Raw genomic sequence first — 53336 nt, forward strand, 5'->3', positions numbered from 1 at the left:
TGACTTTGCATCCTTTCTTCAATTGTTTGTACTCAATAATGAAAGAAGTATGTATATGTCAATGCAGCTGAAAGAAAGTCTAAAATTTACAAAGGGTAATTTCTTATATTTGATTAACCAAAGACAAAACCTCGAAAATTTGGGGCTGCACTTCAACAAAATTAATTAAGTTATCGAATATAGAAACATGAACTTAATGAGTGTGAGAGAGTGAGAGAATAAGAGAGGGTGTCAAAGACAGATTGATGGAGGAGAAAGAGAGTGCCAAACAGAGATGGGTGGGGGGAGAGAGACAGACAGACAGAGGGAGAATTGATAGGTATATAAAATGAAAACAAATTAACAAAATAAAATATTATTTCAAGTATCTTTTATAATATTTCATTGCATACAAAATAGTCTATACCACACACAACTCACTTAAATGAAATATAAATATAATCATAAACATGATTTTTGACAAAAAAAACCCTGATTGCATTCAGTATACTTAAGTAACAGATAATTAAGATTGCAAAGAACAGACAAAATAACCTGAATGGAATGGTTTCTCTGGTATTGCATCACAATTTGCAACACTGTTTGTTTTGTATAAATGCTACACAAAATGCTACACAAAAAACCCTGATTGCATTCGGTATACTTCAGTATCAGATAATTAAGATTGCAAAGAACAGACAAAAGAACCTGCTTTTATCAGGAATGGTTTCTCTGGTATTGCATCACAATTTGCAATACTGTTTGTTTTGTATAAATGCTACACAAAATGTTTTACTTGTAGTATGCTTTTACATATCATTAACTTTCTTGAACATTTCTCCAGTAACATTAACTACTAATAAAATTGGCAAAGTAACATAATTCCCAGTGTGTACACAGTGAACAGTATAAAAGATTGGATTAAATATGAAATGTAAATTGAGGAATATAACTTTCATGGAATAAATTAAGATTTTCCACACACAAGTCAGTTGATAACATTCATTTGTGATGATATTATTGTACAGTATGATGCAATGATACACACACTTTATCAACAATCATTTAATTTTTAACACATCACAGACAATTCATCATATAGTACTGGTTCTAAATGGATATTTCATTTTTGTGAAACATACTGAATAATCATATTATATTGGATGGCTCAGAATGGAATACCAGATATATTCCAAGAGTTAGGGCCAATATTCCACGAAGCGCAGATGAGGCAGACCAAGATATGCGTTTTTCATGCATTGCTAAAACACTCTACATAGATAATATCTGCACATTTGAATACTTTTGTGTTTATATATATATATATATATGTGTACATATATATCTGTGACCTGCGTATCAACACAAAATATTGCAATACTTGGTCCAAATTGCATATTGCATAGAATATATTAGGACCATGAAGTGGCAAAAGGAATGTGAATACAGCAGTATCAATTGGCAGTAAATTTTTCATTCCATTCATTCACATAAACGTTTATTTTCCTTCCATTTTCACAAAATATCTTTCAGTGTAAATTACACAGAATCATTTGGAAAAAAAAAGGAGTATAAATATATCTTTGTTAACTGGAGAAGGCGTAGTTCCTTGGAAGCACAATCTTTGAGGGAACTACGCCACCAAATCATGTCTAAACACATGGAGGGCCTCCCATGTCACTAATCTTCTATATAAAGATCAAGAATGATATTCATATCCCTTTCCCCCCCCTTCCCCAAATCATAAATACAGAGATGTTGGTTTGTCCCAGAGTATTGGTATGTGGGGAGGGGAGGGGCATGATATAAAGACCAAGTGACAAAAACTGAAATGTCCTAATCATAGGCTATCTTAAACAACTACCAAACTTTGTATTTCTTAAAATATAATTTAATATCACAGTCATTATCAAATCACGGCCAAATCTTTGGTCAGAGTACTCTACTTACATTAAATGATATTTTTAATCCACGATTCATGCACATTTTTGTAAAAATCACACTAAGTTTAGCATGTACAGTCAATTAATTAATGTGCACTAAGTCGCAGGATACTACATCAAAAAAATTTGATATGGTTTGAGATTCACTATTAATTAAAATCAGATGAGATAAACAGTGGACTTATCAATTCAAATCAATTCAAAGAAGCAAGGGGCTTTACCATAGCCAGAAGCAAGAATTTAATGTCACATGAAAAAAAAGTGTTGATTATTGGACTGTCATAATGTAAAAGCAAGGATAATCTACAAGCCAAATCTGCACCAGCCATGGTTAAAAAATTACTTAATCCAGGCTTTAAAGTCTGAGTAGAATTTATGACTTGCAATCAAGCTCAATATGTTTTGAATTTCATTCAATGATTGGTGTGCATCAAATGATGATATTGCAGCAACTAAAAAAAATCCACAAACTTAGATTCATACAACAAAATATACATGTCCTACAATAAAATATACATGTCAATCTTTAAGTGTTCAGATTTAGATCCATGCTGACCAAGTACAAATTTTGCAATTGAAAACATCATTGGCAAGAAATATATTCCATCACTTATAACAACCCTTTTCAAAATCTTAAATAGTCATGAATGATATTCCATTAAGGCTTTAGAATATATAATTTGAAGAAAATAGATAAAAATGTCATAATTTAAAAAAGGCAATGTTTGATACAAGGTGAAGGCACGTTTTGGCAGAAGGCAAGGTAAAGAGAGGAATCAGAGGATACATATGATATGAGCATTTGGTGATACAAGTATTTACATTATTTCTAGATCTAATGGCCCACATTCTAAAGTCCAACTCTGAGCTAACATTATGTGGAGCCAAAATTCAAAAATTCTGTTTTTATTGTATATGTTTACTATTTTGTTTCCTTTTGCTCTCATAATGAAGAAAAATATTACAGTTATCATTCCCAGGCAATTATGAACAATTTTGGTGTCATATAAATGGAATGTGTAGTGTGTACTGTTAGGGATTTGTGCCCCAATTGGCTCTCCATAGTTAAACCACAACTTTAAACCAGGGTTTAATTTAAACCCAAGTTCAGAATACGGGCCAATATGTAAATTTAAAATAGTGTACAATTTACGCAGGTCCTTTGTAAGTGATAATGGGACCAACTCCCCTTCACTAGCAATAAGCAGGGTTATATATAATACAAATATATGTATTTCAAAAGAACATATATAGTATAATGACAAGCAATTCACGGTAACATATAATATGTTACAGTACATAAGAAATCTGAGCATTAAGAGATGCTTGACTTTTCACTTAATGGAATGAAGTATGTGAAAAGAGACAAGCATAACATAAGGGGAAGAGAAAGGTGAAATAAAATGAAAGAGATATGGGAAAACTATGTTGAGAGTCAAAAAGTATGAAAATGTGAAAGAGTTACCCCCGGGGGAGGGGGGAGGGGGCACTCAGTATATAGTGCATAGTGGGTATGTGCCGCGGAGGGGACCCCCATTTTTACACTCAAATTTCCTTTTCAAGGCATAGCATTTTTGCTTTATTGAGAAAAGGAACAAAGAAATTCGCTCCAAAGCTTCGCATATTTTCCGTTACGACGTTCCAGCCGTATTCATCTGCTACAATGAGCCGCAATTTTGGCGAAAAGCGGCCCCAGAGCGCTGTCAGACCATCGCATCTGCACTAGCGCACCCAACGCCCCTTCCGCCGGGCTAGCTGCATGCATGTATGCCGTTCCATAGGGATGAATATGAAATCACACGCAGGCGATCGACCCGTTCCAAGGACCCCCGTTTTTACAAACATTTGTTGTTCCGAAGCCCGTTCCGAGGACCCTCCTTTTTACAATAAACCCACTCCAAGGCCCCCGTTTTTTGTCTCGCCCGCGGCACATACCCACTACTTTTTTGGTTGAGTGCCCCCCCCCCCCCCCCCCCCCGGAGTGACCATCACAATTTTTTATATATTGTCTAGCATTCTTGCAACTACCAGATAAATCATACATGGAATAGTAGCGTGAGAGTCACAACAAAGTGGCTAAGCAGATGGCTAAGATGGCTTAATCATATTAATTAATTTATACATTAGATTTACACAGCACACTTTCCATCTTGACGAAGGCCTCTGCACAGCTTACAACTGGTCCACAATCCAATATTGGAACAAATGCATGAATTTTGCTCATTTTCTGAAAATGTTCTGTTATCATTGAGCACAACATTTTCAATTTCATATTTTAATTATGTATTTATTTTTCACTCATACAAAGCAATCACGAAACATATAAACATACAATTTATCTAAACGGAACATGAGTGAGGGCAGTGGCCAATATGCCAAGCAATTTATAAAGTCCTACGTACCGTACTAACAGCTTTATGAAATTACTCATTTGTTCAATGATAGTGTGAAGCTTATCACACTATTATTGAACAATACATACATCTACAGCCTCCAGAGGAGGTGGTTGGAACTATGGTTCCCGAAGTGACGCCTGGAATGCGGCTATTTTCCTGAGGAGCGCAACCCCGAAGAAAAACGATCACATTCGCGTCACTGAGGGGACCATAGTTTCACCATACCTCTGATCGAAGGCCATATTTGGTTTATAACCGTAATTGGTGTTAAATACAACAGATTAATTAAATTTGCTAAACTAATGAAACACGATTGCAACTGTGCATGCATTTGACTTAAAGTGATTGGTTAACATTGGTTTGACTTTTAAAAAATCTGAGCTAGAAGGTCACACTTGTCACCTGTGTCTGTGATATGTTACAAAAATGAAGCCCAGAAAAAATTGCGTTAAAAAATAATTATTTAGTGCTTCAAAAATTGAAATATAAAGTGACCGAAAACACCATCTTAATTTCATCCCATACACTTATGTGTACTATTTAAGCGTCTATAAGACGCCTATTTACAAAATCTGGATTTGCCTTGTAGTTTTAGCTTTTCATTCTCAATAATGGTTGTTTTCAGGGTTTATTAGTTCTAATACATGCACTTGTACACATGTTTCATCTTGGTTTGAGAATTTTTTAAATCGGCTGCTCACAAAGTTAAACAATACCTTTAAGCCCCGTCCAACAAGCCGTAGATGTTTTTTTTTTTTAAACTATGTACAGTTCGGGTATACTATTACCAGCTATTGTGACGTCAAATGCCAGGATTCATAGCATTTTCCCCAAGTTTGTGACATTGGTTGAAACTATCTTTGCTCACATGACGGGGTTTAGACCAATCACCTATTCAGATTATCATGATGACTGATAGAATCCTTGATAATGGCAATCTTGTAACTGCCTTCCAGCAATCAATATAAATTCCAAATCTTGCTCTTGGTTCAGATGACAATTTGATCGTCAAAATAGTATGATGTCTCTAATCACTCAACATCTTCATTTGGAGTCACTGTATTGGGAGAATAGAATCTTGATATTATTGAAATTATAATATTACATAAAGTGACAACATTATTCACAAAACTATACAGTGCATCAAACAACGAAGGAAACTGGTATTCCCAGAATTTTTTTCAACATAGCCCAAATTTATATCATGAAATTTAGCTATTCTTCATTTTGATATTCAATATAATGTGAATAGCTTATGCATAGATAAGCAACAAGAGTTTGAAAAATTCAATGTCACAACAAAATTACAAAGAAAAATGGGTAGAGATATGTGAAGAATATGACAACCTTTAATTGCATAACAAATGGCTGCTTAACATATCTTGTTTTCTTTGTCATGTTTCTTTCAATAATCTTAAAAATGAGATTGCATTCAAATTCAAATGTGAATTTCTGTGCAAATCATTTCTGATATGCTTCAGTATTTTTTGTTTTAAACTTGTTGAAGGCAGAATGGTTTCTCTAAACATGTTTTCCTCCAAGGGGTTAAATAAGAGATTCCATTCTTACTATTAATATCAAATTTATGATCAAAATATACTCAATGATATTCAATATCTTTCTCTATTCAAGTTTCCTTTTTTGTGGGACGCACTGTTTAGTACTCTTTCGTATTCCCTTCTTCCTTTTTACCAATCAACCCACCTCCCACCCCCCAAAAAAAAACATGAACAGCTCATCCACTCCTTGCAGTAAAAATTTATGCAAATAGTTAATGCCATGGCCAAATTGGGGACATGTTGCTAAATGAGTTGCCATCAATGCAACTCCAAAATCAAATACAACTAGATTTCCAACCAATGAAATAGGGACTTGGGCTTGATTTTTTAGTTGCGTTTGAATGCAATTTTTTCTGCAACCGACCCCTGGGTAGTATTTATAAAGATGTGACTAAGAATCCACTCCTAAATCCATAACTAGAGACTGAATCCATATTTAACTTTTTTTCCTTTGCCAATTCAATTTATTCATTCATTTCATTTTCCCTCTTAAAATGTCCAGTACATGTACAAATATTGACCAATTTTTAAGTAAGTTGGATACAATCTACAAAAGATGAGAACTTAGCCTCTATATACATGTACATCCACTATCACTTTCTGGTAGAAGTGATGGAGGTGCAATTTCATCAGCATAGGAAATACATCAGGGCGACAGGAAATTTCACCCTCGTGACAGCCCAAATAGCCCCTAAAAGTCCCCAAACTGCATGGGACAATCATTCTTTTTAGAATCGCCCCAAGATCTGTTAGAAACAAATCCAAAATTATTTAGAAAATCAATATTCTAACTATAATCGGTTGTTACCCCTAAAAAGTAGCACTTAAAGTGGAAGAAATAGCCCCTAAAATTCTGCAATTGCACCAATGTGGAAAAAAATATAGCCCCCCAAAAGAAAAATTATTTCTTACCCAGCATTTCATTTCTATTTACAAGGTGATATCCCCTTTCATCAGTTGCAGTCCTCGCAAACTTTTCTGTAGAAAAACATACATTAAGAAATCATGAAAGAGAATGTGACAGAAAAAGAAAAGAAAACTAGATTTTAATTTGTCATACGGACGAATTAGGTGGTCTGTCCTTATTCTCGCCATTATGATCACTATCACCATGTTCATGCAGATCAATATCATGACAACTGAATGTTCACTATGGATAGAATACTTGTGAAAGAAGCTAGATGATAAAGCACTGTGAAAAAGGTCTCTTTAATATATGACAATAAGCCAGTTCACGGTTAGCTCATGATCAACTTTTCTCAAATGACCTTTGTGATTTTTCATTAGGATAAGCACTATCATTTTCAAATGTAGATGTTGCGTAACTAAGCTTTACAGGTAGAGTATTCAAATTCTAAGAACAAAAGGCATTGTATAGACCAGGTGCCCGGGGGGGCCACTTCCATTCACGAGTGGATACCATGCGCGACCATGAGATCTCAAAAAGCACACTAAACACGTATTTTCCATATTCTGAAATTGCACCCCTTAACAGGTATTGGCGTGTGAAACCCTACCCTTAACAAGTATTGGAAACAAAGCAATACTATTGGCAAGTATTCCCTGAATTGAACCCCTAAACAAGTACAGCGGTATGTCACGGACGTCGGTCGTCGGTTTTACCTTTACCTACATCATTGGGTTTAGAACAGCCCAACTCGCGCAAATCATACTCTAAACATGTAGTGTTGACTCCTGGAGCAAAAAGTACATCCTTTATAAAAACATTTTAGTCTTGATTTTTATACCCTCGTAAATTTGACCCTAAACACGTAGCTTTCCTAGCGAAATAGATACCCTTTTTTCATTAATTTAGTGTTTTTGACACCCTTATTACGTTACGTACATGCCCTATCTTGAAAAAGACATCCTTTTTACGTGTTTTTTTGGTCGCGCATGGTATCCACTCGTCAATGTAAGTGGCCCCCCCCCCGGGACCAGGTGACTATAGTACATCAGGGATAAAGTTTGTTTTATTGTCTGCCTTTGGCACATTTGACTGTTGTTTATAGGCTACTGTCAAATACCAGTGATTATGAAGGCTCTATTTATTACTCTTCAGCTTGGATGTGACAAAATGAATATTTTGAAAGGAATACATGGATAATCATCAAATCACAAATGCCTATGTCAGTGAATTTGAAAGCCACCTTCATGGTTTATCTCAAATGACCTTTTTCTGCTCGTGCGCAGTTTACAACCGTGAACAGGCTTATACATGTGATATGAAAAAAAAGTTATTATAATTTGTTTTATCTTGAACTTTTATACGTTTTAATTGTCATAAAGGATCATGTACGAGGTGGTAAAAAGAAAAAAAATCATCTTGTTCACCACAAGACTCGAACCTGGGACCCCAAAGACGCAAGTCAAGTGCGTTCTCCATTCAGCCACGATATTCCCCATAGAAATTACACGTTCCCATAGAGATTACACGTAAGCAAATTTGAGAATTACAAATCCGATTTTGCAAACAAAAGCGGGTATGATTCCGGCATCTGATAAAAAATGGAGGAACACTTGTGATAGCCCAGGAGCTCAGCTACATCATAATCAAAGCTCAGCCAAAATCAACAATAAATTGTGGAGATATTGCTCACGAAATAAAGGAATGTAGAATCCAGTTTTCAGAAAAAGTCATCTCCAATAGAGATAACATGCAAAATGAACACAAATTTATAATTTTGTCATTTTTCAGTTTTATCTTGCTATATTTTAACTTTTATACGTTTTAATTGTCATAAAGGATCATGTACGAGGTAGTAAAAAGAAAAAAAAGAAAAAAAATCATCGTGTTCACCCCAAGACTCGAACCTGGGACTCCAAAGACGCAAGTCAAGTGCGTTATCCATTCATCCACGATATTCCCCATAGAGAATACACGTTCCCATAGAGATTACACGTAAGCAAATATGAGTTACAAATCCAATTTTGCAAGCGAAAAACGGGCATGATCCCGGCATCAGATGAAAAAATGGAGGGAGCACGTTCGAAAGCTTAGAATCTCAGCTACAACATACTAAAAGCTCAGGTATAACTGACAAGAAAAATTGGAGATATGGCTCATGAAATAGAGGAATGTAGAATCTAGTTTTGAGAAAAAGTCATGTCCCATAGAGATTACAAGCAAAATGAGTAAAAATGACATGCCTTACTATTTGCAATTTTTCAGGATGATCTGTTTATTAAAATGAAAAATAAAGGCAATTAAACTTAGAAAGAGTAAGACCTAAGCTACTACATATAAAAAAATTGGGTGAAAATTGATCAATATTCACGGAGTAAGAGCCAAATTTGCATAATTACTATGACGTCATAACACACAAAATGGATATTTTGACTTCAGACGCCATTTTGATGATGTCATAAAATAATTGAGGGACAATGGTGACATGAAATCAAATTAACAACTCATACTCTATCGATATATGAAAAAAAATTGGGGGTTAACGGACTATTTAAAGAGCTACAGTGAATTTTCAATAGGCATGTTTTTGCCCATATATGGCCTATAGTGTGAGCTCGCGCGCACACGTGCTGCAAACTTTACAGGTGTTAATTTTGTTATTAATGGTTGTAGAAGGTTGATCAAGGTATCTAATTGCTCAGAATTATATTATCAATGCAATGATATAAAAAAACGCTGTTTCTGTATTGCGTTAAGGTGTTACGCGCGGAAATTTTTGAAATGCTTAGAATGACCTGAAACGTACTCTACTTTGGTCGAAATGTGACTGAGCATTTTAAAATTTTGACGAGCGCGTACGTGCGCGTCGTGAGCTCCAGGTGACCTTTGATGACATGACCTGATGACCCTTGACCTGAGATTGATGTGATGTAAATTGATTGATTTTTGATAATTGATAATGGAGATATGATTGATAATGTGATTTTACAAAATGGCGTCTAGATGACGTCATCATAACCTGATGACCTTGAAAAGCTTATTCTGGCGTGTCCTTCTATAGATGACATGAAATTCAATGAAATTGACACGGTCAAATTCGAGATATCTTGGCGACAAATATATAGCCATTAAGGCACAAGAGATTTAATATCACTTCAGTTCGGAATGCTCTATTGTCTTGCTAATCCCCATAACGAATGCATTGGTAGTGCCCCCTGCATAGATCCGAACGCTGAAATACTCCGTTCAGGATACCCCGAAACGCAAGGATTACTAATAACAAAGGAGTCAATAGAAAGCGCTTAAGTACTCCGTTCAGAATGGAGAATGGTTCTGCTCAGCTAGAAACAGCTACAGCCGGGTCCAGGGGGATTTTCCCCAAGCGATCAATGTGACGGAAAAAAAGCAGTTTGCCGATGTATGGATTTGAGATTCATTGCAGATCGTTTGGCGATCATTTTAAGAAATATCCTTAGTCAAAACTTCCCGCATTTTAATTCTGACGGACGTATTTCTTAATTTTTATTAAAAAGTGATCAATTACAGATGTTTTGCGCTCATGATAAGAAATTTCCCGTGTGTGAAGGGATGTCCAAACTTTGCGCTTTTTAATTTTGACGGACGATATATATATTTTTTTCATTCATATTGAAAGTCAATAAATTAGACATTCGTTACAAATCGTCTAACAATAATTTAAAGACATTTCTCGAGTCAGAAGGGATGTTCAAACTTTGCGCTTTTTAATTTTGACGAACGTATTTCATTTAATTAAAAGTTAATCGTCAGAGAACTTAACGATGTCAGCACTATCTCTTCGACATCAGATCAAGCGCGGAAGTCGTCTGCTAGTTTATCATTTACATTTTTCTTCCCGTGGTCATCCTTTATTTCATACCCTGACATCATTTACATGATCATAAATAGGTTCTGACGTCGGATAACTTAACGATCGTCAACGCTATCTCTCCAACATCAGGTTAGGCACGGAAGTCGTCTGCTAGTTCATCCTTGACATTTTTCTTCCCGTGGTCATCCTTTATTTCACACCCTAACATCGTTTACATGATCATAAAATTAGGTTCTGACGTCAGAGAACTTCACGATGTTGGCGCTATCTCTACGACATCGGATCAGGCGCGGAGGACGTCTGCTAGTTCATCCTCGACATTTTTCTTCCCGTGGTAATCATTTATTTCACACCCTAACATCGTTTACACGATCATAATATAGATTTTGACGTCAGAAAACTTAACGATGTCGGCGCTATCTCTCCGACATCAGGCGCAGAAGTCGCTATATCCCCCCCTCTCTCTCTCTCTATATATATATATCTTTCTCTCGTTCTATCTCTCCGTCAATGAGCATAATTTTGAAAATTTTCGAGATGGACGTAAACATATCAATATAATTCACCTTCCGGGTTCACCTTTATATCTTCCAATAACATCAAATATTTGCTTCATTTTTTATCAGCTCCGCCATGAAATGAATATTGCCCTTAAAGGTTTTAAATTGTTATATGATACTTCTAATGATTTTTAACCTATACCTTTCGAAATTATTTATTCTCACACAGAGCACACCGAGGCTCAATGATTGCACCACGATTGTTTTCTATTGCGCAATCCACAACTGGATTTGATTGACATGAACTGAGAGATTGACCTTTTTCCACGATGAAACCACATGTTTTCTGCAATGTTTATAAATATTGAACTGTGAAGAAAAGTTTGGGGACCAATAAAGCATAGAGCTATTACAAAGTGAGGAGTTTGAGAGAGCGAGAGAGAGGGGGGAAGGTCAATAGATGCTTTTTCATTTATTTGAATGCAGGATAAAAGAACACTGCGGATTAAATGCCTTGCTCATGAACATAGGTGCCGCAGCCGGGGATTGACCCCCGGAGTGATTCTTAAGGTATGAATGACGTCAAAGTGTATGTTATTGTTTGAGCGAACGTAAATCTCCTTTGACGCAGATTCGGGTCAGAATTGTTTGGGTATTAACAGAACATCTAATCCAGTGGGTAGAGGTATACGATCATGAGAATAACGAGGGAGTAGGAGATAATGATCACTCATTTATATATAGGCATATCATTGTGACCAATGTTTTTTTTCCTTGTGATTTTCATAATTATGATCGTTATTGAATGAAACCATTCCCCCCAAAACCCCTAAAATTCGACATTGCTGTTTTGATTAATTCTTACTCTGACATCGGAGGCTTATATATTTTAACGACATCAGAGCTTATTATGTAATTTGCATTGTGAAATTATAATCATCTTCCAACCAAATATGAGTCTCGCTTTTTCTCGACCCGACACGGCATAAAAAATGAAGGTTTAACAGTATAGGATATTAAATTCAAAGATAATTGTCAATGAGCGTGATTCTGAATAATTAAAGGAGGAAATAATCATATTGATACAATTGCGTGATTTACGATCTATCTTCCCACAATATACACATATCTCTTCTTCTTGATGCTTCTCGATTAAAAGTTTTAAAACTGAAGTATAGAATATCGACCTCAAAGCCCCCCCCCCCCCTTCCCCGAAATCATCAAGCTCTCTGACGTCAGAACCTATTTTATGATCATTTAAAAGATGTCAGGGTATGAAATAAAGGATGACCACGGGAAGAAAAATGTCAAGGATGAACTAGCGGACGACCTCCACGCCTGATCTGATGTCGTAGAGATAGCGCCAACATCGCGAAGTTCTCTGACGTCAGAACCTATTTAACGATCATGTAAACGATGTCAGAGTATGAAATAAATGATGACCACGGGTAGAAAAATGTCAAGGATGAACTAGCGGACGACCTCCACGCCTGATCTGATGTCGTAGAGATAGCGCCAACATCGCGAAGTTCTCTGACGTCAGAACCTATTTAACGATCATGTAAACGATGTCAGAGTATGAAATAAATGATGACCACGGGTAGAAAAATGTCAAGGATGAACTAGCGGACGACTTCCACGCCTGATCTGATGTCGTAGAGATAGCGCCAACATCTTGAAGTTCTCTGACGTCAGAACCTATTTTATGATCATGTAAACGATGTCACGGTATGAAATAAAGGAAGACCACGGGAAGAAAAATGTCAAGGATGAACTAGTGGACAACCTCCGTGCCTGATCCGATGTCGTAGAGATAGCGCCAACATCGTGAAGTTCTCTGACGTCTGAACCTATTTTATGATCATGTAAACGATGTCAGGGTGTAAAATAAATGATACCCACGGGAAGCAAAATGTCAAGGATGAACTAACGGACGACCTCCGCGCCTTATCTGATGTCGGAGAGATAGCGCCGACATCGTTGTCTGACGTCAGAACCTATTTAACAATCATGTAAACGATGTCAGGGTATGAAATAAAGGATGACCACGGGAAGAAAATGTCAAGGATGAACTAGCGGACGACCTCCGCGCCTGATCCGATGTCGTAGAGATAGCGCCAACATCATGAAGTTCTCTGACGTCAGAACCTATTTTATGATCATGTAAACGATGTCACGGTATGAAATAAAGGAAGACCACGGGAAGAAAAATGTCAAGGATGAACTAGCGTACGACCTCCGTGGCTGATCCGATGTCATAGAGATAGCGCCAACATCGTTAAGTTATCCGACGTCAGAACCTATTTCATGATCACGTAAACGATGTCAGGGTATGAAAATATAGGATGACCAAGGAAAGAAAAATATCAAGGATAAATAGCGGACGACCTCCACGCCTTATCTGATGTGGGAGAGATAGCGTTGACATCGTTAAGTTGTCTGACGTCAGAACCTATTCTATGATCACGTAAACGATGTGAGGGTATGAAATAAAGGATGACCACGGGAAGAAAAATGTCAAGGATAAACTAGCGGACGACTTTCGCGCCGGACCTGGTGTCGGAGAGATAGCGCTGAGTCTGACTATCAACTTTTAATTAAATGAAATACGTTCGTCAAAATTAAAAAGCGCAAAGTTTGGACATCCCTTCTAACTCGAGAAATGTCTTTAAATTATTGTTAGACGATTTGTAAGGAATGTCTGATTTATTGACTTTCAATATAAATGAAAAAATATCGTCCGTCAAAATAAAAAAGCGCATAGTTTGGACATCCCTTCTGACTTGAGAAAATTCGCAAACTGACTTCTAAACGATCTGTATTGAATGTCAACTGATTAACTTTCAATATAAATGAAAAAATATCGTCCGTCGAAAGCGCAAAATTTTGACATTCCTTCATACACGGGAAATGTCTTAAAATTCTCGACAAACGATCTGTATTGAATGTAAAAATGGTTATAAATGAACAAATACGCCCGTCGAAATAAAAAAGGGGAAGGTTGATAATAAACTTTCAATATGAATGAATAAATACAAGGACGCGTGTTTGTTCGTCCAACTTAAGAAGTGCTCAAAGTTTCATCATCCCTTTTTATTCGGGAAATGCCCAGCGTTGTAGTAAGAAATCTCTATCAAGGCTTGAATTAATCCCCATGTTCGCATGTATTCATTCATTAATAATCCGACCGTTCACTTTGCCGTTCAGTGACACCCCTTTTGTGCGAGAAGACAATGAAAATCAGTACTCTTCTCAGCTCAATCCTTCAGTAGGATTCTGAACGTGAATGAACTTGAACGAACAGGGTCTATTGTCTACTCTTTTAATCCCGTTCAGAGCCCGTTCGCACGCAAGGGGGATTTAATCTCGTGCCTAAAAAGAAATAAAAATAAAGAAAATTCTGATGAAATTAAGAGGTGATCTGTCATAGACAGACCACCTAAAAAATCAGGCATAAACTGTTAACTGAATAAAGCAAGATGGCTCACATACTACAAGTCTCGCCTGATTTCACGATCAATAAAACATGCAAAATGACCTTTTGACCCTAAGATTGCCTTTGATGTAAGCTTTGTAGAATATGTGCCAATACCTAATGATCATTTTGTCGGCGTTCATCTGAACTGTAGTATCAGTAAATTTTGTGATTTTTGCAGAAAATGAAAGTTCATGTCCTATTCTATACATACTTAAAGGGAAATGAAACCTTTGGAACAAGTAGGCTTGTGTCGAAACAGAAAAATCAAAGAATAAGAACAAAGAAAGTTTGAGAAAAATCGGACAAACAATGAGAAAGTTATGAGCATTTGAATATTGCAATCACTAATGCTATGGAGATCCTCCTATTGGCAATGCGACAAGGATGTGTGATGTCACATGTGAACAACTTTCCCTTTGATGGACTATAAAATACCCTCAAAATGTCTCTTTTTGCTTTTTCTTATGGTGATACAAACTCTTTATCCATGATGTATTCTTTAAAAATCTGTATTACATGCCCTCCTATAAAAAGAATACATGATCTACTGATAGATGTGATAAAAGAGGCAATTCAAGTGAAATATATACTAAAGTAATAGGGAGAGTTGTTCACAAGTGACATCACACATCTTTGTCGCATTGCCAATTTGAGGATCTCCATAGCATAAGTGATTGCAATATTCACATTACGTCAAACCCCCGTTTGGAGAAAGACCGCAGTTCAGATTGCAAACTGCGGTTCTATACCCCATTTTGCGTTCGTAAATCCCAAAATCATTTCCAAGCCTAGGGGGCCGTTTCATAAAGCTGTTCGTAAATAAAGAACGACTGGTGATCCTTTCTCGCGCGCTAAATCATCGCCAATGGTGTGTACCATTTACCGCAAGACAGGATCACCAGTCGCTCTTTATTTACGAACAGCTTTATGAAACACCCGCCTGATCAACCCGCTAGGCCAGGTAATCCCCGCTGTCTCAATTTTACCTCCACAGGCCAGATTATGAGCGTTGAGCCAAGGACGAAATGATAAACAACAGCTGTGTTATTACGTAAGACTTCTCTGCCTGTAGTAGGACCTTCGGTATGAAATTATTGTATTCGATATTGAATCACGTTTTCAAAGGCATATTGTATTCAGAAATCCAATGTTAGTCTATTTTCAATTTCGAACGAAGAAAATCGACCTCGAAATAAGGAAAGTGAATTAAAATGACGGCATGCTTTGCAGCGACCGCTCGGGCTGTTGTGTTATCTTCGGACCGAGGTCAAGAAACAGGTGTTTTGATACATAAATTGCTTGCTTGGGGCAGTTATGGTTTGTCGTACTTGGAGAAGAGAATTGATTGAGGGAAACTGGGGTATAGTGTTCTCAAATGGAGGTTTTTCGTCATGAAAGCTCATAACTTTCTCATTATTTGTCCGATTTATCTCAAACTTTTGTTGATCTGTTTCTTTGATTTTTCTTTTTTCAAACAAGCTATATTGTTCCAAAGGTTTCATTCTCCTTTAAATTTCTAGGCAGCAATTTATTTTAGTTTCTGAGATATGTGGACATTTTCACGACGATGCCATACAAATTGTTGAAAAAATATGCAAATTCCATAGGAAACGTGTACTGTAGCAAACCAGACAACAGCTGCGCGCACTTGATATGCAAATGCGCTGTCAATGAAACCGTTGTATCGGTACTGCATTGACTTTGCACGTGAAAAAGTGATACGTTTTGGCTGATCGGGTGCATGAAAATCAGGGTCAGGGTTGTTGTATTCCCTAAGTGGCGTTTTTGTACAGGGAAATCCTAACTGCTCAGACCAAACATACAAGCATGTAGCTCTTCCGGGGGTAGGGGGGGGGGGGTGGCAGTCATATATATTGCTGTACACACGTGTATGACCAAAAATAACACATTTAAAGGAATGTTTTTTCAGTTTTGGTTGCGGGCCGCACGTTCACTCATTAAGGTATCAAAACCACAGATTAAAAAAAAAAGGAGTAGTTTTGAAAGACTGGTCAATGGTCAATCGCAGGGTCAAACGTATCATTACGTCAAACCCCCGTTTGGAGAAAGACCGCAGTTCAGATTGCAAACTGCGGTTCTATACCCCATTTTGCGTTTGTAAATCCTAAAATCATTTCCAAGCCCAGGGGTCCGTTTCATAAAGTTGTTCGTAAGTTAAGAGCGACTTTAAGAACGACTGGTGATCCTTTCTCGCGCGCTAAATCATCGCCAATGGTGTGTACCATTTACCGCAAGACAGGATCACCAGTCGCTCTTTATTTACGAACAGCTTTATGAAACATCCGCCTAATCAACCCCGCTAGGCCAGGTAATCCCCGCTGTCTCAATTTTCCCTCCACAGGCCAGATTATGAGCGTTGAGCCAAGGACGAAATGATAAACAACGGCTGTGCTATTACGTAAGACTTCTCTGCCTGTAGTAAGACCTTCGGAATGAAATTATTGTATTCGATTTTTAATCACGTTTTCAAAGGCATATTGTATTCAGAAATCCAATGTTAGTCCATTTTCAATTTCGAACGAAGAAAATCAACCTCGAAATAAGGAAAGTGAATTAAAATGACGGCATGCTTTGCAGGGACCGCGCTCGGGCTGTTGTGTTATCTTCGGAACGAGGTCAAGAAACAGGTGTTTTGATACATAAATTGCTTGCTTGGGGCAGTTATGGTTTGTCGTACTTGGAGAAGAGAATTGATTGAGGGAAACTGGGGTATAGTGTTCTCAAATGGAGGTTTTTCGTCATGAAAGCTCATAACTTTCTCATTATTTGTCCGATTTATCTCAAACTTTTGTTGATCTGTTTCTTTGATTTTTCTGTTTTCAAACAAGCTATATTGTTCCAAAGGTTTCATTCTCCTTTAAATTTCTAGGCAGCAATTTATTTTAGTTTCTGAGATATGTGGACATTTTCACGACGATGCCATACAAATTGTTGAAAAAATATGCAAATTCCATAGGAAACGTGTACTGTAGCAAACCAGACAACAGCTGCGCGCACTTGATATGCAAATGCGCTGTCAATGAAACCGTTGTATCGGTACTGCATTGACTTTGCACGTGAAAAAGTGATACGTTTTGGCTGATCGGGTGCATGAAAATCAGGGTCAGGGTTGTTGTATTCCCTAAGTGGCGTTTTTGTACAGGGAAATCCTAACTGCTCAGACCAAACATACAAGCATGTAGCTCTTCCGGGGGTAGGGGGGGGGGGGTGGCAGTCATATATATTGCTGTACACACGTGTATGACCAAAAATAACACATTTAAAGGAATGTTTTTTCAGTTTTGGTTGCGGGCCGCACGTTCACTCATTAAGGTATCAAAACCACAGATTAAAAAAAAAAAGGAGTAGTTTTGAAAGACTGGTCAATGGTCAATCGCAGGGTCAAACGTATCATTACGTCAAACCCCCGTTTGGAGAAAGACCGCAGTTCAGATTGCAAACTGCGGTTCTATACCCCATTTTGCGTTTGTAAATCCCAAAATCATTTCCAAGCCCAGGGGTCCGTTTCATAAAGTTGTTCGTAAGTTAAGAGCGACTTTAAGAACGACTGGTGATCCTTTCTCGCGCGCTAAATCATCGCCAATGGTGTGTACCATTTACCGCAAGACAGGATCACCAGTCGCTCTTTATTTACGAACAGCTTTATGAAACATCCGCCTAATCAACCCCGCTAGGCCAGGTAATCCCCGCTGTCTCAATTTTCCCTCCACAGGCCAGATTATGAGCGTTGAGCCAAGGACGAAATGATAAACAACGGCTGTGCTATTACGTAAGACTTCTCTGCCTGTAGTAAGACCTTCGGAATGAAATTATTGTATTCGATTTTTAATCACGTTTTCAAAGGCATATTGTATTCAGAAATCCAATGTTAGTCCATTTTCAATTTCGAACGAAGAAAATTGACCTCGAAATAAGGAAAGTAAGTGAATTAAAATGACGGCATGCTTTGCAGGGACCGCGCTCGGGCTGTTGTGTTATCTTCGGACCGAGGTCAAGAAACAGGTGTTTTGATACATAAATTGCTTGCTTGGGGCAGTTATGGTTTGTCGTACTTGGAGAAGAGAATTGATTGAGGGAAACTGGGGTATAGTGTTCTCAAATGGAGGTTTTCGTCATGTTTAGGGTATGTTTTTTCCCCCCAAGCTTTTTCCCTGGGGTCATATATTCTAGCGACAACTTGGTTAGGGGCCAAAATGTGTAAATAAAGCCCACGAAAAACTTGTTCCGGGGATGTTTGGAAAAATTGGCCACGTGTGTGTACAGCAATACATTTGACTGCCCCCCCCCCCCCCCGGTAGCTCTCATGCGATATTTTCTCTGATCCTTGGATTTGTGTTAAAATTAAGATACCAATGTCAAGTAATTGTGTCGGTCTTACCAACCATGTATTTTTCTACCAATGAAAATGTTATAAGGATGGGGAATAAAGTGTGGAAATTATAGTGATTATTAATTATATTATCAGCACACATGTGGTATCACCAAAGGGTCACTTGCATCAAGTGTATTAAATATAACTGATACAGAAATAAAGAAATGAGAAAAAGTTAAACAAAAACTTTAAGGGACAGGATGATGCACATGGCCTATCATGTAACATTTCGACCCCTACATGACCTTTTGTCCCACCATCGTCATCAGCACACTTGTGGCAAGGATCATTTGTACCATAAAAGAGCAATGCAGAAATAAAACAAGTGGAACGTCTCTGGCAGTCTAGCCTGCATTACGCAATTTGATACAGCAGTACTGCTGACTGAATAATTATTCACAAAAGAAACCATTCATATGATAATAAAGTATGTCCATTGACCCAAAATTACCTTTGACCATGATCATGTGACCTAAGCTGGGTGCAAAACAATAATTTATACTTGATTACCTTTATGTCTATATGTTTCATGAACTAGATCTATTAACTTTGTAAGTGATGATGGCATGCCAATTCAACAAATACCCCCAACACGTCCAGAGTTCATTTGATCTTGGTCATGTTCCTGAAACACGCAAAGGATATTCAGGGATACATGGTTACTCTTATGTCCAAGTTTCATGAACTAGATCCATAAACTTTAAAGTTATGATGACAATTCCACAAGTACCCCCATCATGGCCAAAGTTTATTGACCCTAAATGATCTCTGACCTTCATCATGTGACCTGAAACTCGCACAGGATATTTAGGGATACATGGTTGCTCTTATGTCTAAGTTTCATGAACTAGCTCCATAAACGTTTAAAATTATGACAATTTCACAAATAACCCCAACATAGTCAAAGCTTGTTGACCCTAAGTGACCTTTGGCTTTGGTCATGTGACCTGAAACTCGGGCAGGATCTTCAATGATACACCATTACCCATATGTCTACATTTCATGAACTTGGTCCATATACTTTCTAAGTTAGATGACATTTCAAAAACTTATCCATGGTTAAGATTTTGATATTGATTCCCCAACATGGGGGGTATTATTTGATAATAATATTAGTTACATTTATATAGCGCTTCATACTCTGTGTTTCTAAGCACTTTACATGTAATTATTATCACCGCGGTCACAGCTAGATCCATCAATGTTCCACAAAATAAAGCTCCACTCCCAAGGGAGCATCCTGGCCAGGGTACCATTTTTTTACCAGTGCACACATGCTAATCTAATCACATTGACGTTCACATCTATCCTACCAGGTACCCATTTTTTTACTCAGTAGACAGTGACACGGATAAGTGCCTTGCCAAAGGACATTAGCGCCGAGTGGGGTTTGATCAATGCAAACATATAAGTAAACATAAAGTTATGTCTGTCACAAATGGGACAGAACCTTGAACAATAAGTGCTTTAAAACAGCATTCATATCCCTACAAAACATAGATATTCCATTGGTTTCAGCCACCATTTTTTTAAAATTCTAAATCTTTAAGAAATTCTTGTTTGCATTTTTGTTTAGTTACCGTACATGGTAATAGCTTTGCTTTTCGTTGTGCTGGTTAGATGAATCTCGAGAAATTCATCTTTTTGTGCATTCAGCTCTCTCAAGGATGCCAACCGGCATCCGTATATCAAAGAAGAATTACTCTATTTTGAGGACTACAATATATATTTTGGATGAAGAACAATAACTGAATCTTTTATACAATATACATGGACATGCTAATGCTACAATTATGGGGAAAGAATTTTATGAAAACTCATGCATTTTAAAGAAAAATAAATAGTTCAATTGCAACCTCTGCTCTCTGTCTTTATATCTACCCGCAAGTTAATGAGCATATCTCAGACACAGAGTTAATCAAGGTTAGTGAGCTTGAATACTGCAGCTACAACATCCCAATAGAAAGCTAAACACAAAGATCAGAAGTGGAAAGTACATATATTCAACATGTTGTTGATTACCTGACTGTATAGGAAAGAAGTGCTTCAGCAATAAATTGTACTAAACTGCAATGTCTTGGTTTTCAAAATCTGGGGACCATACAACATCTCTTTCTGTTTCTCCTTCATCATAAATATTACCAAAAAAAAAAGATTTACAAAAAATTATATACCAACATGTCAACACATTTATGGGTAATAGAATAACTTACTTGCTATCAATCGTGCAATCTCTTTCCATGACATATTATCATAGTTTCTTCCTTCATTAGCTGAAGCTGCACCAGGGTCTCCATTGTTTCTTTGTTCAGTAACTGAAGCTGCACCAGGGCCAGGGTCTCCATCGTTTTTTTCTTTTTTTCCTTCATCAGCTGAAGCTGCACCAGTGTCTCCATTGCTTCTTCCTTCAATAACTGAAACTGCACCAGGGCCAGGGTCTCCATCGTTTTTTCCTTTTTTTCCATCATCACCTGAAGCTGCACCAGGGTCTCCATTGTACGAGCCTAGATTAAGTTAAACAGGAGTTATCGCGTATAAGGCCTGCAGAAGGGTAAGATGAAAACATGTCACTGTGACCTTCACCTATTGACCTCAAAATCGATAGGCTTCCTGGGATCCATGCTAGTACTATACAGACTAAATTATATGAACCTAGGTTAAGTTGAAATGAAGTTATCGCGTTGCAGACTGCGGAAGGGTAAGATGAAAACATGTCGCTGTGACCTTGACCTTTGTAAGATAAAAGATAGCCCTTATCTAGTATGTGTGAGCTACAAAAATTATCTAAAGTCAGATCTTGTAGAATATCTTATATCAATCAGATAATCAATTCTATCTTCCAAAGAACACTTAACAGATTTCTGGCACCTTCTTTACAAGCAACGTTCTGGATACAATCTCCCGAACGAGCGGTATCGATGTTACGTTAAAAATCTTTTTAGAATGTATTCCCTTCATTCATTTTTGATAAATTATATAAGCTTTACTTAATAAATATAAACATACATGTAGGTTTTTTTTGTTTCACAACCATTTCATATGGAGGTACAAAAATGCATAACATTAGAATTTTAGAATCTGACATGAAAATACTAAATGCAAGCAAAGAGGTGTGAAATGTGAAATACATAAAAGCATTGACACATCATGCCATTTGAAGCTGAATTTTTTTAATGTGTAGTACTTTTTATGTGTTTTATGTTGGGGCCCCTATTCACAAGCATTGCTTCTCAGGGGTCCAAGCCTTTCATTTATTTGTATTGCATATGTTTAAATATTTTGTTGCATTTTCTTATGTCATTGGTTGAATAAACTTAAACTTCAACATGAAATTGAACTTAAGTGTTTGGTACCCTACCTGTTTTATATGCAAAGCAGACAAAGGAACAAACAAATAAAACCGGAATCAGAAGAACAAGGAAGAAGGCCAGCATTACATAGAAACTTGCTCTATATGGTTTCCTTTCAGAGGTCTGCACCAGTACTGGAACATCTGTTAATAAAAAAAATAATAATTATAATTTCAATACAAACTGTTACACATACATAATTCTCATTTAATACATACTTTTAATTTAATAAGAAAATAAAGAGCAAACAATAGTCATTTATTCCCAAAACTCTGCCAGACTGGAACTTATTACTAGGGAAGCTTTTCATGAAAGGACTTGTCGGACGCTCTATCCGACAAGTCCAATTTTATCCAAAAGTTATAACAGTGCTTCTTAGCCATTCAAACTCAGGGAAAGTATCAGATCTGACAACTTGTTGGATGAAAATGTTGATGAAGCGCTCCCCTGAAGGTGTTGTGAATGTTAATCTCCCCAAAAAACATTCTTATTTTCATGATCATTTCTGAAAGGGTAATATAAAGTCAACATATATTTTCACCATCATCTAAAAAATCTTTAAAAATAGGATGAAATATGATTTGCCATAATATTAATAGTTTTTTTTAAATCTGTACAATTCATCACAAGTCGATTCTTATATCCCATTAATTATAACAATTCAATTTAATAAGAATTTAATAAAGCCCTAATAAAAAAATACAAATGAGACATACAGTTTGAGAAAAGATTATTAGACCATACCCGGGAGCTTAGGAATATAGTCTAATGGTTATTTCTCTGTATATGCATAGCCCATCATGTTATGCAAAAAGCTTCCACAAGTTTTGTTGGCTTGTCTTCATGACAGGCTGTACATGACATGACGGTCATATCAGTTACACTTACAAGTACATTTTTCTCTACAATTTTTATAAAAGTTTGTGTGTAAGTTCATTTCATACAAAGTGAATGTTATTAAAGTATGTCTCATGAACTGCAGTGTTAAGTGCAATAGAATATATTATGTGACACCTAGATAGATCCTTGTCATTTGATTGGTTGTTTAATATCGATCATTCAGTACATTTTACAATGTCATCATCATCCGTGCAATTTTAGATCCATTCATCATGCAATTTTGGATCCATACAATTTTTTCCATTGCACGCACGCACTGAGACCCCAGGCCTCAGGCACCACCAGGTGCGTGTTGGGTATGTAGGGGATAATCAACAGACCAGGCTCATGCAGCACTAGTACATTTTGTGTTAAAATTCATAAATTTAAAATGACAAGGAACTACTTTTAGGTGTCATATAAACCAAATAATGAATGGTTTTCATTTTTGCAATGGACAGAATACTTCATTCAGGGAAGTTAAGATGGAATGTTTTAATCCATTCAACTCGGCAACGCCTCATTGAACTTCTTTTGTGAAACAAATAATTGAGAACTTGGTCTAAATTATAACCTTTATAGGGGTTTAAATCTCAACCATGGGGTCAACCTCTTTTGTGAATTCGGGCCTCATAGTTAAAACGATGTGTCAAAAATCTCATGGAGAAGAAGTTTTGTTGGAGACCTGCCTGTGACTCTCCATGACTTTAGAGTCCAAGACATCATAGAAACGTCTCCTTTGGTGAGATATGCCCTAATAGATTTACCTGATGTTGAAGTTACATGTACAGTGTTAACTTCTTTGGTTGTTGGCGGGTTCCCTGTTGACGTCATCATGAAAGGACATACAACATTTGCAGGGGTTGTAGGGTCCTGTTCTATCTTACATTGTTTATTCTTGGTTTTGGTGCAAATCTGTACTATGGAATCATTTGAAGAGCGATCACACTCCATGCATATAATACATCCACAGCACTTGTTGATGTCAGGCATGAATGTATTGTCTCTGCATCTCTGGCATCTGAAATGCAAGATAGAGTCATGAGAAAGTATTATATATTAGTTTAAAAGATAATGTCAATCATGGTAGTAATTTAATTTCAAAATGACGTTCATGCAGATTCCAATAAGATGACCACCCAAGTGTTTGTATGTACATGTATATGAGGCGCCGAATGTACCATTATTATATAGAACAATTATTTGTTATATAATCATTATTTATTAAATAATAACTATTATTTATATATAATTTACATTTTATTTGTAAATAACTACTATTATATAAAATATCATTTCTAATTATTTATATATAATTCCAAGTAATACTTCATTATTTGTAAATAATAATAGTTCGACATTCCATTATTTATAAATAATGATTATTTGTTTTTCATTATTTATAAATAATGATTATTTGTTTTTCATTATTTATAAATAATGATTATTTGTTTTTCATTATTTATAAATAATGATTATTTGTTTTTCATTATTTATAAATAATGATTATTTGTTTTTCATTATTTACAAATAATGATTATTTGTTTTTCATTATTTATAAATAATGATTATTTGTTTTTCATTATTTATAAATAATTTGTTGAGTTTTCCATTATTTATAAATAATGATTATTTGTTAAATAATGAAAACGTCTACTTCATTATTTATAAATAATTTTTTCGAGTGCACCATTATTCTCATTATTTATAAATAATCATTATTTAATGTTCGAGTTTTCCATTATTTATAAATAAAGATTATTTGTTAAATAATGAAATATCTACTTCATTATTTATAAATAATAATTTTGTTTCAATATCCCATTATTTATAAATAATCATTATTTATAAACAATTTTTACAGTTTGCCATTATATACAAATAATCATTATTTATATACAAATAACCATTATTTATTAAATAATGCCATTATTTATTAAATAATGCCATTATTTATTAAATAATGGAAAACTCGCTATAACATGCAAATGTGGGACCGCCCATGATATGAATATTCATGATGCGATTTCCTTTTTCGTGATTTTTCTTCACAAATTTTTGTCCATTTCCTCTTCATAATGACATTTCTTGAAGCAATTTTCTAGGGATATGGTCTGATTGTAATATTCTTCATTTTCTATATAACTTCGTCTTCGTAGAAATATCAAAAAGTGTAATTTTATACGATTTTTCCTACAGTTCACAATCCCCATAGGCGCGCGTGTACGGTAGGGACAACCGGTGAATCGACGGAGTGCTCTTCATCGAAATACTACGTTGGTTGGTCCCCGGAAGTGGCGGGCGGAATTTAGCCCGAATCCTCGATGGAAGTCGATCAAGTGCATATGAGCTGAGAGAGTGAAATATCAGTGTACTTGTACAGGCCCTTCTACTTTTTATAAATATTTCTTGTTGCTTTTTTTGTTAAGTTAATTTTTCCTGGTGTAGAGATAAGTTTCAGTTCTAATAATGCACTTCAAATACATTTTGGAGTGTCTGTTTGAGGCGTTTGGGGCGATTTCACCCTGGCCCCAAAATGCTCGCAACGACAATACGGGGGCATGATGACCCCTAAATTTTTAAAAACTTATTTTTCTATTGAAAATTATCACAAAATTCACCAAAAGTGTGCACGAAAGCCTTCGTATTTCACTTTTAAAACTCCGAAAAGTGCCCAAATGACAAGCTTGGTCGCTTCGCTGTGTCGCTTTCAACTTGAGAACGTTTACGCGTCTGCTCCCCCCCCCCCCCTCCTCCGAAAGAAATTCTGTATATGGCCATGCTCTAAAGAGCCTGGCACATTGATTTATGTATACTTTCATTTTCATTATTTTTATCTCATTATCAACATGGCCTTACGCAGAATTTTTTCCAGGGGGGCCGGGGCCGGAGCATGACGCGCGTAAACTTTCTCAAAAAAATCTTGAAAGCGAGACAGCCACGGGACCAAGCCCAAATGACAAGCTTTGTCGCTTCGCTGTCTCGCTTTCAACTTGAGAACGTTTACACGCGTCTGCCCCCATGCACCCCCCCGAAAGAAATTCTGTGAACAGCCATGCTCAAAAGAGCATATGGCACATTGATTTATATGTACTTTTCATTTTCATTATTTTTATCACATTATCATCATGGCCTTACACAGAATTTTTACCGGGGGGGGGGGGGGGGGGGGCAGCTAGGACACGCGTAAAGTTTCTCAAAAAAATCTTGAAAGCGAGACAGCGACGCGACCAAGCTCAAATGACAAGCTTGGTCGCTTCGCTTTCTCAAGATTTTTATGAGAAAGTTTACGCGCGTCCTGCTCCCCCCACCCCCCCCCCCCGGAAAAAATTCTGCGTAAGGCCATGATGATAATGAGATAAAAATAATGAAAATGAAGTATACATAAATCAATGTGCCAGGCTCTTTAGAGCATGGCCGTATACAGAATTTCTTTCGGAGGAGGGGGGGGGGGGAAGCAGACGCGTAAACGTTCTCAAGTTGAAAGCGACACAGCGAAGCGACCAAGCTTGTCATTTTTGGCACTTTTTGGAGTTTTAAAAGTGAAATACGAAGGCTTTCGTGCACACTTTTGGTGAATTTTGTGATAATTTTCAATAGAAAAATAAGTTTTTAAAAAATTAGGGGTCATCATGCCCCCGTATTGTCGTTGCGAGCATTTTGGGGCCAGGGTGAAATCGCCCCAAACGCCTCAAACAGACACTCCAAAATGTATTTGAAGTGCATTATTAGAACTGAAACTTATTTCTACACCAGGAAAAATTAACTTAACAAAAAAAGCAACAAGAAATATTTATAAAAAGTAGAAGGGCCTGTACAAGTACACTGATATTTCACTCTCTCAGCTCATATGCACTTGATCGACTTCCATCGAGGATTCGGGCTAAATTCCGCCCGCCACTTCCGGGGACCAACCAACGTAGTATTTCGATGAAGAGCACTCCGTCGATTCACCGGTTGTCCCTACCGTACACGCGCGCCTATGGGGATTGTGAACTGTAGGAAAAATCGTATAAAATTACACTTTTTGATATTTCTACGAAGACGAAGTTATATAGAAAATGAAGAATATTACAATCAGACCATATCCCTAGAAAATTGCTTCAAGAAATGTCATTATGAAGAGGAAATGGACAAAAATTTGTGAAGAAAAATCACGAAAAAGGAAATCGCATCATGAATATTCATATCATGGGCGGTCCCACATTTGCATGTTATAGCAAGTTTTCCATTATTTAATAAATAATGGCATTATTTAATAAATAATGGCATTATTTAATAAATAATGGCATTATTTAATAAATAATGGTTATTTGTATATAAATAATGATTATTTGTATATAATGGCAAACTGTAAAAATTGTTTATAAATAATGATTATTTATAAATAATGGGATATTGAAACAAAATTATTATTTATAAATAATGAAGTAGATATTTCATTATTTAACAAATAATCTTTATTTATAAATAATGGAAAACTCGAACATTAAATAATGATTATTTATAAATAATGAGAATAATGGTGCACTCGAAAAAATTATTTATAAATAATGAAGTAGACGTTTTCATTATTTAACAAATAATCATTATTTATAAATAATGGAAAACTCAACAAATTATTTATAAATAATGGAAAACTCAACAAATTATTTATAAATAATGAAAAACAAATAATCATTATTTATAAATAATGAAAAACAAATAATCATTATTTGTAAATAATGAAAAACAAATAATCATTATTTATAAATAATGAAAAACAAATAATCATTATTTATAAATAATGAAAAACAAATAATCATTATTTATAAATAATGAAAAACAAATAATCATTATTTATAAATAATGAAAAACAAATAATCATTATTTATAAATAATGGAATGTCGAACTATTATTATTTACAAATAATGAAGTATTACTTGGAATTATATATAAATAATTAGAAATGATATTTTATATAATAGTAGTTATTTACAAATAAAATGTAAATTATATATAAATAATAGTTATTATTTAATAAATAATGATTATATAACAAATAATTGTTCTATATAATATTGGTACATTCGGCGCCTCATACATGTATGCTGAAGTATTCTGCATGAAATTATGTAAAATGCTGAGAAATTAGTCTAAATAAGTATGACATTCCAGCTATTCGTCGTACAATGTATATGTGCTTGTGTTGACGGTTTTCAGGGTGATTGTTTTTCAGCTTAGATTTCATGACTTCTCACAATTAAGTTTATACCACATCTAGGTCTAGGATGATAGAGCGACAAATAATTAACCTCGGTTTTACAGACTTTCTCATGAAATCAGAACTATCGGTACTTCCATTGATCTTTAATTTTACAAAGATTACAGCACGGTAAGTGTTTGTTTGGTACATGTGCACCTGTAGATGATGTAGACGTAAAGATTTTTTTTTTTTGGAGGGTCAGGAATCAAACCTGTGATGATTGAAATTATTTATCATCAATTTAGATCATTTGAATGGTACATGAAAAATATATACTTGATCTGCAGTATTTTGCAAAGTTGGTACTTACTTGCTAATATTCTAATTATATGATGTTTTTACTTGTCACCAGTATTAAAAGAGAATTAATTATGGGTGTAAAATGGGATACAAAATCAATAGTGCAAGAATACATATATACATGAATGGCATGCTACATGCATGGATAAATAAAATATAGATTCCACTACAGGTGTATACAGTGCCTCCCAGAAAAAACGAAACCGAGATTTATTGATGATTTATCACAACTTAATCACAAGTACAATAGACAAGTGACCTGCCATTGTAAAGCTTAGAATATCTTCTTTCATCTGAAATTACTTAGATTATTTTTCATTCACGCATGAGTGAGCAAAAACAATTTGAAGAGGGGATATCAAAAAGTCATTTGGCGGGCTGTATCTGGGTTTCAAAAAGAAAACCACATTTTTAAAAAGTTCAATATCTGCTCTTTAATTTGATACCTCAATTACAGAAAATGGTCAAGAAATAACAAAGTTCTGGTTATTTGAAGTAAGGCTTGAATTTCAATAATTTCATAAAATGAAGAGGTTTTACAGGCTCGCGTTCAAACTCACTCCGTTTTGTTGACGATCAGCCATGCATTAAGTCTTTTGTTAACTGTGCGATAGCTTCTGTGGGAAACCGGTGAAAACATGTTATTTAATGAAATTATGGAAATACAAGCATTGTTTCGAGGGAACATAACTTTTTTACTTCTTGACCATTTTTTGTGATTAAGGTATCACTTCAATAAAAGAGCAGATATTGAACTTTTTAGGTATGTGATTTTCTTCTTGAAATTCAGATACCCCCGCCAAATGAGTTTTTGGTATCCTTTCTTCAAACTGTTTTTGCTCACTCATGCGTAAATGAAAAGTAATATAAGTAATATCAGATGGAAGAAGAGATTCTAAGCTTTACATTGATATGTCATTTGTCTATTATATTTATGATTAAGTTATGATAAACATAGGCGGATCCAGCTTTTGGCGAAAGGGGGGGCGCACTGCCGGGCGGCGCACATATTTTTGCACTTCACCGGCGCCATAAAAGAAAATGTTGAAAAAGGGGTAAAGTCTGACCCTGTCAAATGCTCTTTTCAAAATGTAGGATTTCCAGTCATGCCATTATGCATGACCACACGCAGATAATATTTCCGAGGGGGGGGGGCAAGAATCGAAAATTTGGTGCACATCTCACATTTGCACATTTTTCATAGTTTTCATGAAATGTTAAGGAAAAAAAATTGTTTTTCACAACAGCAGATCGCGAATGTGCCCCCCCCCTTCCCCCCTTGCTGCGTACGACCATTCCCTGAAGTCCACTTAAACACATCTCATTATAACAGAAAATATACATCAATTTAAACATATAATCTTTCTAAAACATATATAGAGAGAGTTTGAAAAACTTATTAAAGAAAGAAACAAGCAAAAAGTAACACAAATTATGCATGTTATGTGCGATTTCAAAATCTCGTGTATTAACCCTTTTATTGCGATGAGGCCAATACTTTTGTATATTAATAGAGATACAAGTTTTTCTTTACTATATGTATATATATATATATATATACACAGGGGCGTCGATACTTTTTTTAAGATTTGGGGGGCAAAATAATGAATCAACTTTCCAAAGGCGCTCGATATCACACAAAACAAACAAACTCACACAAACACACACACACTTATGCATATATATATATTCATAGACTCATGAGATAGAAACACATATCTCACCAACAAATTAATGCGAGCGCGAAGCGCGAGCTAAAATTTTTTAGTATACTGACCTGAAAACAGGAAAAAGGTGCCTGTTTAGGACTGTTTGTAGTAACTCATGAGGAGGATACATATCTCACTACACAGATAATGCGAGTGCCGAGGGCGAGCTGAAATTTCTTTATACTCTGACCACTAAAAAGCTTGATATTCTATGCATTTTTGGTGCCAATGATTAAGATGGGTATCTAAAAAAACAATAGATGCGAGCGCGAAGCGCGAGCTTAAAATTTTGATATTTCGATCTGAAAAAAATGGCAGTTTAATGGACGTTTGTAATAAAGAACAAGATTATATCCAGCAAAAGATTATTGCAAATCGAAGCGGGAGTTCTTTTGACGTTTAGAAATGAAAACGGGACATTCTATTCACCTATTTAATCATGAAAAGTATGGGGTTTTGCTACAGAAATGATGCGAGCGCGAAACGCGAGCTGAAAATTTTTATATTCCAATCTGAGAAGCGGATAATTTAAGCACGATTTTAAATAAAGAACGAGTTGTGTAGCTCAATCTCAATATACGACTGGTTGCGTAATTATACACTCCCGGTACTAGCAACAGGTTTTAGCAAAGTTTTGGGCTAAAATATCGAATCATCTTCATAAAACACTATAGTAGCTGTCTTAAACTAAAGGCCATAGAGGTGGCACAATGTGGAATGTGTAAAGAAGAAAAGTGACTGACCTTCTTTTTATTAAAGCATTGGAAAATAAGATCAAAATTAAAGGATTTGCTCTATATACGCTTTTGTATGATTCTGGGATTTTTTAAATAAATCAAAGATTTCATGACATCTGTCATTCTGTGGGCAACTGCCCCGCCCCAGTCCACTCTGTAAGGGCATGCGATAAGGTTTGTTATGACCATTCAACAATAAAATGAATAACCAGGTGCCGCTCATCATTCTTGACCGGCGCCGATCTAGATTTGGTTGGCAATAGGCCCTTTAATTCTTCATTATTCTACCGGCGCCTATTTATTGGAACCAGAGGACGCTGATTATTCTTGACCGGCGCCGATTTAGATCAAGTAGTGCTGATTATTTTTACCGACGTCACGTAAGATTCAGGCAGCGGCAATTCATAATTGACTGGTGCCGATTTAGAACCAGGAGGCGCCGATTATTCTTGACTGGCACCGATTTTTAACCAGGTGGTGCTGATTATTCTTGTCCGGCGCCGATTTAGGTGGAGTTGATTATTCTTGATCGGCGCCGGTTAAGACTCAGGCAGCGCCGATTTATAACCAGATGGCGCTGATTATTCTTGACCAGCCACGATTTAGATATAGGTGGCGCTGATTATCCTTGATCGGCGCCGGTTAAGAACTCAGGCAGCGCCGATTTTTCTTTACCGGCGCCGATTTATAACCAGATGGCGCCGTTTATTCTTGCCCGGCGCCGATTTAGATTTAGGTGGAGCTGGTTATTCTTGATTGTTCTTGATTGATTACACTCCCGGTACTAGCAACAGGTTTTAGCTTGAAGTTTTGGGCTAAAATATCGAATCATCTTCATAAAACACTATAGTAGCTGTCTTAAACTAAAGGCCATAGAGGTGGCACAATGTGGAATGTGTAAAGAAGAAAAGTGACTGACCTTCTTTTTATTAAAGCATTGGAAAATAAGATCAAAATTAAAGGATTTGCTCTATATACGCTTTTGTATGATTCTGGGATTTTTTAAATAAATCAAAGATTTCATGACATCTGTCATTCTGTGGGCAACTGCCCCGCCCCAGTCCACTCTGTAAGGGCATGCGATAAGGTTTGTTATGACCATTCAACAATAAAATGAATAACCAGGTGCCGCTCATCATTCTTGACCGGCGCCGATCTAGATTTGGTTGGCAATAGGCCCTTTAATTCTTCATTATTCTACCGGCGCCTATTTATTGGAACCAGAGGACGCTGATTATTCTTGACCGGCGCCGATTTAGATCAAGTAGTGCTGATTATTTTTACCGACGTCACGTAAGATTCAGGCAGCGGCAATTCATAATTGACTGGTGCCGATTTAGAACCAGGAGGCGCCGATTATTCTTGACTGGCGCCGATTTATAACCAGATGGCGCTGATTATTCTTGACCAGCCACGATTTAGATATAGGTGGCGCTGATTATCCTTGATCGGCGCCGGTTAAGAACTCAGGCAGCGCCGATTTTTCTTTACCGGCGCCGATTTATAACCAGATGGCGCCGTTTATTCTTGCCCGGCGCTGATTTAGATTTAGGTGGAGCTGGTTATTCTTGATCGGCGCCGGTTAAGACTCTGGCAGCGCCGATTTATAACCAGATGGCGCTGATTATTCTTGTCCGGCCCCGAATTAGATTTAGGTGGCGCTGATTATCCTTGATCGGCGCCGGTTAAGAACTCAGGCAGCGTCGATTTTTCTTTACCGGCACCGATTTATAACCAGATTGCGCAGATTATTCTTGTCCGGCCCCGATTTAGATTTAGGTGGCGCTGATTATCCTTGATCGGCGCCGGTTAAGAACTCCGGCAGCGTCGATTTTTCTTTACCGGCGCCGATTTATAAAAAGATGGCGCCGATTATTTTTATCTGGTGCCGATTTAGATTTAGGTGGCGCAGATTATCCTTGATCAGCGCCGGTTAAGACTCTGGCAGTGCCGATTTTTCTCGACTGGCGCCGATTTATAACCAAATGGCGCTGATTATTCTTGTCCGGCGCCGATTTAGATTAAGGTGGCGCTGATTATTATTGATTGGCGCCAGTTATATGCAGGCAGCGCACTGCTGATTATTTTTAACAGGCGAAGTTGTTGGGAAAAGGGTAGTTAAAAGAAAAGATAAGGAAGATGATATGATTGTGCTTTGCTGGGGGATAGTCTTTCCTTACTGTTGCTAATATTATATCAGTGTATAATTTTTTTAAGCGGCGCCTTTTCTTTTCTTTCCTTTATTTTTATTTTTTCAAGCAGCGCCGCTCAAATATTAGGGGGGCGCGCGCCCCCTGCGCCACCCCCCTGTATCCGCCACTGATAAATCATCGCTAAATGTCGGTTTCGTTTTTTGTGGGACGCACTGTATATCACTTGGTCTACATGTACAAGCAATAGTTGGTCTAATACCACCATGGATCCATATAGGATTTCTATTTGGTCTTGCAATCTGGTCTAATTACAGTTTGGTCTACACTACAATTAGTATGATACCAGTGGCGTACCTAGGCTTTAACACAGGGGGGGGAGCAAATTCATCCAGCAAAAAAAAAGTTTTCAAATTCAAAGGAGCGGGCTAGGGATCAGTTGTGACTCGTCAGGGGGGGAGTCTGCCCCCCCAGCCGCCCCCATAGGTACGCTAGTGTATGATACCCATTTAGTCTAATACCCAGTTGATTTGCACTTGGTCTAATTTCCACTTTTTTGTCATGTGCATGAAAATTTGATTCACAAACAGTTCATTTAACCATGGTGTTGGACCAAATAGAACTGACAAAATGATTATTGGGCTAAATGACAATTTAGACAAAATCAAGCAAGCTGGTATGTGAAGAATGTAGCGAAACGTGTGCGTCGATCAGATATTCTGTTGATCTTAGTAGATGAACTAAGATGATTTCGGAAGAACAAAAGAAACGGTAGTCTAATAAGGTGTAATAGGGTGTAGAACAATGAGAAATTTACAGTGACATACATGTATGCATCACTTATACCGAACAACCTACCAACAACAACATACCAAACAAATATTCTAACATCATTAATAATTAATTCACAAATAAAAAAAAGATGCATGTATACATGCTAAAGATAAAACAGAAGATCTCAATAATTGAATTCTAAATAATAGTTGAAGTTTGATGTTAACAAATCTATTAGTAGCATGCATAAATTATCACAAGCAATGATATGGAACATTCTAGTGTTTTCTAACCATGAGTGAAGTTAATATTCAGGATTATATAAAAAATTCAGTAACAGTATTCACTTGAAAATGGTATACATGTAAATGTGTGTTATAGTTATTTACATGCACATTACTCACCAGAAAGTTTCAAATATCAATGTGGAAATATAAATAAGAGAAAGCATGTGTCAGAGTCAATTATGGTCATCTTTATTTAACTTCTGGTTGTTGTAGCAGCCATTTTGATTTCCTCTTTGAAATTTCTTTAATATCAATAATTATTTATTTTGTTACTTTGTGGTAGTAAAAACATCATAAAAGATCATGACGACTACAACAGTGTATTGCCATCAAAACTATCCAAAATAAGAACATATTCAACTCGATCTCAATACCTTCAACTATAATTATTGGTCTATGTGTCATCGAGGCCAATTTACATGTATAGCTGTTCATATTTGAAGCATAACCTTTGTGAGTCCCAATCACAAAATATGAAGATGATGATTATTCATATTTACTGTTCAACAACTTTCAAGGCACTTATTTTTGCCTTAATTCAAATGAAATCATTTGAAGTATCAGTAATGAAATTTTGTCCACTCTCATCAGGGTTGGGCTCAATTTCAATGCAATTGATCAATTATGTACAGGTAATTAATTAAATTTTTTGAGTAATTGTAATTGAAGTTTTGAAAGGGAAACTATTCAAAGTAATTGTAATTGCAATTGAAATAGAATGTAATTGACTTCAATCACTGTCAATGACTTTTAATTACATTCGATTACTTTACAATAAACTTACTGAATTTATGATTTAATTTAATCACCCTTTTCATGTCAAATGCTTCAGCATAAAAGAGATTAACAGGCAGAATCCATGCTTTTTAACCTAAACCTTCATCCTGACAGTATCTCTGTAATTTAGATTTATGTTGAAATTGGTGGTACTATGTACAGAATACAAATTTATTTCATTTATGAATTTTCTAGAAAGTTTTTTTTTGGAAATTGTAATTGTAATTGACAAAAGTAACTGGTAATTGTATCGATTGAAAAAAAAAACTTTAATTGAAAAGTAATTGTAATTTCAATTACGTAATTGTAATTGTAATTGAAAAGAGTAATTGAGCCCAACCCAGCTGACTCTCATGAATATATTGAATAATTTACAGACATGTAGTATTGTAGCCCCAGCAGTGATAGGCAACACTGGGCTTTATACCAAACATTGCATAATGACACTTACATGTACGTAGATTCGGTGACATTTATTAGGAAATAGCCTGGACAGCATGAGTACCCATCTATTGACGGATGGGTTGTTGCATTGAATTGTGAGCATTTGTCAGTAATCAGTTCATCCGAGCAGTCATAGCGACACTGTTGAAACAATTATACAAGAAAAAATGTTGAACAGGTGCAGGCGCATGGTACTACTATACTATGACGACTACTACCGCCACCACCATCACTGGTACTACTACCAATACTATTACTACTACCACTACTACTCCCACTACCATCACCATCACCACCACTACCACTACCACTACCACTACCACTACTACTACTACTACTACTACTACTGCTACTACTACTACTGCTACATGTACTACAAATACTTCTACTTACTACTACTGCTACTACTACTACTACTACTACTTCTACTACTACTACTACTACTTCTACTACTACTACTTCTACTGCTACTACTACTACCTTGTAAGTACTACTACCACCATCACCACTACCATTACTACTTTCACTACCACCACCGTTACCGCTACTAGTACTACCATTGCCACCACCATCACCACTAACACTTCCACCACTATTACAGAAAATACAACCCAAGCCAGTTGCAAAATGAACGAATTATAAAGTATTTTGAGAACCAAAACATTAAAAGTGGGGTGCCCAGTGAGCTGACAAGAGCTTTAACAAAATATTAAGGGCCCGGATTGGATTTAGGGCTTTGTTTTTCATCGGAATTTGAGAGATAAGATGTCATTTAAATATATTTAGGGGTTAGGGCCAATTCCTATATCATCCAGCTGCTCTAACTAGGCCTAGTACTTACTTGCAGTTGATTGTTCAACTCGTCGTCAATGCAAGCTAGAGACATACAAGTGGACATGCAGCATATCAAGCAGCCCACAATAATCTGTCATTGAAGGGTGGAAAAATACAAGTATCATCAATAAAATAGTTAGTAAAAGATATACAGAAAATAACCCCCCCCCCCTGCCTCCTTGGGGCTGTTTCATACGGCTGTTTGTAAGTTAAGAGCAACTTTAAGAATGACTGGTGAACCTTTCTTACGCGCTAAACCATCGCCAATGAATATACCATTTACCACAAGAACGGATCACCAATCATTCTTAAAGTCGCTCGAAACTTACGAACAGCTTTATGAAACACCCACCTGGTTCTTAAAGCACATGAATTTAACACCAATACTTTATTGTCCATAAAGGATCTTCTTTTTTTCACTGGTTTACACATCTATACATATACACAGAACAAAACAAAAAATGGTGATAACATGTCAACATAAGGAATTTGCTTTGACTCAGGTATACAAGATTCATGTAAAGAATTGCAAGTCCTAGTTAAGGTCATTAAACAATCAATTAAAAAGAGAGGGGTACTAATTACGGGCAAGACCAGGGGCGGTGGAGCGAAGTTGAAAGTGGGGGGCACAGGAAAAAAAGGGCACCTTTTCTTTCAAAAGTGGCACTATCTTAAAACAAATAAAAAATCTACAGTGGGGTAATGAGCCAAAAATTTATAGGGGGCTAGATGTCATATCACATTGTAAAATTTATAAGAAGTTGCAAGCAAGGAAAAATTTTGACATTGTTTATAACAAAAATCTAATTTTACGTTAGATTTTGACATAGTATTCAGAAAATAATATCATAATTTACCCTTCTCTCTTTCATTTTCTTCCTTTTCTCTTTTTTTTTGGTTGTGAATTTTTATTATTATTATTATTTTTTTTTTTGGGGGGGGCAAGAGCCCCCAAGGCCCCCATCTGTACGCCATTACTTATCTACCCCCACTCACTTGACTTATGAATTCTTAAGGCACATAGAATTATTCTTACAAGTTTTTTCCTTCATAAGAAGTAAAATTAGGATAATGTTTTCTTGTTTCAAAGGGGCACTCATTAACACATAAAAAAGGTCCTCAGGTGAAAGGGGCACAGACCATATTTGTAAGGGGCACTTTTCTTGGGTAAAAAGGGGCACTGTTATGAGAAAGGGCACTTACAAGAAGGCAAGGGGGCACTTGCTCACACATGAAACGAGACCTCAGGTGAAAAGGGCACAGTTGGCAACAGGATTGGGCTCAACTACTTTCAATTACAATTACTTTTCAATCAAATTATATTTTTTCAATTCCAATTAACATTTACTTTTGCCAATTACAATTACTTTCTATAAAAGTCATAAATGAAATCAATTTGTACTCTGTATGTTCTAGCACCACCTATTTGTACATAACTCTAAGCTACAGAGAAACTGACAAGGTTAAGGTTTAATTATTTTAAAGAGCACAGATTCTGCCTATTACACTCTTTGATGCTGAAGCAGTTGACATGAAAAAAGGTCATGAAATTAAATCATAAATTAAGTTTATAGTAAAGTAATTGAATGTAATTAAAAGTAATTGAAGTCAATTACACTTTTTCAATTACAATTACTTTCCCTTTATAAATTTCAATTACAATTACAATTACACATGTAATTAATTACATGTACGTAATTGATCGATTACCCTGTAATTGAGCCCAACCCCGGTTGGCAGTGATACGAGAATTGGCACTTACAAGAAGGCAAGGGGGCACTTGCTAACACATAAAACGGGGCCTCCTCAGGTGAAAGGGGCACAGAACACGTTCGAGATGGGGCATTCTTCGGTAAAAATTGGCACTTGTACGAGAAAGGGCATTTGGTAACACCTAAAGCGGGTCCTCCTCAGGTGAGAGGGGCACAGTAACCGTTCATGAGGGGGCATTTTTCTAGCATAAAAAAGGGCACTTTATCCGTGCTTCAAAACTGGGGGAAGGGGGCACTGTGCCCCTCCCATCCCCCCCCCCCCCACCCCGGATTACCGCCCCTGGGCGAGACACAGATCTTCGGATTTGAGCGTTAAAGACTTAGTGATGAATAGCATTGGGGACAAATGATTGTCTCAAATAGGTTTTCAGTGTGCATGGTGCACATAGACGAATGCCAGAACAGTCGAAAGTAAAACTCTCAGAGTGGGTGGGTGGGGTCCTGCATACATTGTAATTCTGTTTTAGTTTAGAAGCGACTATCTCTAGGTAGAGATCATCAAAGGTCCAAGGTCAGTCTAACCCTGAAGTGTTGTACTATTTTTCTGGGTTGATTTAGCTTCATCAAGTCACATTTAGCTGCACTGGCAAAATAACACGCAATCAGAAGACTCTGAATGATGGACTTGTAGAAAAGAACAATGATTCTGTCTTCCACATGAAAAAGAAACAGATTAATGAAAATTCATGGAAGATTGAATGAATAAAAGTTAGCATTCGAATAATGAAGTAGATCCACATTACTAAAACCCTTTCCTCATCTACTGCGCCTTAAACTAGTTTAGTGGAAACCAGTTTAACATCTAAAATGGGGAAACTCGGGGAAGCTCAAAATAGCCTTGGAAGCGATCTAATCAAACTAGTTTGGAAAAAAACCTTGCGATGTGGTTTTCAAGACAACTTTGCCTCTTTAAACAACTTTACATGAAGTGGTTCTGAAAACCAGTTCAGTTCTGTAACTTCTGGTTAATATATACGACGACAATACTAATAGCAAAGTGATCTTCTAAATAAAATATTTTAGACTCAAGGGAAACTAAAAAAAATAACTGAGAACAGGGACTAATAGATCTGGGCGTGTCAGAGATAAAATAGGGGACGTCCTTACAGAGATAAGACAATTTTCACAATACCAATTTAAGAGAATTTTAGCGCGCTGTTATCTTGCTGACTTACAAGAAAAGTTAAGACAATTTTCAGAATACCACCCCTGGAACGTAGTATTTTGCGCACAGTATGCCAGTTAGGCCCGTTTGGAACTCCCCGGCAAAATTTGAAATTTTACGCTCTAATATCCAATTCACTGACCTTTTTCCCCTGGATTAGCGCCGATGGCTAAAATTAACCGTCGTCGAAAATTCTTCTTGCTTATCATAGCTGCATTTGTAAAGGATTATTGGAAAGACGAGATGACAGCCTACCTTCGTTTCGCCGCTGCCATTGCAATGACATTCCTGACGTAAATTACGTCACCTTTTCCGCCAGCTGATCGATTTAGGATTTTCCTTTAAGTTTTCGGACAGCTGGAATCGATAACTCAGCTCATGTGCGTAACATGCGTAGTCTAGATTCTGGAATTTTTTTTTTTTTATTCTCAGTTATAATTATAGTAAAAAAAAATCAACTACGATTATTGGAATATATTGACACGAACTTTTCATGGAAAAATTGCATGTTTATTATACCAGTCTGCCTGATTCTAGAAAAAAAAATTGCCAGATTTATTAAAGAAAAATAATAAGAAGTCTCAAATCTAGGCAATTTATTTTCAGTTTAATTAATTCTTTTTAAATTGAGAAGAACTTTATTTGAATTTGTGCAATCGATGTGTCAGTATTCTAGAATGAGGCCATTTATATCAACATATGGGCCTGAATTTTGAAATGATGTTGGGATGAATTCAAACTTTCATAAGAAATGTAAATATTTGCCTCAACTTTTTTGGGAAAAATATGAAAATATAGGGAAGTTAAATTATACATTTTATTTTTCCTGCTGCAGTAGGAAATGAAATAAATGAATTTGAAAATAGTGACAAAGCTAGGCCTACATCCATCCCGCATTTTGATGATGGCAGCTAGGTTATTTTTTGAATATTAACCTAGATCTTTTGTTATTATTTTCTTGTATCATGTAAATTAGCATTAATATTCATCGTTCAATTATTGTCAATCATATTATATAATCCTTTTATTTTTTTCGGGGGGGGGGGCATGCATGCAATTTCAATTTTTTTTTTACTCCCCAATGACACCCTTCTGATAGGCTTACACCCGGAAACAATCACTCCCTTGGCATTTTCTCGTTTTGTTTTGTGCTTGTCAGGATATTTCTTCTTCTCATGATGAAATTCCTCTCTTGACAGTTAAATGTAGGCCTAATATCACATCATGTAACTATGTAATGATTTTCTAATATCTTTTGGTTACAAGATAAAATTGAAGAAAAAAATTGTGATTGATTACGAAGGGGTCGCCTATTCTCTCTTTCAATTTAAATGTGCTCTTGATCGTCGTTATTAACGTCACATAATCAAGATTATATGATATAAGTAGGTTGCGGGCCCAAGTAAAATATATTTTAAACAATATCTTTTGGGGCGGGGTTATGTGTGTGCCTTAATTTTTTTGTGATATTTTTAAATATACCATTATTGATGATCTTTGTTCCATTTCTTTTCCCAGGTAAACGGAGAATATATAGAAGAATTTTCAAGAAGCACAGGGCCTCTACAGGATGCTATTAAAGGAAGTAGAATAGTGAAAATAAATTTAGTGACGCTCGCAGGGTGACGAGTGCCCTTTATCAGAATTTGATGATGAAAAAATGATAAGAAAAAACCCTGATAGTGATGATAATTTTCATGTTTTCTCTTTCTTGGTATTTGCAAGGGAGTAAAAAAAATTATATAAATGGAAGAAATGGAAAAGAAACGAGTAGAGTAGGCCTATATACGGAAAGGCAATGGAGACTGAATATTAAAAGAAAAGAGAGAAGGGAGATTAGTCAAAAGATGAAAAGGGAATACTGCATGAAGGAGGGAAATGCAAGGAGTGGACATGCATATAAAAATAAAAGAGGGGGGGGGATGAGGTCGAGGAGAAATTGAGAAGAAAAAAAACTGATAAAAAATGGAAGTGAGATATAAACTGGTGAAGAGGAAAAGGAGAAGTGAAAAAGAAAGAGAATTAGGTAACAAGTAGGGGAGAGAGAATTAAAAAAATAAAAGAGTGGGAAAGGGGGGGGGGGGGGGGGCTGGAAGATGAACGTTTCTTACACCAATATCTTTGACGTTGTGCAGAATCCTGATAGGTGAAAATATTCAAAATGGAGATAGATGTAAAAAAACATGTTGGACTTGTTGGTAGTAATTTTAGACTTTGAAAACAAACAGAACAACTCTTTCTTTGAACAATATAGATACTGTTATTGTGGATTATAGTCTGACATGGTACTCAGAACATTATTATGTATTTCCAATTTTTAATGACTTTTGACTAACCCAAGTATCAGCATCAGCACAATGACATTAATAACAAAACAATATTCTTGACTCAATTATATCATGCAGGTGACCCCCGATCCCGCATCTTATAGATTTTGATATTGTTTTATATTCTCCTAGCTCTTCCACCGCTTCTTTAAAAAAAATGTTTTTCTTCATCTTCTTGTTTTTTTAATGGAGGTCTCAGTTTTATTTCCCTTTCTTCTGCTTTTTTGTTATCTTCTACTTCCTATTCTTTTTTCTTCTTCCTCTTCTTTTTTCTCTAATTTCTTCTTCTTCTTCGCCTTCTTCTTTCTCTTCTTCTTCAATCCTTTTCTTCTTCTTCTTTATCATTATTTTATTCGGCATTTCAACAAAAAAAGTTTACCATTAATCAGTTTACATGAGAATATAGGGCCTACAATAACAAAATGAACAGGGATGTTTACAGTACAAGTCCAAGTTGCCTGGGAAAAAAATTACTATAGCCCGCAGGCTTTCCTCCCCCACCTGGACTTATAAGGTAACATCCACAAGAATAAAACATAAGTGGCAGTCAGCAATCTTTGAGCATAGTTTACACTCGAATTTACACTCGGGTCCAGAACAATACAGTGACCAAGCCAGAACAATAGGAGAACAATAGATTCACTGGACCATTTCCCTTGTTCCTGCTCGAGTGTAAAATCGAGTGTAAACTATGCTCAAAGATTGCTGACTGGGTCTGTACTTTATACCAAACAATAATAATCTTAAACAATAGTATTCTTAGTTAGGGAGGGGTCTGTTTAGGCCTGGGACGAATACCCTTTTTGCCATTCGATTGTTCGCCAGAGTAAACAATCGATTAGTTCGATTAATCGAGATTCCTGGAATATCAGAAATCACACACACAAAAGTTGACCTACTTCCATGACCTACCGGTAGCTGCGCTAACTGGTATGATGGGAGTGGAACTTGGAATAAATGCATTGTATGTACATACAAGGAACATGTACTTGCTCTGTTTTGTCATTTATCCCGCCCTCACTGCACACAATGAACGAATAGCAAAGGAGATTGAAAACTGTGCGTGACCGCTATATGGTGTATGTATTGCTTGCACTTGCTCTGGTATGTCATAAATCCCGCCCATGAGTGCACACAATGGACGAATAACAAGGAGTTTGAGAACTATGTGCGTGACCTCTAGAATGCATGGATGTGTTGTATGTATGTATTGCGTATGTTAGTACTTGCGCTGATATATGTACATACATGTACGTCCCGCCCATGAGCCCATTCCAAGAACGAATAGTAAAGGAGATTGAGAACTGTGCGTGACTGTGAATGGACGTGTTGTATGTATTGTGCTGATGCGAACGTAGATCCCGCCCACAAGCCCATTCAAAGAACGAATAGCGAAGGAGATTGAGAACTGCACGTGACTGGGAATGGATGTGTTGTATGTCTTACGTATATTAGTACTTGCGCTGATGAGAACGTAGATCCCGCCCATGAGCCCAACTCAAAGAACGAATAGCAAAGGAGATTGAGAACTGCGCGTGACTAATTTTGCGGGGGCCTATTTCGTGGGCGGTTCTAGTTGGTTTAATAGGCTCTGCCTCAAAACTACCTCGTACAGTGACAATGCTTTCGCGCACGTGGTAAGTCACTGATATTGTTTGAGTGGGCGGGAATAACATAATATAGCAAGTTCGATACTGAGGTGTGGCTTCTCAGGACTGATTCAGAGGATTTAATATGGGCGTGTTTGTTAGCGCTTTTGGAATGATTATTGGGCGTGGCTGTAATCACATACAATGTATAATGAGCAAACTGAGCTCACCCGACTCAGTGCGTCCAGCACAGCGCCTATAGAGACGTACGTGCACACATCAGTCCAACACATCTGAATTGTGCGCGGTCGCCGCGGCTTAGTCGTCATTGTGTGTCATGAAAGAGATACGATCTTTGGAATTCGTTAATTTTAGCATGATTTTCATTTGATATCTTGCACTTTGTTTTCAAAAATCTAAATTTACAGTCATGTACTTTTGATAATCGAATGTTTCAAATCAGTAATCATCATCTGGCGAACATTCGATTAGTGTAAAAAGTAATAGTCCGGCAGCCCAGGAGGTTTATTCAACCGAAAGCCGGACAAGCAAATGACCCCATAGCTGGATGGCATGGACCCTGAAGTTTACAAAAATGCATTGCTGCCGGGTTCTATCCGTGGTCTTCCCTCCGAAATGACGTAATATATGACGTCACTACAAAATGGCCCTATTTCACAATTTTTAAGACATTTTACACATAGCATGAAGTCAAGGGGGAATATCTCAGCCAAACCATGCTTGTTTTGTATGAAACTTTCAAAATATATTGCTCAAATAGTGCACAAGAGATATGCAAAATTTCACGAACAGAAATTATTGTTTGCATATGCAAATTACGTAATGAAATTTGCATATCATTAGTTTGGGAGATTTATTGCTTCAAAAATTGTCGAAAATCGATTCAGAAATTTATTTTCTTTTTTAGTGTACTTTATTTGATATATTTCCTCTCAAGCATAATATCATTCTCTTTATCTATATCTCTACTTTTAGAAAATATATGCCAGTAATTGGAAATGACATTATAGACTGTGATTTCAGCCCCCTTTTCAATATGATGCGCACATAGAAATCGTGCATTTTTTGCCTATTTTTACCATATAGCTGAAGAGGTGTTCGAACGATATGCCTACTGTATTGATGTTTCCTGCATTTTGCATGATATTAAATCTTCCAAACAATATATTTTCATCTTCATTATGTCTCTGCTGATAAATAAATTATTTCAGCAAAGATTGATTGCCCACTGGGCAGTCTATAGGCTACGTTTTCAGCCTAGATTTCAACAACGAACCTATACCATGTATGACTGCATCGTTGTAGTAGAGTCGGATAAGGGGGTTCCTGTGGACCATCAAAATATTCTTCACTCAACGTTTTTGTATTTGCCTGAAGTGTCTAGTTAATGAATCTTGATGTTCCCTTTGCAAAATCTTGTCCAACGGGGTTCAAAATTGATATCTTTGGCGGCCTTCTTGGACCTTTTTTGATGAAAAGTAATTATTTTCATATTTTATTGCACAGAGTGTGACAGTGGGACAATCTTAAATGAATACGCATTTCACTATGATTTGGATAGTAGAAATCGGTTGAAATTGTTTTCTGAATAGTCCGGTTAATATATTTTGAAAAAAACAAAAGAATTTATCCCAAAAAAATTGAACCAAATTAATAATTTGCATTGACATCTATCTGTTTTATCTTGCATCGCCTTTGTTGATGTGCCTAACATGCAGAAATGCATGTAACGTGCTTAGCGATCGATATATTACTTGTATCATGTGTATGAGGGTAAAAGGCGTTTTCTACACAAAGCAACTTTTATAATAATGAAATCTCTTAAAAAAGATAGAGGATCGAGGCATTGCTCTGCATTTTCATTTTGCATGCAATTACTCTCGGGCACCTTAAAGCAAAGTCCCACAAGAGCCAGTAGAAGGTTACATACCACACCCTTATCCGTAGCTTGACTATTATGATATCGTGCTTTTCGGAGCCCCCAATGTGGCCAAATTTTGTTTTGGGTATGTATTTTTTCCCCTTTAAATCACTTAGAGACAAAAGAGTAGGCTTTTCGGCTTTTCTCTATCATCTGCATATAAAGAAGTTAGGGCATAGCAAAGCCTACCCCTCAGGGGGCTACCAAAGTCAGCCAATCCTTTTTTCGTATTTTGCCAATTTCTCGGAAAATTCGTCATTCTGGAGAACCATTGAGGAAAAAGGCGTTTCTGCCTTGCAGTAAAGCCCTTGTTTTTGTTTTGTATGCACATAAAGATAACAAAGTATGATCTGCTTTATAAGTTACATATAAAGATGTGGTAGCACACTGAAGCCTTCCCCCTTCAGGGGCTGCCGAACTCTTCCAGCTTTTAAGTCTATTTCCCCTCCATATTGAAAAAAATTGCAGTGTTTGAGCCCCCATTCAGGCAAAAGGGCATTCCTGCTATATAGTAAAGCTAGTTTTGATTTTGGAAACCACTTGGAAATAAAAGAATAGGCTTTTTTCTATCAGCTACATGTAAAAAGAGGCATATCGACTTCTACCTTCTTCAGAGGCTCCAAGATTGGCAGATTTTCCCATATATTGGAAAAAATATGGAAAAGGGGTGGGTGACTTTGGAAACCCCCAGACGGAATAGGCTTTGCTGTGCACCACTTATTAGCAGCAGATAGAAGAAAGTCTACTCATTTAATTCCACGTAGTTTCAAAAGAATAAAACTGGCTTTACTACATAGCAGCAACACTATTTGCCTCAATGGGGGCTCGAAAATAGCACATTTTCCCATAAATAGGTAAAATAAGGAAAAGGGGTGGGGGATTTCGGCAACCCCCTAAGGGGGTATGCTCCAATATGCCAACACTTCTTTATGTGTAGCAGATAGAGGAAACTCTACTCTTTCGTCTCCATATAGTTTTAAACCAATAAAGGTGGCCATTTTTTGCCTCAATGGGGGCTCGAAAATAGCACATTTTCCCATAAATAGGTGAAATATGAAAAAGGGGTGGGTAATTTCGACGCCCCCTTAAGGGGGTATTCTTCAATATGCCATCACTTTTTTATATGTAGCAGATTGAGAAAATTCTACTCTTTCGTATCCATATAGTTTAAAATCAATAAAAATTGGCCTTACTACATAGCAGCAACACTATTTGCCTCAATGGGGGCTCGAAAATAGCACATTTTCCCATAAATAGGTAAAATATGAAAAAGGGGTGGGTAATTTTGACGCCCCCTTAAGGGGGTATTTTTCAATATGCCAGCACTTTTTTATATGTAGCAGATACAGAAAACTCTACTCTTTTGTCTCCATATAGTTTAAAATCAATAAAAATTGGCCTTACTACATAGCAGCAACACGATTTGCCTCAATGGGGGCTCGAAAATAGCACATTTTCCCATAAATAGGTAAAATATGGAAAAGGGGTGGGGGATTTCGGAAACCCCCTAAGGGGGGTATGCTCCAATATGCCAACACTTCTTTATGTGTAGCAGATAGAAGAAACTCTACTCTTTTGTCTCCATATAGTTTTAAACCAATAAAGGTGGCCTTACTACATAGCAGCAACATTTTTTGCCTCAATGGGGGCTCGAAAATAGCACATTTTCCCATAAATAGGTGAAATATGAAAAAGGGGTGGGTAATTTCGACGCCCCCTTAAGGGGGTATTCTTCAATATGCCAGCACTTTTTTATTTGTAGCAGATAGAGAAAACTCTACTCTTTTGTCTCCATATAGTTTAAAATCAATAAAAATTGGCCTTACTACATAGCAGCAACACGATTTGCCTCAATGGGGGCTCGAAAATAGCACATTTTCCCATAAATAGGTAAAATATGGAAAAGGGGTGGGGGGTTTCGGCAACCCCCTAAGGGGGATATGCTCCAATATGCCAGCACTTTTTTATATGTAGCAGATAGAGGAAACTCTACTCTTTCGTCTCCATATACTTTAAAAACAATAAAGGTGGCCTTACTACATAGCAGCAACACTTTTTGCCTCAATGGGGGCTCGAAAATAGCACATTTTCCCATAAATAGTTGAAACATGAAAAAGGGGTGGGTAATTTTGACGCCCCCTTAAGGGGGTATGCTTCAATATGCCAGCACTTTTTTATATGTAGCAGATAGAGGAAACTCTACTCTTTCGTATCCATATAGTTTTAAACCAATAAAAGTGGCTTTACTACATAGCAGAAACACTTTTTGCCTCAATGGGGGCTCGAAAATAGCACATTTTCCCATTAATGGGCAAAATACGGAAAAGGGGTGGGTAACTTCAGCAGTCCCCAGAGGGGGTAGGCTTTGCTGTACCAGCACTCCTTTATATCTAGCAGATAGAGAAAACTCTACTCTTTTGTCTCCATATAGTTTTAAACCAATAAAAGTGGCTTTACTACATAGCAGAAACACTTTTTGCCTTAATGGGGGCTCGAAACTAGCACATTTTCCCATAAATAGGTGAAATATGAAAAAGGGGTTGGTGATTTCGACGCTCCCTTAAGGGGGGGGGTGCTTCAATATGCTAGCACTTTTTTATATGTAACAGATAGAGGAAACTCTACTCTTTTATCTCCATGTAGTTTCAAAAGAATTAAAGTGGCTTTATTCCATATCAGAATCGTTTTTTGCCTCAATTGGGGCTCCAAATTAGCACATTTTCCCATAATGGGTAAAATACGTAAAAAAGTGTGGGTAACTTTGACAGTCCCCAGAGGGGATAGGCTTTGCTGTACCAGCACTTATTTACGTGTAGCAGATAGAGAAAAATATAATGTTACAGAGGTTGATTTTTTGTGTCATTTTATCGCAATATCGAGTAATATATGGTATTTGCCCTTTAACTAAGCAAATTAAGACATACATACGGTTATGAAGCGTTTCAGTATTATCGGTATATTCTTTCGTGTCGAATGCTGATATTGTGCAATAGTTGTTGATGTTAATGATTGAACAGATAGATATCAATGCACATACATGATGTGCATTTTTTGACCAAAATCATGGCAATTTCGGGATGAATTTTATTTCAAAATATATTAGCTGTCCAGTAAACGAATTAAATCGATTTCTACTATCCGAATCATAGTGAAGTGCGCATTCATTTAAGATTGTCCCATTGTCACACTCTGTGCAATAAAATATGAAAATAATTACTTTTCATTAAAAAAAAATCCAAGAGGGCCGCCTAAGATATCAATTTTGAACCCCGTTGGACACAATTTTGCAAAGGGAACATCAAGATTCATTAACTAGACACTTCAGGCAAATACAAAAACGTTGAGTGAAAAATATATTATGATGGTGCAAAGGAACTCCCATTTCCGATTCGTCTACATAACGCAGTCATACATGGTATACATGTAGGTTCATTGTTGAAAACTAGGCTGAAAACGTAGCCTATAGACTGCCCAGTGGGCAATCAATCTTTGCTGAAATAATTTATCAGCAGAGACATAATGGAGATGAAAATATGTTGTTTGGAAGATTTAATATCATGCAAAATGCAGGAAATATCAATAAAGTAGGCATATCGTTCGCACACCTCAGCTATATGGTGAAAATAGGCCCAAAACGCACGATTTCTATGTGCGCACCATATTGAAAAGGGGGCTGAAATCACAGTCTATAATGTCATTTCCAATTACTGGCATATATTTTCTAAAAGTAGAGATATAGATGAAGAGAATGATATTATGCTTGAGAGGAAATATATCAAATAAAGTACACTAAAAAAGAAAATAAATTTCTAAATTGATTTTCGACAATTTTTGAAGCAAGAAAACTCCCAAACTAATGATATGCAAATTTCATTACGTAATTTGCATATGTAAACAATAATTTCTGTTCGTGAAATTTTGCATATCTCTTGTGCACTATTTGAACAATATATTTTGAAAGTTTCATACAAAACAAGCATGGTTTGGCTGAGATATTCCCCCTTGACTTCATGCTATGTGTAGAATGTCTTAAAAATTGTGAAATAGGGCCATTTTGTAGTGACGTCATATATTACGTCATTTCGGAGGGAAGACCACGGATAGAACCCGGCAGCAATGCATTTTTGTAAACTTCAGGGTCCATGCCATCCAGCTATGGGGTCATTTGCTTGTCCGGCTTTCGGTTGAATAAACCTCCTGGGCTGCCGGACTATAACATTCGAGTGCCGATTGTTGGCAAACTGATCGAATGCTTCGATGGATCGAATTTTACTCCCAGGCCTAGGTCTGTTGCTACAAAATATATGAATAATAAATCAAAGTGTGTCCAATGACATTTTTAAAACAAGAATAAATATGATATAAACAACTGATCAACTGAAAAAGCAGATGCACATGTATTAAAGGAAACCAAAACCCAAGAAGAGAAGCAATCTTATTGGAAAGAGTAAAATGAGAGGAACAATATGAAAAAAGTTTCATCAAAATCGGTTATGAAATAAGCAAGTTATGGACAATTAAAAAGTCTTGTTGTACTTTCTATGTGGATCCTCAAATTGACAAACGTGCTTCAAAATGGCTGATTTTGTGGACAACTCCCCATTTGTTTTGTACACAAATTTTCAGATTTTCCTCATTAACTTTTAAATTGCATCTTGCCTCCTTCTGAGCACAACATATGTCATGGGAAAATATAATCCACACCATATATGTCAAGGTCAGGAGGTGATAATGTGAAATATGTAAAATAAAGGGGAAAATCTGAAAATATGTGTACAAAACAAATGGAGAGTTGTCCACAAATCAGCCATTTTGAAGCATGTTTGCCAATTTGAGGATCCACATAGAAAGTACAACAAGACTTTTTAATCGTCCATAACTTGCTTATTTAATAACCGATTTTGATGAAACTTTTTTTAAATGGTTCCTCTCATTTTACTCTTTCCAATAAGATTGCTTCTCTTCTTGAGTTTTGGTTTCCTTTAAATACAGTTTTAGTGGGGATGGGCATAATCCAAACCATAAATGCCCCCACCCTAGCAAAAAAAAACACAAGAGATAAATTTACCGCCTGATGGACATTTTTGTTCCATAACAGTATTGTAAATAATTAATTCACTATATTATACATTAAAAATAGTGGTAGTATATTAATATTTTGGCTTCATAACTTTAATATAAAGAATTAATTTAATTTGATTTGGTTTATTTATTTCCGTTTCACAATTGTACATAAAATGATAAACATAACAAGGTCGAAAATACTACAAGACAAAATAATATATCTAACATAATCATAGATTTAAGGAACACAATTCAGTAAATAAAGTAAAGTAAAACGGAGGGACTTGCCGAAAAAAAGCAAAGCTTGTACAAGAGGCAAGCCCCTTTCTTATTCACATTACAAACTTACAACAAATAAATATTGAGTCGTAATAATAATTTTGTTTAAAAATAAATACAAACAATTTTTGTGCACTTGACAAAAACGTAACTGATGGATCATGTGAGAAAATATTACGTTTTATAATATTATAAGAGAGGGGGAAGGTGAGGGGGAGAAGACAGGAGGGACAGAGGAGTGCAGTACACTAAGTAGAAAGAAAGACAGAAGGCGGGCAGCAGGAGCAGGTACTTTGGCTAATTGCAATTTTAAGAAGAAAAAATATAAAATATATAATATACATGACTATATGTATATGATGAATTTATTTTATTTCAATCACTAAGAATAAAAATTAAAATAAATAAAACGGTAAAAAAAACCACATGTCTACCATCCCTTATACCATTTTAATCACTAAAATAAAAATCATTAAAAAATAAAAATCTAAAAAAACAAAAATCTGCCTACCCCCCTTTACCATTTTAATTACTATATGAAAATAAATTAGAAAACAAATAAACCAAGAAGCCCCGCCTCGTCCTTTTATCATTCCAATCACAAAATGAAAATTAAGATAAAAAGCAACAAAGAATAAAGCAAATTAAGCAATGCTATTATTGAATTCAATCTCTATAAGAATGAGATTTTTTTTTTAAATATGGAATTAACAAGCCATGTTTCTCCCCTTTTATCATTATTCACTAAGAATAAAAAAATATAAATAATAAATAAAAAAGAGCCCCCCCCCCCCCTTATCATAATTATCACCATCACTTTTTATCAATCACTATGAATAATTTATTCAATAAGAAATGAAATAAAAACAAACAACAATGAAGCCCCCTTTATAATTTGAATCAATAGGATCATAATTTAAATAAAAGCAAACAATTAATAAGCTCATCAACCCTTTTATTCAAATTCAAAACAAGGAAGACCCCTCCATCGATCGTCGCACTTCATAAAAAAAAATAATAGTATCGATAATGAGCGCGCGCGCGTGTTTTGCTAGCTGTCCGGAAATTGAAAGGTACATGTAGTGTCCGAATACTGAAAGGGGGTATGAAACGGGCGCTGTTACGCGCCTCCGACCTCGGCAGGCCATGAAATGAACATTGAAATCAATGCAAGAATATTCTTTAGCACTTGGCAAGGTAAATTTATTGATCATTTACATTGAGACCACGAAGTCATCAAAATCCTTTTTTTTACCCGTCCGAATACTGGCATGAATACGGTATGGTTCAGAGTAGACCAAAAGCTTCGGTCTCTGTTATGTTGGTTGTTCAGCTGAACTCCGTTGGCTTCACCCACCAAATACAAAAAAAAAAATGTTAAAAAACTCCTCGAAACAGACGGCTGCCAGCTGTCTAGGTTCAGAGTTACTCACCAACAAATTCTTGATTTCTAGCATGTCCATGACCATGACGCAATGTGAGACGAACTCGAATTCAAATCTTGTCGAAGATTACTAGAACAAAAACCGTCTGTATTTGACTGTTCCGCTGAACTACGACGTTGGCTCCACTCGAATAAGGATGATAGTAAAATGTCAGAAATCCCCGGCCCCAGAAACGACGGTGATTACTGTCTCGTCAAAGATCGAGCGGCACTTGAATTATGCCGGTACGCACGATCCAAGGAGCTTCCAACATATGGTGGATGGAGCTGGAGCTAGCTAGCTAGCTGTGTAGAGTGTTGTTTACGCACCGGCCGAATTAATGGGCGTGGCGCACGTATGTGCTGTTGTTGTTACTGTTTGAATAGGCAAACTTGTCAGATTTGCTGGCACAGAGGGGTTTTCACAATTCGCATAGTGCATAATGCAGAGTCTGAAAAAAGTGAGACTAGATTGACTATGTAATGTAGCTCTGGACAGAGAGTCTAGAGTCTAGACCGTTAGACTCTATAGTTTTCACTCTAGACATGGTTTCGGTTAAAGTGTCAATTTTGAGCCTGTGCTTGCAGATACCCACTATATATATAGCCCTGCAATTATTTAAGAATGGAATACAGGGGATATAGGTGCATGTGTGTATATAGGCCTATATGTTGCTGACAATTTTTTGTAACATACCCGGAGGGTCACTTACATTGACGAGTGGATACCATGCATGCGCGACCAAAAAAAAACACGTAAAAATTAAGGATGTCTTTTTCAAGATAGGGCACGTTACGTACGTAACGTAATAATTAAAGGTGTCAAAAAACAAAAATAATGAAAAAGGGTATCTATTTCGCTCGGAAAGCTACGTGTTTAGGGTCAAATTTGCGGGGGTTAAAAAAGACTAAAATGTTTTATAAGGGATGTACTTTTTGCCCCGCGTCAACAATACGTGTTTAGAGTCCGATTTGCCGGAGGTATGGAGGTTGGGCCGTACGTACCGTACCTACCCAATGATGTAGGTAAAGGTAAAACCGATCGACGACCGACGTCCATGACATAATAAGGAGCTTTCTATTTGCACGTCGACTAGTGGACTGCGACGAAAGTACGTCATAATAGTCTGCTTTGTGTTTACGGTATACAGAATCGCTGGAGTAAATCACCATGTGGCTTCAATCAATGGGCAAGGATTTGATTGCTCGTTTACTACGTTTCGAACGAGCGTGATCTGAGCGAAATCCACGTTCGTCATCATGAAGTTGACGTGCCAGGAATG

At 36.5% G+C, this 53336-nt stretch overlaps 1 protein-coding gene and 1 long non-coding RNA gene across 3 annotated transcripts; both read right to left on the minus strand.

Moving 5' to 3' along the window:
• Nucleotides 1–3881: 3881 nt before the first annotated feature.
• LOC135156656 (uncharacterized) lies at nt 3882–6879 on the minus strand. The gene is made up of 2 exons (XR_010295711.1): nt 6790–6879; nt 3882–5375 (listed from the first exon to the last, which is right to left on the minus strand). It is a non-coding gene; the product is annotated as an uncharacterized LOC135156656 (long non-coding RNA).
• Nucleotides 6880–20579: 13700 nt separating this feature from the next.
• On the minus strand, nt 20580–39794 carry LOC129276182 (uncharacterized). Of its 2 annotated transcripts, none has more exons than XM_064109635.1 (6): nt 39685–39794; nt 36500–36583; nt 35666–35799; nt 24002–24255; nt 22364–22498; nt 20580–21509 (listed from the first exon to the last, which is right to left on the minus strand). In XM_064109635.1, exons 2-6 carry the CDS (start codon nt 36554–36556, stop codon nt 21196–21198), a joined length of 894 nt encoding a protein of 297 aa, XP_063965705.1. In that variant the 5' UTR covers nt 36557–36583; nt 39685–39794; the 3' UTR covers nt 20580–21195. The 2 variants fall into 2 exon arrangements, with proteins under 2 accessions (XP_063965705.1, XP_063965704.1); XM_064109634.1 differs by having other exon boundaries at nt 39572–39729.
• Nucleotides 39795–53336: the final 13542 nt, after the last annotated feature.

Source organism: Lytechinus pictus, chromosome 14 (genome assembly GCF_037042905.1).
Source record: "Lytechinus pictus isolate F3 Inbred chromosome 14, Lp3.0, whole genome shotgun sequence".
Lineage (NCBI taxonomy): Eukaryota > Metazoa > Echinodermata > Echinoidea > Temnopleuroida > Toxopneustidae > Lytechinus > Lytechinus pictus.

Coding starts and splice junctions, on each gene's coding strand:
- LOC129276182 (XM_064109635.1), bottom strand. CDS start 36,556: ATGTCCACTTGTATGTCTCTAGCTTGCATTGACGACGAGTTGAACAAT. Junction 22,499..24,001: donor ACATGTAACTTCAACATCAG/GTAAATCTATTA, acceptor TTTTATTAACAG/ATGTTCCAGTACTGGTGCAG. Junction 21,510..22,363: donor CTGCTTTGCATATAAAACAG/GTAGGGTACCAA, acceptor AACTTAATCTAG/GCTCGTACAATGGAGACCCT.